This window comes from Rhagoletis pomonella, unplaced genomic scaffold (genome assembly GCF_013731165.1).
Source record: "Rhagoletis pomonella isolate Grant_MI unplaced genomic scaffold, Rhpom_1.0 Rhpom_scaffold_00007, whole genome shotgun sequence".
Taxonomy (NCBI): Eukaryota; Metazoa; Arthropoda; class Insecta; order Diptera; family Tephritidae; genus Rhagoletis; species Rhagoletis pomonella.
The window spans coordinates 71,531,788-71,589,095 of NW_023458561.1; the positions used below are offsets into that span (position 1 = coordinate 71,531,788).

Here is a 57,308-nt window from a genome sequence, read left to right on the forward strand (position 1 = left end):
GGGGGCGCGGAACGTTCCATAGCCGTGAAATTTTACATTTGCTATATCTTCGAACCCTAACTCACATGACTTTGAAATTCGGTGAGAACATCTATGGTAAATATATAAAAATGAATTTATACAAGAGGGCGTGGCGTTTATAGTAAACTGAAAGAGAGTGAGTATTTACCAGAGGCACCTCCAAAAGATGCAGTACATTCAGAGAGCCATTACCTTGGACTCATTACGAACAAACAGCTAAACATAATGTCCTGTTGTAAACTAAAAAGGATGAGAGTTTGCAAGAAGTCATAGCACCTCGAATGCCGTCTACGTTCAGAGAATATCAATTTAAAAATTAAGGCGCATTACATTCTTTTTTCGGTACCTTGATCCACCTAACCTTAATAATGAAACAAGATTGTTAGTAAAGGAAATGATGACCAATACAACTGCAGCAAGAATTTGTTTCCCACAGACCTTCCATTTTAATTTAAAAGTTTTCAGTAATCTCTGAGGCTTTGCTTTGACATGTAATTAAGCGGGGTTTCGATATAATTTCCACGGACATAACCTCCACTAGGGATGTTCAAATAAGATCGGTGTTTCCAAAAACTGTTTTTTTTTTATATTTGGCTAATGATCTTTTTCAGTCTTTTTTATAATTTAGGTGTTAATCATTTTTTTGCTTTTAAACCGAAAACCGAAAATTCGGTTTTCACATTCCCCTATAATGGATGGTTATTTTACAATTCGTCGAGATAAGAATAGAATTTTACGGCGTACCGCAAACTTCAAATTAACTACTCGATTTCTGTTTGGTGATCTAGTAGCTAAGCATATTCGATTGTGAATATTTAAATTTCGTAAAGTTCGAAACTTGGATTTATATCTCGCTTGTTTAAACATAACCTATATTTTAATAAAAAATTTACAAAAAATATTTACCATGGAAAACATTGGAAATATTAAAAAAAAAAAACAATCACTGTACATATACTCAGTATTGAAGTTATTAATAAATAACCATATACATATGTATATATGTACATATGTAATTATATACTTTTCGCTCATTTACTTCAATGGTGTCATAATCCAAAAAATTCAAATTTTGCAATAAGTGTAGGTTAAAATTTTATTTTGTTGATATCGATGTTTTTTTTTCATCCCATATAACGGTAATTTAGAGAAATATGAAATCTTCGACAAATCAGTAAATACTTAAGCTAAATGATTTATTCAAAATTGATGCTTGCAATGTTTCTTTACCAAGGAATACGTTTATGATACAATTTTGGAAAATGGGCGTGGCACCAAATTGATACTAACAACAATTCCTTGAAAATAAGTAACATTATTTGGAAATTTGGAAAATGGGCGTGATACCGCCCACATATGACTATATAAGTTTATCTCATTATATCTAACTGAGCGTTCTATCGAAGATGTTTAAAATAGGTTACCACGGTAGTTTTCGGAAAGGTGAAAAACATATATTTAATACTTTCGCCGGGTATTTAATATGCACTTCCATGGGCCAAAAATCGATCGATGGTAGTAATTTCACGACCTAACTTCCATGGAACTTATGTATGTATGTCCCGGTTCGGTGGAAGTTAGGGATGGGCACCGTTTCCGAAAAATCGGTTTTTTGATAAAGCACGGTTTTTATTCAGGCTTTAAACCGTTTAAAACAATTGTATTAAAAACCTGATTTTTTCGATTTACCGAAAAAAAACTGCATTACAAACAAGTAAAAAGTCTAAGTTTTTTAACATTAAATGAGCAACTCACTGCACAAATTGATGACCCAACTTTTTAAAAAATCTTAAATTTCAGTGTCAAAGCTGGAAGTCCGGCGCGGAATTTGGTATTTTCGCTTAAAACTTTTCGAAAAAATTGTCAATGTTCCGAAATCCAAGACGATCTATCTATGAGATTATTGTGTTTACCACTTCTTCCTCGAGATAAAATAATGGATATAAGAATTTGGTAACACAAGCGACGAATTTCAATTGTCTTACAATAATGCAGGCATCAAAGTGGCGAAAACGCGCTAATTGTATCATAGTAATACTATGAAGCCCTGCAACTAACATTAATTCCGCCAATTTTCGCATATTTTCCAAGCTGTTGGTTAAACCACACTATTTTTGTATTGGTCAACGCAAAAGTTCTTATCTGGCGTCGCAAAGCAAACCGGGCATTTGCTAGTAAAATAATAAAAGTGAAAAAGTGCCTTCTTGTGAAGCACAATTAATAGATAAAAGGTGGACTGGCAGTAATTTCTGCATACTTAACTCAAAAACATTTTTTTGGATTATGACGCGCTTCCATCTAACGGTATGTACATATAGATATTAACCATTAAGAACCTGCGTTACTTAATTTTTAATTACTTATTTATTTATACATATCGTCACCTGAAATGCAAAATGACGTAACAACATTGTCACTGAAATGGAAAAAGTCGTGACTAATTTTTTTTTCATAAAACGATGTGGGGAGTTGTAATTCGCTGAAATCCATCATAGCAATCAAAAAGTGAATTTTGAATTTTATATAAGTTACGACTTTTTGCATTTCAGGTGACGATATGTATGTATACATATGTACATATATGATATTTCACATTTTTGAAAAACGAAATTGACCCAACAAGCATTTCAGTAAACGTTTTTAAAAATAACTTAAATTAAGTTTGCTATAATAAGCGTTAAATAAGCATTTTTTAATATTAAGCTTATTAAAAGTTTTTTCAAACAAACCTTTAATAAGTTTTGAGAGCGAATGTTTATAAATAACTTAAACTTATAAATGAAATGTAAATGCCAACGACATGAAGTAGTAAATATAAAATTTTTTCAATCGTAAGTGACGTGTTTACGTTTTTTAAAATATATTATTAAAAGAAAAAATTAAATAAAACCAATGCGGTAAAACAAGAAAATCCAATCCAGGACCCGCTGCGCTAATGGTGGAGCATTCGAGTCTTCAAATGATGAGTTCCCCTTATCCTTTCTTAGTTTAACATTCAATTAAAAACGTATTAAATTTTTTTCAGAAAAGTTCATCAATGAGAATGGCGGCGATAAAGCGCAATATATAGCTGCATCGATGTCCCTTTTCCAATTTGCCAATAACCCCAAGTAATTGAAAGCACGCAACAAGATGTAATAATTAACTTTTTTATGCTTAATTTGTATGTGTTATTGTGAATTTGTATGCTAAAATGTCTATTCCCTATTTATATTTTCGCGACTGTAGATGAGTCCGCGGAAAATTCGCATTTCGTTTAGTTTCTAGATGTTAAGCAATCTATGTATGAGGTTTTAATGAAATATCTTTAAATAAAGGGTTATAAAAATGTTTATAAAAAGCTTTCTTTTGAAAATTTTTAGTAAGTTTATATTGATACGCTTATATAAAACTTTTTTTGAACCTTTATTATAAGTTTACACTTTTACGCTTATTAAAAGCTTTCTTTTGAACATTTATTACAAGTTTATATTTCTACGCTTATAACCAATGTTCCTTTTCGATTATATTACGCTTACTTTCAAGCGTTTTATAAACAAAAAATCAACGTTTTGTAAGCTTAATGTTTATAATTGAAAACTTAAAAAAAACTTTCTTTAAGTTTATTTTGCTTGTTGGGTGAAGTACACATGCATACTTATGTATATCTACATACCTACATATAAATATATATGTATGTACATGTGAATAAGAATATACAATACACTATTCCCATAGCAGATTATAAGGTATGCCTGTGACGGTACTGCAGAAGAGGGTCGGCGCCATGAGTCTACACTTACTTATGTATGTATGTATGTATTTACATAGGTAGTACTGGAATTCTGCAGTATACGTATAGGAAAGAAAAAAGTTTTTGAAATAATCGGCCCTATTATGGTCGTCGACTTCGATGCAATTTTTTCGTCAAAAAATTGCCCTCATCCGTCCAACTCTGGTTTCGCTGACCACAGTAGTTTCCTCAACTACTGGCTGGATTTGGACTGGCGAGGGCTGTTTTTTACGAAAAAATTACATCGACGTCGACGTCGACAACTATAATAGAGCTGAATATACATACATACATGCATATATGGGGATGTATGTATGTATGTACACATGAACATGCAATAAATATACACACATACATATATGCTTGCAGTAAAGGAAAACAGTTTCTAAAGTAAGCGAGGTAATCAAATATTTTCTTACACTTTAAGGTCTGGGGTCTCGGTCGTTGTATCCGTGGCGTTTTGACACGATTTTTTTTTTTCAATTATGTACATACATATTTATGTTTGACATGTAAAAAAATTATAAGCCCGCACGTGAACAACCCAGCCAACTACATATGTACCGTAGATTTTTCGTCTGTAAATGTTTAATATGCCGTTTAAATACTTCTAGTTAGAGCCCAAAGCGAAATAATTTTTTTATTTTTGGATTTCATTTTAAGCTTAATTTCTCAACACTTCACTTTTTAATTCATGTATGTACATATGTAAATCTGCATGTACATATGTTTGTCAGTAGTATTTTTCACTTTTTTATTTGACTATTTCAAACATTTCCGTTGAAACATCCGCATTCCCTAAAAGCTCGAGACCAACTAAATTCAAAATAATTCGGCGCTTTCGCTTTCGCACTTTGGTGAGACTCACGCGATAATTCAAAAATTCAACACACCCCCACAGAATTCAGCATTCCTCTAATGCCTCAGAGTTTCACATATTTGCATTTTTCATCGCGTACTATCACCGCGTTCCAACGAAAATTGGAAATTTGGTGGCCGGAGGATCGAAATTTTATCTTTTTTACTATTTTATATTTGTATACATATGAATGTACATAGTTAAGTAGTGCTGGTATTTGGAACTTTCTATTCTTCAATTTTTGTTGTGATTATTATTAACTCTTCTTTGTTTATCAAATGCGATTTTCCGTTCGCATATCCAACTTGATTGTCGGTTAAAGCACAACTGTTAGCCTGACTCCGCGGGGCTGCTCTTCACCACGTTTTCGTTAAAGCTTTTAGTTGCATCCTCCCCTAAAGTACTTTTCACAAGCAACAAAAGTAGAGCGGAGCGCAGAAATACTTTAATTTACCTGCAAACGTTAAATTGCTCTTTTCCTCCCAAGCAACCTGATGGTTTGAGTTATTGGCCTTATACTTGTACTTGGAGCACAACATACAATATTTATGTTTATCAATTTATCGGCACTTCAACCTGTAGGCGAAACAACAGTGATCAAATTTCAAGAGGCCTGTGTCATTTAAAATTGAAATTATTAAAATAAGCAAAAGCAAAAAAAAGCGTAAGAAAAATTTTGTCAGCCTTTCCCCCTTCCGTTGATATACCTTTGGTACCTTTGCAATTTACGATTTAAAAATTTGAATAGTAATTAATTTAGTTTTGGAGCATTTATGATGGCTAGTTGCGATGGAATCTCTGGGCTCTAGGTTTGGAAACAATTTTTAGTTTATATTTACACTTTATGGGGCAAATCTGAACACTGGGCGATTTTCTACAATATTAGCTACCATTTTCTTTTACACTAAAAAAAACTAAACATATTTTATTATATTATTTTTCCAATAATGAGGGAGAAACCCTTTGCTACGAGTGTTTGCTTCCGATAACTTAGAAAACAATTAGAAGATTCACAAGGTGTTATATGTCGTCGTATTCTCAAAATGTAGTACAAGTAATTTTTTAAGCAAAAATACAACCGAATTCAATGCTCTTATAAAAAGTTGGAACTACCGTTAATTTATGAGCCAATGATCGGAACTAAACCAAATTAGTATGAGAGCCCCTTGAGGTACTACCTTTCCGATAAATAAAGAATTAAAAAAATCGGTTCACGCGGTCCAAAGTTATCCGGTAACATACATAAAACAAAATATTCCAATGACTTGATGACGTTCCTTTTTTTGAAGTTCTTAAAAACCGATTCAATGATTAGTATTTTGTATAAATGCATATATACCCTACAAGACATTGCTGAGCACTTTAGGCAAAAATTCTCACACATTTACACTTTTGTTTTTGTAGTACGGCATAAATGAGTAGTTTGACTATTAGTACTGAGGACTTTCTGATGACAACATTGAGGGGAAAGTACTCAATTTTTTCCCATGGCCTGAACGAAAATGAGGACTTTGATAAGCACTTTTGTGATTAGGGATAATGATAATATGAGTACTCATATGATACTCAGCTGTCTTGTAGGGTACATACACATGTATGTGTGTATGTAAATACATATACCACTCGGAGAATTTGCGTGTACACATGGCGTATGAGTAACATTATTTTCTGTTCATCCATCCGACTGGGAAAAAATAGATAAGCACCTTACGAGGTAATCGATGTTTTCTTTCAGCTTTTAGTAAAAAAATTGTCATCATGACCAATGTCATCTACTAGTAAAACATTAGACTGTCTGTTGCAAAATAAGATGTGATCAGTTTCCAAAACAAAAGATTTCGAATAAGAATCAAAAATTGTGTACGCCCAAGGATGATAGACATTTTATTTTATTATATTATATATATTGTTTATAAATGAATTATATTTTTACAAATCATATGTTTTGAGTCATATAGTTTTGAGAAAAATACACCGTAGTAATTTTAAAATTTCAAAATTACATTTCTCGACTGAAAAATAAGATATTCCAGCTAACTCGACGGCACACAGTGTGCTTTTTTAACACTTCATGCCAATTAATCGTAGCGCTTTCGACAGAAGCAATATTTTTATATGAAGCAAAATGGCTTTGAAAGCTAATTTAATTGCCTTTCAAGGAAAAATATTTCCATTTAGCAACACTCACTCCTTGACCTTAAAAAAATTGATCAAAAATAGTGTTCTTTGAAAAAAAAACATGCAAAATACACGCGATTTATTCCAAAACGAAAAATGTATGTATTTTTGATTATACTAGTATTACAGATTTTGAAACGAGCAACACGATTCCACCGTTCAAAATTCGAAGAAAATTTGATTTGTGTATTTTGCATGTTTTTTTTTCGAAGAACACTACTATTAACCAATTTTGTTAAGGTCAAGGGGTAATTGTGGCTCAGTGGCCACAATTGAAAGGGATTTACTTTAGCTTTCACAACCATTTTCTTTCATATCAAAATGCTGCTTCTGTCGAAAGCGCTACGATTAATTCGCGTGCAGTGTTCAAAAAGCACACTGTGCGACTTGTGAAAGGACAAGAGATGTGTTTTTGAAAATGCTGTGCATATTTTTCAGATATGAGTTCAGTGACAAAATCTATAAGAAATGGCCAATTTTATATCAGAAAAAATTTTAATTAGCACAAATTCGTTCCGGAAGTAGAATAACAATACCAAGAGTGTAATTGAAATTCTTAACCAAACTCGAATTTCTCGACCGACTCGGATTTGGGAGGGGAGACATGCATACAATTTTGATAATTTTTGATTTCCAATATTTTTGAGAATATAAATTTGTTTAGCGTTGGTGTGTCAAATGAAAGCTTTTGGGTCTTTCTAATCGGCTGAAGAAGGAAGCTTTCTGATACAACTCTGCGCTGAACTGGTTTTCAAACGAAATAATTTAACTGGTTAAATGTTCCAACAACAATTGCATGCGATTCAACTTGTTTATGAAAACGTTTTGTTCATTTAACTAGTTGAAGCCTATTTGACATGCTTAACTCATCAATTTGAACGTAGTATAAGGTCAAGCTTACAAATGTGCAATTAAAATAACTATGAAATCCTGGAAAACAGTTTGCAAAGCAGAAGCAGAAGTGATCGACTAGTATTAGAGGACTTCGTCCACTTGAGAAGGAACACTATCACAAATGGCAACGCCTGCCTTGAAAACCAACGGAGAATTGCTCTAGCCAACATTATCTGACAAGGCCTTTTCGTACAAATGAAAGTAAATGTTTATTTTTGTTGCGGTACCCGCTGGAGATGCTGGATGAAGAGGAAGGTCTCCGCTGCGTTAAACAAAAAATTAGTTAGATAAGGACTGGACTTCACTTGGTGTTTCTAATTGTGCCCAGATGGGAAGAACAATATACGACTGGTGATCTAGTTTGAATTCGACCAACATCGCTTAGAGCTTAAACAGACGGCAGCGTTGATCTGGATCAACTCGGGAATTAACTGCAGTTGATCCGGATTAAGTCCCAGTTAATCCCGATCAACGCTGCCGTCTGTTTGTGCTTTTAAGCAGCTATGTATAATGCTAATGACATATAAAAAAAAGGTATATATGTATGTAAGTTTATATCAACGTACTTGGAGATAAAATTATTTATACATACTAAATATTACATATAAGTATATGTATGTACATATGTATTAGGCAGAATCCATTTTGGTCGTATATGGCCAACACAAGTGCTTTAAGTAAGCAATAGTGGCATATCCATAAGAAGCAAACAAAATCGCTGAGAATTAATGTTTACATTCGGAAGTAGAGTGGCTCAGCTGCACGTCTCAAGCAACAGGACGGTCGTAAACAAAACACCGCCACTGAATCGCAAAATCCGGACTTAATAGGCTCGGGCGAAGCGAAGAAGCAAGAAAGATATCGTCGGTGATACTGCAAAACGTTCTATGTCACTTTTCACCTCTGGTGCTTAATTGATCTTCGAGCTGTATATGATCGCTTCTGGCAATAGTTAATCTTCATCGGGCAAAGGTAGACAGTTTTGTCATTCTTTTATTAGGGTGTAACGATTTGCGGATGCATTCCGGTGCAAGTAAGAGACCATCTAAGTGTCACAGGTACAAATAGACATAGACCGTTTTGCAGTATCACCTACGATATTTACAAATAACAGTGGATACATATGTATTTGTGGTATTCTCATAAAACAATTTATCTCGATTTAAGCCATTTTCTCTTCGAAGCAATATTTAATTAGGTTCCCAAACAACGATTTTAACGATTAATTAGCCATGAGTATAGTTTAATATGCCCTTTTAATCGAAGCTTAGTAAAATTATAAAATCTTTGAAGGCAAACTTATTCTTTTTTAATCAAAAGTCACACCATGTAAAACTATTTAAGTTGTTTTATCAAAATTCCACGTACTTAATATATGTATGTATGTATGTATTTATAAATACTTATATATATATGTACATTTCTACACCTGCGGATTCAGCCGTCTATAGCTACAACTGTTGAGCTGTGGTGAGCATGCGCTTAGCCTTGGCTGTGCCAGTTATGTATATTGTCGAACGCTGCCAACAACTTTGGTTAATAATCAAAAAATCCCGCCGACGAGAACAATTAAAATCGTACCAAATCTTATTAGATGAATTTTTTTTTTTTTTTTCTGAACCTATCGAAATAAAACAAAGTGGAACACATACATACATATGTATCTGTGGCGTCAAGTACAGTCCGGCCATAATCAATTATTAGCGAGATTCACGATTTTTCGAAAAAAAAACACAATATACATATTTTTATCACGGGCCGATAATAGCCATTAAATACCAAGATGTTTATCATGGCGGCAAAATAGTTATTTATGGACTTTCATTTTTTCGATCAAGAATATCTATTTGTGAAATTTTACTTTTTATTTTTTTGGTCAACTTTAATGGTTACTTAGTGATTATTATTATTTTTTTTTTCGATAAAAATGAATGGTTGTTTTGAATCTTTATTTTTTACGATCATTTTTAACTGTCATAGAATTGAGACTGCGTATATAGTACCGTTTTAAATCATTAACCGACTTCCAAAAAAGGAGGAAGTTATCAGTTCGTCGGAATATTTTTTTTTTTTTTTTGTATGTATGTTACCGCATAACTTTGGACCACGTCAACCGATTTCGATAATTCTTGCATCGGAAAGGTAGTGTCTCAGAGGTGGTCCCATACTAATCTCGTTGAGATCCGATCAGTGGATCATGAGATATATATATATATATTTTTTTTTACTTTTTTTAATTATTTGTTTATTATCTACTTAGAAGACTAAATCTGAAAATAGCGGGTATGTCGTCACTAGACACGAATAAAGAGGCGCGATCTTAAAAGTTTACGCATAAAAAACTTCAGCGAAGGAAGATTCTTAACATATGTATGTCGTTGACGGCGAAGAAAGACGTGTAGGCTTATTTTCACGGTCAACTATGTTTGCGGGCGTAATAGTATGTAAATTCCTCAAAAGGTTTTTGGGAAATGATGCTGAAGTGACAGTTCCTGGCCAGGTATAAATCTACATATGTTTACGTGTCTTTCTTCGCCGTCAACTAGGTTTTCTTCGCCGAAGGTTTTTCTCCTTTTTTGGAAGTCTGTTAAAAATAAATATTCAAAACTTGTTAATATATGGCGGTCTTATAATTATGCAACGCAGTGTATTATTAACTTGTTTGACTGTGCTTAGAGAAACTTTGAATTGTTAATTTATTCGTTATTTATGTGTTAAAATAAATATAAAAAAAAATGCTTGAGTTTTCAATGTGGAGAATTTGTCCTCCTGGAATGTTAAAAAATTCTGGTCACCTAACTATTATCTCTTTATTTTTTGTTAACACAATTTATAAAAATAGTAATACGCAAATATAATTGCAATGTATTGATCTCCTAACGAAATGTGTATTCGTTATTTATGTGTTAAAATAGATATAACATTTTTTTTTTTTGTATTTTTAATGTGGAGAATTTGTCCTCCTGGAATGTTAAACAATTCTGGTCATCTTACATACATATGGATTATGATGCTCCTGTGAACCAAAAGCGAAGCCATTAAGGTTTGAAAAATGGTCAGCAAAACAAAACTGACACTTATGTTTTTACTTTTGCTTTGTTTTTGAAACTTTAAATTTTTATTTGTAATAAAAAGTTGAAAAACTTAAAATTGGGAACTAGACATGATTCAGTTATCAAAGATTTTGTAATTAAACATCCTGAAACAAATTTTATACAAAAGATTTGGGCGTAACATTGTCGGCAAAGTTTTCATCAAGTCATAAAATGAGCCATGTATTAAGTTTTACACATACAGACATACTTATGTATATACATATCTGGGGACCTTTGACAAAACAACTTCTTTACTTTCTGTAGGTTGGAATTTAGAGTTAATTTTAAGGAGCTTCCAAATAAAAATTTAAAATTTTTATTTAACTTTCATTAAGATAGCATCTTAAACTACTCCTATTAACGATTAAAAATGAAAAAATTTCATATGAGAACTCAGTTAATTATTGCTTTGAAGAGAAAATGACCTCACTCGAGAGAAGTTGTTTTGTCAAACGCCCACAGATATGAATGGACGCACACTTAGTCGTAGAACGTCTGCACTGTTCGCACTGCACTGCAAAAGTTCCGATTTGTATTTTTTCGGAAATTAGTTTATTTAAACATTCCTTCCTGCTTAACAAAGGTGAACAGTTCGTTCAAATAAAGACCTTAAAAGTTGTATTAGCCGCATGGACCTCTTCATCCTGGACTAGGTAATTTTTGCAAGGTGAAAATCAGTGTGACCAGATGATCGCAAACAGTTAAGCTAAATTTGTTTTTATAAAAGGCTAGAAAGAGTTATACACTATGAAAATTTAAGTTAAAAAGAAGTGAATAAGGGTTTTTATCAAACCGTATAAACTTTTAATTGTGTAAACGTTTTAAATTAACTGTTAAAACTTGTATGGAAACTCGTTTATACATTTCTGATAAATTTAACCAGCGATTTCACTGAATAAACACGATAAACTGAAGCCGATGCAACTCTATCGCAACTCAAGCTGTGTTTTCTTGGGCAATAATCGGGATCCGCATAAAAATTTTGCACGCAAATTCAACCACAACGATATGATCCTGCAAAAGTGTGTCACTGATAATTTGGCCGCACAGTTTGGTAGCAGTGACAAATGAATTCAATAAACAAACAAACATTCTGCCATTGTTTCTTTTAACTTGCTTCAAATAAATCGCCTTTATGTTAAATATTTATTTAAATGACTATTATCTCGTCTAAATATAATTTTTTTCCCATTTAGTGAGGTCATTTCTAAAACTAAACTGAGCTCGATAACCAAAGAAAACACGACTAATTTCGCAAGTGTAAACTAAAGGAGAGTATGGCACGAGTGCTTAAATATATAAGAATATCTGCTTGATAAGGTTATCGGTTTAGATGAATACCACTAGAATATTAATTCCTTAAAAACTCGATAAGTTCCGCTAAACAGATTTTCTGTAAATAACTTTTTAATTCATTCTCATCAAAACACAAAACAGCATCATCAGGTCAATAACGGCTACACAAATTCAAAAATAGTACGCTAACAAATCAAATTTCAAAAATACGGTTTAAAGCAAATTTCTCAGTATTATTTTTTAAAAAGCTAAGAAAGTATTCTCTCAAAAAGATTGTACTTTGCACCGTTATTGTAATATTTCAACGGTAAATAGTAGTCCTAGAAATTTTAAAGCTTTTTAGTAAGCTTAGGTACTTATTGTTATAGTTCCAGTTCGAATTTTATTATGAATATTTTAATTAACGAAAGGCCAGAAAAACGCCACGAAATCAGATCTAAATTTCTGAGGCTATGGCATAAAATTAATTGCCAAATCTAGCCTAAAAAGGCTCACCTGGTCACACTGGTGAAGAAAATTAAGCCTTTTTTTGCATTTTTTAAAACATACTACTTGTAAGTACATATTCGTATAATACATTTTCTTACCGCAGTCACCTAGTACTTGACGAATTTGTCGCTGACATCTGTTTCATAGTTAAGTAGTAGATATAATTTGTTTCACCTCTTTTTCTTCGAATGCTTCAGTATCATTCATTCAACTTTTGCTCGTGTCAACATGAGTACAGCAACACTTATATACATATTTACTGTAGGACCTCACACGGCTCTATCAGGGTAGCCAACTCATTTTTCATAATTCCCCGATTTCGACAATGAAATCCAAGTTTCAAAATTTGTGCAATATTCGAAAAAAACTCAACAAACCTTCGTGAAAATTTCGAGCTTTTAATTTCGATATTCTAGAAAGAGTTTGCAGTTTTGCAGTTTTGTAGCCCACTCAATTCTATTATTATAAAGTGCAAGTTTCAAGTGTCTACAAAATTTTCGTTTTAGAATATTTTTGCCGAAGTTTTTGCAGTCTTCTTCCATATAAAAACAAATTATGTTCATTCGTTATGTTCATTCAATTCTAAAAAATCAACGGTAATTGTTTGGCCGATTGAAAGTTTATTATATTATATTTATTAAAATGGCCATTCCCCACGCAAACTGAAATTCCCCGCAAATCGGGGAATTCCACACGAGTTGGCTTCCATAAATGCATTGTACCTACTGCTAGCATATTTCAACCTCTTCCCCGCGAAAGCAGTATCTTACGCGGTTTTAAGTTTATTTCACTGGCGTGGGTGTCAAGTAGAGATGGGCACGGGACTAAATATTTAATCCCGATTCCGCCCATGCCGAATTGTACCGCAGGTCCCGTGGGTTCCGAAATCTATCACTTAGCAAAATTCACATAGTTTTAAATTAATAAAAAAAAATATATAAAATAATAATAATGAAAGATCTGGCATCTTCCAATTATTTTGTTTTGGTTTGCTGTTCGTATTTGTCTCAATAAAACATAACGGACATATTTATCATTTTTAAGGAAAAGTTCGGGAACGAACTTTGGTCCCGTCCCAAACAAAAAATTTTTACAGACCTTCCCGATACCGCCCATCTCGGCTAATTTAAAATCAGTACCGCGGGTCCCGCGAGTCCCGATATCCCGCGCCCATCTCTAGTTTCAGGTTTGTCAAAATGAGTCATGTGGTTGCGTTAAATGGGACACACATATAAATACAAATGTAAGCAAGCAGGCTGTCACGTTGTTTTGGAAAGCGAAAGTTACAGCCTTAAAGTGCGGTTAAACGTGGCAGTGCAAGCGGTTTTCCTCCGCAATTTCCTGCCAAAATGTGAAATCGAAAGTCCAATTTCCCGTGTAAACAGCCAGAAAGTCCCTTTTGCAGGTTTTCAGAAATCAATTTCGGAAATAAAAGTTGCCAGGTGTAACAGCAACTGAAATTACGCAAATCGATTTCGAGACATAGTTTCAACTTGCTCGTGCTGCACTCGAATTTTCATTTTTGCTGCAAGTGCTGTCAAACCAATCGAGTGTGGCCGTGTGATGCGATTTTTGGCGAATTTGTACAAAATTTTATAAAAATTGCGTCACATATAAAAAAAAATACTTGTTATTAATTTACTGTTCTGATATAAACTATTTAAATATCAAAGCATTGGCCATTTTGCGGCTAACTTGTGCGCATTTTAGCATTTTTAACAAATTTTTCGTTCAGTAATTTTGTTATAAGCACAAAAATGTTTGGTAACATACACGATTGAGAGAATACAAAGGTTGCGCCGATCTCGGACCGCTATTCCTCTCTTAACGAATTTGACAGAATCGTTGTTTGCATGACGTGAAAAATCCTCTCTGATCGGCGCAATCTTGTATTCTATCATTCTTGGGTAACATACATTGTTGAAAGTAGAATTGTCTGTATTCATCGTGTAAACAGACAAACAGTAGCATCGGAAAGTTTGATTTTCAGAAATAAAAACTGTTTTTTCGTAGCCACTTTACATGTAAGGTGTAAAGCTTAAGCTCCATAGCAGGTTTTTCAGGCGTTGCGGCTTGAGGCGCTCAAACCTGAAAGATGATTTAGTGCAATTCTATAGAAGCTGCTCCATAACCAGAGTCTGAAAAGCCCGAAAAGCCTGAAAGATGCCAAATTTCGAACTTGTTTCAGGCTTCGCAGGCTTTTCACGCGTCGTCTGACAGTTACTCATTCGAACAACAGTTGGTTGGTTGGTAGAAGCGTCGCCTGGGTATGTTCCCATGACCCAATTAGTGCTGAAAGCACCATTTTGATACGCTTTCTCTGGGACCGCTGATTTTATCTGCTTTCATGTTTCGTTGGGTTCGTCAAACCATTTGGATTTTCCGATGAATCTATTTAGGTTAGTAATGGTTGAATTTGGAAATTTCCACAAGATTTTGGATGGAAAAACTCCCGAGTGTGATCTGCCTTATTTTGTTTGTGCCAATGCTGGGCACTGGTGAAGGACCGTTTCCTAGGGTTATACGGAAGGCCCATTCTAGCTGCATGTTCACCAATGGGCCAATGTCCCGTTATCGTGGCTATTAGTTTTACTATATCTTTCCTCGACCTCTTGAGAAGTTCTTCTGTCTTTGGCTTGTCATAGTGCGGGCGGCCATATGTACCTCGCAGTTTTGCAGGTTTGAAGGTTGTTTCAACGTGTATCAGCCATACGTGTGAATTGCAGATGCAGTTCCCTTTTGATGAGTCCGAGTGGACAATTTATAGTGTCTGCTTCGGATTCATCCAAAGATGCTCCGGCCTTAGCCAACTCGTCAGCCCTATCATTTCCGTGTATGTTCCTATGGCCGGGTACCCAGATGAGAGTGATGTCTATTAACTCGGCCGCCGAGCTTAGCGCACATTGGCAATCTCTGACTGCTTTGGATTTTGTTACCGGTGAGTCCAGTGCCAAAAGTGCCGCTTGGCTATCGGAAAAAATTTATGCTTTTCGTACACCTACGCAGTTCCTCTCTAGTGCTTTACAGGCCCTTTCGATGCCCAGTGCTTCCGCTTGGAAGATGTTAGCAAAGTCAGGTAGTCGAAACGAGAGAGAGACATTCAGCGTTTCAGAGAACACCCCCGCACCCACATCGCAGTCCATTTTGGACCCATCAGTATAGATTTCAGTGGAATTCTCCTCGACTAGCCTACCCCTACTCTTGAAGGAAATTTCACCTGAAAGCTGAAATCTGTCGTAGGAGGTATATAATCTGATTGTTTCCCTGATTCGATAACCTTGTCAAGAATACCACTATGGCCGTGCTGCAGCAAAAAAATGATTTTATTTATTTTTTTATATTAAAAATTTCTAAACTTCAAAGCGTTTATAAAAATATATTTACAAATATCCACGGATGCTTTTTAATTTTTCTCATCCGTAGGCAAATCTTCAGTACCATAAAAAGATTCAAACACATCAAAGTACAAAGAATGCGATGTCCCATTTAGTGCTACTCCACTGTACATGTGCATATGTATGTCTGAATGTATGCGTGTAAATATGTCAACTCAAGTTTGCGTTTAACCTATTTTGGCGGACATAGTTTTTTTGGTTCCAGCTGGTTCCAGCTGTTAATGGAACACAATTTTTATGGTTAATCTTCGTGAAAGTTACATGTATCGTCGGGAATATGTTTACATGCAGACTTTTAAATAAATTATTCTTATTCTACATAAAAAATGTACGGGTTTTGCTTTATTGAATGCAAATTTATGCGAAAACCTAAATATTTCGTAAACATGGGGTTAATATTGGGCGCGCTACGTGCCAATTCGCAGAAATTGAATAATTTGATTTGAAGGGAGCGGCGAGGGGAAGACGAAAGCAGACCAATCGTACATTTGTACGTATATATATATGTATGTATGTATATTTACAAATGCATGTGTACATATTTATGCGTTTGGCTTTTTGCATGAATGGAAAATTTGATTGCAGGAATAATTTTAATAAAATAAAGTTTACAAATACATATGTAGATACAGTATATTTTGCTTAGCTGCACATCCTTCTTTTCACGAAAAACTTGTGCACTTAACCGAAAAAGGCACTTAAACGAATTTTCTTTACTATTTCAATGAGGAAGGTACCCGAATCCCTATGAAACCAAATAATGGAGGAGCACTTACCACGTAGAAATTACTACAAGCGAAATTTTTAAAATTTTAATTTTTTTTTAATATTAATTTTTTTTTACGTTCTCTGTTCATGCAGCACTATATCCAGTGTTGCCGCGAACATTTTTAGTGGTAGCCAAATTCCATTTAAAAAAGGGCTAAAGAGTAAAAAAATCGTTGTGGCAAAAAATGGTAACTAAAATTTTTTACTTATGTATATATATATGTGTATATAATACTCGACACAAGCTTGCTGGTACCATCAAGTGATTTTACCGTCAGGCTCGAAGCATATAACATACCAGCTTGCTGATACAATATTTTTTTCTTTACAAATGAGGTCCAAAAAAGACCAAAATGATTAGAGCCGAAATCTCATATTTTTCCACAAAAATGGCTTTGACTCATTTTAATTTCAGTAAAATACTTAATTTCGGTAAAATTTTCGGTAAATTACTTTTAAAAAAAAGAGTTAATTTCACTATTCGCGATACCAGCATGCTGGTACAATCATAAAATTTTGAAATCGTTTTTGATGTCGCACCAGCAGCCGGTACAATCACAGCACAAGTACATACACGGTCAATCGGCTGGCACCAACACTTGATGGCGCCAGCATGATGGTATCAGCCATGGGCCCTTTAACCCATTAAGCATATTTGGGGCTGTAAACTTATCTATTTTAAAGTATAGTTAAATCCTTAATAGATAAACAAACCGTCTTAACACTTTTAGTTTGTATAAAAACGTAAGGAACATACAATACATATACACGAATACACACACATATACATATATCAGAGTCTTTCTTAGTTTAAAAATTCATCTCATACATAAATGAAAAATTAGATCAAATTCAGCATACAATACATATACATCTTTTCATGTCAAGTAAGAATAAATTTTCCAATGGGCTAAAAAAAGGTCTAGGGGCAGTTTTAAATTTACGGTGCCAAAAAAAGTATGTGGTAGCTAAATTTAGCCACCAAAGGGCTTAGGCGGCAACACTGACTACATCATCTTGTCATCAGGGCTGCCATCTTCGCTTAAACCGTGCACTTAATTTTTCAATTTGGCACAGTGCCAAAATGGCACTTTTCAAAAATGTTAATATTTCAAAATATTTTTGTGAAATCCTTTGCGTGCACTTCTTTTTCTGAACTTATCTAATTTCTAAAGGTTATTCAACTTTATTTATTTTGGTATTGCACTTTCGTTTTAGAAATGTGGTTCACATTTTATTGCTAAATGGAAAGTATTAAAAAGGATGGCACTTTTATTTTTCTATTTTGAACATTTTGGCACTTTTTTATCCTCAATATGGCACCTCATAGCTAATGAGAGCTGGCAGCCCTGCTGCTTGCCATCTAACAACTTGGTTGCACTGGTGAATGTTAACAGCTCTGCCTCTGCCAACAGCGCAGACAATCGGTCGGAACTTTTCGCAGCTGTGTGTTTTGGAAACAAGTACTATTTCTGCTTATAAAAATAATTGGGGGAAATTAGAACTTAACTTTTAGTCTAATATATATTCTGTAAACGATGGCTTTGGTAAACGAAGCACGTATAGCATTCAACCGTGTGGGGATAATCGCTGGACGGCAGCAGGTAATTTATGTTACTTATTCTTCAGCAAAAACTAGGAATAGCACCAATAGAAAGAACTTGTATCGTAAAATTTTCGTTACATAATAAAACATGTTGTTATTGTTTTTAAAAAGTAAACAGCACTGTGAGCTTTACACTCAGCTTAAATAATGAGTATGATGTGATTATATAAAAGCGAAATGCAATTTCACAATTGTTAAAATTGCACCTTCCGGCACAGCAGCGCCCTGCATGTAGCATATGAATGTACTAGGGATGTTTCGAATTTCATATTTTCCACATCGGCGAATGCGAATGTTAGGAATAACATTAAAAAAAGCTTGTAAAAAAGCTATAATCAACTTAGGTCATCGTTTTTATTACATAAAAATTTTGCAAATTATTAGAATATTTAACGCGTGCTTAAGACATGCTCACAGTGTTTTAATCTAGTAGTCAAAGCTTAAAAAAGGCATATTATATTTCAAAAGAAGTAATTTTGCTGGCTTTTCCCATGAGGCGATTTCTTAGAGGCTCGTATATAAGGTCGGAACGCTGGCAGGAGGAGCGCCCAAATATTTGCGGGCCAGATCTGTCAATTGTCGTATTATAGTTTAGTTGGTCTCCAGATTCTAAAATTATTTATTTCAATGTTGCTTGATATACTACTTAACCGTTTAGCGCCTGAAGCTAAAAGCCGGTTATTGTCCGCACCCTGGTTAGACAGACTTAGAGCCATTTCAACAATATTAGAGTGGACTCTCTGTCCATGTACACATTCGCATTCGCAAAACATTCGTATCATTTGATGCGAATGCGAATGAGTAAAATGATGCGAATTATTCGCATAACGAATGCGAATGCAAATATTCGCAACATCCCTGGTATGTACATACATATCGCTCATCATTTCGCGCACGGATCTTCAAAAGTGACAACTCTAAATTTGGCATTTTTGAAATTTATGCATAAAAATGTACACAGAGTTTTAATTTATCTTTCAACAAAAGGTGGAGCAAATTTTTGTTATAATTTGTTGAAAAACCCTAAGGGAAAGTATCCCTTGCCCATATGATTAGCATTTCTGACGAACGTGTTATTTTGAGTTTTGTCACTTTTGAAGATGGTGTGCGATTTGCTGCAATAGTGTCATAATCCAAAAACTCGCCAAAAACTGCTTTAAAGTCTACAGTATAGCTCCATAGTAAAAATGAAGACACATTTTCTTTTCATTAGTTATTGTTAATCGATATATCGTCACCTGAAATGCAAAAAGTGGTAACTTATAAAAAATTCGAAATTCACTTTTTGATTGCTATGATAGATTTCATTAAATTACAACTCCGCACATCGTTTTATGAAAAAAAAAAACTGTCGCGACTTTCCATTTCAGTGACGATGATGGTACGTTATTTTGCATATTAGGTGACAATATGTAGCTATGCAATTTTTACACAACAAAAGAAGAGTGGCGGTCATTTCTGTATGCTTAGCGCAAACAATTATCGTTTTTGATTATGACACTCTTGCAGCAAATGAGGGATATGTACATACATACATATCGTCGGTTAAAGTACAAAACCGCGTATCAACAAGATTCAAAACCGCTACTGGAGATTTGGTGACATCGTCGATCTTGCTGTGAATCCTAAGCGACATATATATAGAAATTACGAGTACATAACTTAAGTACATATTTACTCTTCTACTTTATATTTCGGCGGTAGTTGCGTTCACTCACTTCTGGTAAGCACTTGGACCAACAAGCCCAACCCCAAGAGGCAAAGGCACCCCAAATCAAAAGCTTTCAAATCTATCGCTGGAATCCGGACAATGCTGGAGAGAAACCCTTTATGCAGACATACGAAGTCAATCTGCGCGAATGCGGCCCCATGGTCTTAGATGCTCTGATTAAAATTAAGAATGAAGTTGATCCTACATTGACTTTCCGACGTTCATGTCGTGAGGGAATTTGCGGTTCATGTGCTATGAATATCGGCGGAATAAATACTTTGGCTTGTATTAGGTAGGTAACTTCAATGATAAAATGAAATTTATTATTTATAGTGCTTTTGCAGCAAGATCGACACAAATCTTTCGAAGCCGCTTAAAGTGTATCCCCTACCACATATGTATGTAGTTCGGGACTTAGTGCCTGACTTAAACAACTTTTATGAGCAGTATCGGTCAATTCAACCATGGCTACAACGCAAGTGAGTTGAACGTATTCATTAGTGATTTCAAACATTTAATATCAATATTTCATTGTAGAAATGAAGTAAGCGAATCAAAGGGCAAGGCACAATACTTGCAATCTGTGGAAGACCGATCAAAACTTGATGGATTGTATGAATGCATTCTTTGTGCTTGCTGCTCAACCTCGTGCCCGTCGTATTGGTGGAATGGAGATAAGTACCTAGGACCAGCTGTGCTGATGCAGGCATACCGTTGGATTATTGACTCGAGGGACGAAAATACCGCAGAGCGTTTAAGCAAATTAAAGGATCCCTTCAGTGTGTACAGATGTCATACAATCATGAACTGCACACGCACTTGCCCTAAAAATCTGAACCCTGGTCGCGCTATCGCTGAAATCAAAAAATTACTTTCAGGAATGGCAAGCAAACCCGCACCGAAACTTGATACAGCAGCTTTGCATAAGTAAATAATGCGTACATATGTATGTAAATGCGAAACGCGAAACTAAAAATGTTCTAATCCAAAGTCAAACTTTATGCTTAACTCTCACAGCCAAGTTGTTTTTTTTTTTTTTTTTTTTTTGTAATTGTTTTCATTTTAATATGCGAAAAATTTAAGGTTATTTACTGTACTTAAAAAATTGCACCTGTTTTTTCAACTCATCTTACGAAATACAATTTTCAATTGAGCGACCTTATAATCCAGCAGTTGCATTCCATTTTTTGCTGCAAGAGTGCCATATTCCAAAATCGAGTTAAATAAATACGCAGCAATATAGCGGTTGCGTAGAAATTTCATAGCTGTATAGATTGCTAGAACAAAATATGTATTCAAATTTACTGTGGGCACGTTCAGAAGGCGCAACAGCTCAGTAACTGTTGCCATTGCACCCTCTGAACGCGTTGTTGTGGACTTCTGATCAACTGAACAGTTGCGTGTTAGATGATGGTAATATTTTTCTGATTATTTGAGACAACATGTTGGTGTGTACCTTTAAGAGTTGAATTTGTCAGCTAATGCATCAAGCCGTTCAGAAGACGCATAACGATCATTGATTTTGTTAGCAATGGTTGCGCTAAACTGCTGCGCCTTCTGACCCTACCCTATGTGAGTGGTGGCTCTCAAAGAATCCATCGCAGCCCGATTTATCGTGATATCTACGAAAATGTGATCATTGAATCCGAATTGCTACGAACGTGTGTATTCAAAGTATACGCTACGTTCGTAGCTATTCGAATTCAATGACTGCATTTTCGTAGATTTCACGAAAAATCGGACTACGATGCATTCTGTGATAGCCTTGAGTAGAGTTAAATTCAAAACTTTAAAGCCGTTTTTCTAGAGCTTTTTATTTTTTGCGCCAACTGTGCGATATGTATGCGTGTACAACATATCCCAAGCTTAATAATATATATGTATGTACATGTATAAAGAATTTATTCAAAATCTACGTATTTGGAAATTTTTTTCTATAATCTCCAATAAACATTGGGCTTTCTTAAGAATTCGAAAATGATTGGAAACCCAATATTTTTTTGATACCGAATTTGCAATAGGTTAGTATTCGATTCGAGAACTAGGCCATTATCCAGCAAAAGGGAAGCTTGGTTATCCAATGTATCCCTTTGTTATGAATTCGAAATCCAGCCCATTATCGAAAATGCATATACAACTTGTATGCGACCCACCGAAATTTCCAATTTTTGTTATGCGTGACATTTTGATTTGACGTTTCGCTCAATGAAATCAAATGCAAACGCACGCAAGCCAATTTCGGGTGACGCAAAAAAAACAAATTCGACGGCGTGCATACCAAAACGCAATTCGAGTGTACAGTGAGCTCGCGATAATAGATATTAACATCCTAACATATGAACATCCCAAAATATGAACACTTTTTCGCTACCATTGACTACTCTAAAATATGAACTTTAGGCAAAAGCTCTAAAATATGAACATTATTGTTTTTAAAAATTTCTAACGAATTTCAAGCGCTTGGTAATTTGGGGAGCCCCCTAGCTATTTGCATTGGAAATGTCCATACGTGTCGCTCGGAAATGCTTACAGTAAATAACTTCATGTTCGGTTTTCTTATTGTTAGATATGCCATGTTTTTTTAACTGAAAGAAATCAAGTTTATTTGTTAAAAAAAAACTTGCTTTAGAAAAAAATTTTAAAATTGCAAGGTAAGTTTTGTATTTCGTTTATCAAGTCTCGGCTAATAGAAAGTTTATGTTTTGTATGAGTTTGTTTGGAAATTTTGAAAATCGGTTACTGTGGTCGACAAGAGGTCGGTTAAGATATTACAACACCCTCCATAGGTAATTTTTAATTACTTGAACACCACGATTATTCTAGATGCCAAAAATAGGGGAAATCCGAAAGTGGACCCAAGACAACATGATTTAGATGATAACAGCTGCGTTATCGCAATGTGGTAAAGTATACCACATTATTCTAACCATATGTACCATATTACCCTCCAATTTTTGAAATAGGTATTTTTTGGTTTCTTTTAAATTTTTTTTCAATAACTTTGTTATTTTTGAATACAAGTAGTATTTAACTGAACTATATTATAACTTAAGTTTCACTGTTCTCGTATAAAAAATAATAGTTGCAATAAAGCTCGTACATGTGCTACATATCTTAAAATCAATACCTATACCACAATACCCGAAGTTCCCCTGCATATGTGGATTGTTTATTTGTGTAACAAACAAAACGAATACAAGTTTCTTTTTAAGTTCTAAATAAAACATTTTTTTTAAATGTTGTTGTTTTTTTTTAAATCTTCAGCCTTTCGTAAACATGAACAATCTCGCAAAAATTAACAGGCTTGGTTTTAATTAGTTCATATTATCGCGAGCTCACTGTATTTCTAATTTACTCTGAACGTTGGAAAACTAAAGTTGGTTATGAGTTCGTTCTAAGTTCGATATTCATATTGGACTTCGAAGGGCTTTTTCGAACGTTCGCCACAATATTAAATTGGATTAATCAGTTTGATAAGGATAATATGTTGAGTCCAACAGATAATTCAACTCCCCAAAATAGGCGAAGTTACATATCGTCGTTTAAAGTACAAAACCGCGTATCGTCATTCTGCAAAATCGTGTAACCGACATTTGCTGCTCTTGGCTCAATCCTTATCAGTTCGTCCTGAAATAGACTAGCCAGAAATGCGATTGCTTTATAAAAAAGAGAGAACCATGTACATATTTGGCTTTCCAGCTGTTTTTGAATACCAACTATATGAATTGATCAAACTATGCGTTTTCCCACAATACTTAAATTTTGAAATAATTCTTATTATTAAACGTGTGATATGCAAATATTTAAATCTTAAAGCAGAACTACTACTACTGTACGGACCTTCAGACATTGTCCTTCAGATTTTTCCGCTTCATTTAAGCTCAATATCATTGTGTACACAATCCACAATGCTCACTATTTCCCAAAAAGGGCCAAAAATAAAATGCAATTTTTATGCTTAGCAGCTTATGATGCAATCGCCAATTTGACTCAAATAGTTAACGAATCGGATACTATAATTTGCGGAAAAGGCGGCTATACTTGGCGTTTGTGAAAAGTTGAAACTGTTAAGAAGTTGGCAGCACTTATTCAAAGAAGTAATGCCAATTAGCGATATCGCGTACCCAAGAATGATAGAATACAAGATTGCGCCAATCGAGCTGAGAGTAACTGGCCGTGACGTCAATAAATACCAGAATGAGAGAGCAAGACGAACTCGACAAGAAAAAGAGGAAGCATCGAACAAAAGGCAGTATTGCTAAGTTTTCAATTTGAAAAAGCACCAAATATTTATTGGTGTATTTTATGGACTTTATATGCATACATAATTATATTGTAAGGATGCCGATTCAAATTAATAAAAATCAATGTTTCTTGCACGACGGTCGATTTTTTCTGGCTTGATTGAAGTTGCTGCCACATATTTTGTTGTCGCTTATGATTGTGCCATGATTTTATTAAAATTTTTGTGAAGTTGCTTACCACGCTTATGATTGCTATAAATTTTGCTTCCATTTTTTTAAGATTTTATAATTTGGTGTCTTCAAACTAAAAACAAAAGCACCAAAAACGCACCAAGCACCAAACTCAAAAATGTTCGGGTTTTGAATACCCACTAAATTTGGTGCGAAAAGCATTTAGCTGGCAACAGTGAATGTAAACAAAAGTATTTTATGACGTCAGCGATTGGGTGGATGCTGTCAAATCGACGATGAGAGGGTTAGCGGTCCGCGAATGGCGCGACCTTTATTTTCTGGATCGTGTCGCGTACCTAATGTCAAAAAAAAATGTCTTTAATTAACTGCATTTACCCTCTTTTATATAAATTTTTTCCGGAAATTTTTTAAATAAGTTGCATTTTATTTTCAATATTTGAGATGTTTTCGGTTATTGAATTAATGAACCTACTGAATACTATACCAACGGATTATAAAATGCCCGAGGACAGTCGTTTCGTTGCAGCAAATCAAAAATACTTACTAGAATATAAAAAACTAGGGGTTATTACAATCGCCGATGAATTACAAGGAGCAGTGGCGTCAGGCTCTACTCAGTTTTTCTGTAATGTGCCCGGCTGCCAACAAATCTGTGAAGATGCTTCTACATATCAGACACATTTCAACAATGTTCATAGGTATTTGTGTTCCATTTGTCGCCGGTCACTACCTACTCCACATCTGCTCGATTTACACATTTCTGAACGACATGATTCGTATTTCGCAACTCGCGTAGATCGTGGTGAAGCGATGTACTCCTGCCTCCTGGAAGAATGCAAAGCAAAAATGCTTACTCAGGAACAGCGCAAAGATCACTGTATCAGAATACATAAATTTCCGGTTAATTTTAGATTTGAACACTTCTGCGGAAAATCCAATAAAAAGAAAAAAAGTAAAACTGAAACCACCGAAGCCGCTGATCCAATGCACGTTTTTGATGCCACAGGAAGTGAAATCAAGGCAATATCATTCGGTCTTCCAAGGGAAAGAACATTCATGCGTAAAGACACCTTAAAAGACCTTACTTTACTAAAGGATGCATTAGATGAGATATAACGAGAAAAGTACTGTTTATTTTGATTTCGTAGTTTATTTCATTTTTTTGAGGTTTATTTTATAAATAACTATGCAATCAATAAATAGTTGCGGTGGTCTATTTAGTTTTCGCTAAAGTTCTGAAAGAAAAGTAAAGGTAAGAACATATTTTAATTCTTGAAATCAATCTTACGGAGTGGCGTTGGCTGTTATGTAGTGGTACGCTACCACTAAAAGAAACAGAAAAACGCCCAACACGTTGGAGAAAATTGCCAATTGTACATCGCTTATCATCTTGATACTTGGGGGAAAAGCTGTAAACAAAAAATATACATATGTAATGTGGATGTGTAGATAATGGCGTTTACATAGCACCGGCAGTGACACGTCATGGCACTTTCTCAATATTAAATGGAAAATATATAGCGAAAAAGTGATCGTATATGAATTTCCTATAAAACTTTAATGGATATATGTATAGATTACTTACTTACTTTGTTTTAAATAATAATATTGGTTCTAAAAATCAACACTATTTCCTGCGAACGGTGAATTAAAATTATTGAATTGTCAGAAGTTGATAGAAGACTGATTTGGTAGCACTCAAGGCCAAATTCGCCTTGGTGGTGTTCAAGGCGAATTTATACAAGGTGGTGTTACTGGCGAATTTATATTTTCGGCGCGGTCAAGGTGTATTAAACAAGGTGGTGTTGGGGCGACAGCTGAGTTTTTCGCCGTGGAGGCCATTACGTCAAAATGATGTGTTTGTTGTAACTCATACCAATGACAGTATGGACATCAGCGTATAATTTGTTAGTGTAATTTTTTACTTATATACGGCCAACACCACCTTGTTAAATACGCCTTGGGCGCGGTACTGCTGAATGTCAAAATGATGTGTTTGTTGTAATATGAATTTGCATTGTTTACAACAAACTCATCATTTTGACATTCTATCGATAGCCCAGAATAGTTGTGTTTCTTGGGTTAACGGAAGCGATCTGGATCATTCTTACAGGCTAACCTAAAAAATGGTTTTCACTGAGTCAAATTCAGTGGCATTTTTGTCAAAATAATGTGTTTGTTGTAAACAAGGCGAATTCATTTTACAACAAACTCATCATTTTTACATTAAGAAGTTCTGCGGCGAAAATCTAAATTCGAAATCAACACTACCTTGTATGTTTTGTAGTTGTTGTTGTAGTGGCTGCGTATGTGAGGTTGCATAAATTTTTTGCAGAGAGCAAAAACACTCATATTTCAAAATGGTTCTCTTTTTTACAAAGAAATCGCATTTCAGGACGAATGGATCCAGATCTAATATTTGGCAAAAAATGTCAGTTACGCGAATTTGATGAAATGTCATAATTTTATTAAAAGTCAAATGGTTAACAACAACGACGAATGTCATTAAATGAAGTCTACCTTCTTATTTGTATCATGGACTGGAAGTGCTTTACTAAAATCCGACTTTTATGATTAAAAAGTCGATTTTTGTCGAAAGTCGAAGTCGACTTTGCCAACCCTGCACTACTTGGTTATAATTCATCAACAACGTGCTGCATGTTTTATATTTGGCTAATAAATAGACCAAAAAAAATTATAAAAACTTCAGAAAATCTGGCGGAATTATGCTATTGTTCTGCCCGACTTGTGGCAATATATTGATGGTTGAACAGGATACAGCAGGGCACCGATTTTCATGCAATACATGCCCATATATTTGTAATATAAAACGAAAAATTTCAACTCGAACATTTCCACGATTGAAGGTAAGTTAGTTAATTTTGGTAATGTATATGTCATAGATTATTTACGTTTTTTCTTTATAATCGATCTCAGGAAGTTGATCATGTCATGGGTGGTGCAGCCGCATGGGAAAATGTAGATTCCACCGACGCTGAATGTCCTGCGTGCTCTCACAAAAAAGCTTATTTTATGCAAATGCAGACCCGGTCTGCGGATGAGCCAATGACCACATTTTATAAGTGTTGCAATCAAATTTGTGGCCATAACTGGAGGGATTAATCCTGTTATAGGCTTTATCAAAATCAAGTCATATGCGCATTGTTGCAAAGTTTAAAACACTTTTGGATGCCTATCGGCATCCATGGTACCTACTCCTTTTTTCGACGTACTACTCTAAAATGCTTCCAGCTTTACGGGGAAAGGTCTTCGACGTGCTAGACCCCAGGGCTTTAAATGCTGCTCGCCACTGTCTATTTAACGGAGAGATTATCGCTTTGCCCACGGATACTGTGTATGGTCTAGCGTGTAATGCAAATAACGAGGAAGCCATACAACGACTATATGAAATAAAAGGACGTGATTGTTATAAACCAGTTGCGATTTGTGTAAAAAATGTGGAAGCTTTTCGCCTCTATGGGAAATCGGACCATTTAAATGATTCCCTCTTACAGCTCTTGCTACCGGGCCCAATTACTATAATTATCGAACGTTCACCACATCTAAGTAATCGGTTTCTAAATCCGAATACCACAAAGATTGGTATACGTATTCCTAGATGTAAATTTATACAGGACCTATGTTTATTATTTGGTGAACAACCACTTGCTTTAACAAGCGCCAACAGATCGGCTGAACGCAGTAGTTTAAATATAAAAGAATTCGAATTCTTATGGCCTAAACTTGGAGGGATTTTTGATGCGGGACAGATAGGCCTAACTGAAGAACGTCGGTCTGCGTCGACTGTGATAGATTTATCCCAACCTGGACTTTACAAAATAGTAAGAGAAGGCGTAGCTCTTAAGTACACTATGGATGTATTACACAAATTTAACATAAAATCAATGGCTTCGAAAATAGTGTGAATAAAAATACTTAAGTTAAAAAAATATCAGATTTTAATATTTCTAAAATTTCCGATATTCAATGTTTACAAAATGAATCAATCAGTATCTTGAAAATTTAAAATGATGTACATACATACATAAAATCCCACGCCTCAAAAGCACTGCAAACCAAAGTTCCCGAAATCTTAACGAAATTTTTAGGAGTATCTCATTTCTGTAGCGATTTTCCTACCAACCTTTAAAGAAAATTATATGAAGTGGTTGGTTCGTAAAGAATTTCTGCACGAAAAATAAAGAAATTCTGAAAAAAATCTGCAAGAAATTCTTCACTGCAACATTATTTGCACTGCCTTACCGATTTTCTTTCAGTTTACAAAAATCGGATGAGATCTTTGCCAATTCTTTAAAATTTCTCTACAATTCAGAATACTCTGAAAAAATTTAAAAAAAAAAATGGTTTGCAGGAAGCTTTTCAAATTTACAACATTCAAACTGTAGCTTTTCTAATGTTCCTACTGGCTGTAGTAATTTGATGATTTCGCTATTTGGATAGGCCTTCGCCGCCGAGGTAGGTCTGTTTGTAGTCGGCGCCAACGTTCTGGAGGCCACACGATATACGTCGCCCGAGCGGTCATTAAGCCCAGCGCCACGGGCCCAAAAGTATTACTATCTAGCGAATGGCCTGTGTGGTCACCTTCAACCCAGCAATGACCTTCCGGGATGCGCACTATTTCTTGTTTGTACCCAATCGTAGAAACAACATCTCCTTGCAGTCCAACGATGCGTTTAATTATCTTTTGTGAAGGATCTTTCGGAGATATGAGCGAAACAATAGCTCCGCGTTCCACATTATTTGTGCGTACGGCCCAGCGTGAAAGAAAAACATAATCGGTTTGGCTAGCATCTGGATTAAGGGCAGGTTGCATTGAAATACCTAAAATATATTGCATTTGTATCTTTGTCGCGTTTCTCTATAATTAAAGCAAACCCCTCGTTACAGACGAAAAATTTGGTTTTCAGTCCGTTGTTTCAGAGGTTCCGGGTGAATGCACATATTTACCGTCTACTCGCGCTACATAGCCAACGCAATCCAGAAATGTTATACCAATTGGAATTCCCAGAAGTACAGATTTTACAAATTTCCGAAATGCCATTAAACAAAAGCCCTGAGCGAACGATCAACACTCCTTTCTGTTGTTTCTCCTGTAGGGCACTTAATGATAGCACGTTTGATACTTTTTTATGTGAATTATTTTTTATATAAAATATAAGTAAAATTTGTTTTAATTATTTTGTTTTTGATTTAGAGATAATTTCAATTGGAGCGATCCACTCCATTTCTTCCTCGCAAAAAACATGGAAAGCAATGCTTATCTAAGAAAGGTTCTGTTCGTTTAATAAACGCAGTGGAAATGTCATAAAACCATTGTGTTTAGAAATAGAACGAAGGTATCGAGCACTAATATTTTAACCAAATATTGAGTCAAGCATTTCGAATTTTCAAAGAACGAAGATCTTTTAATTATAGACGCTTAAAGTATTTTTTAGTTTAGTTAGGCCAAAACAAAGACATTTTATTAATAATAATAATAATAATATTAATACCGCTTATAACGAATATCGTCGTCGGTGTCACCTTATGCCAAAACCTTCAATTCAACACCGTTCCCCCGTGAATGTAAATAAGTTATTCATATTCGTTGTTACACGTAAATAGGGACGTTCCGAACCATCAAAGTATCGATACCTACTTAAATGAGTGGACTCAAATCGCTATTTCGATACTACTTATATGACTAAACCGAATGTATCGATACCTACTCATATCGATAATATTTCATGCAACAAAGTGAAGGTAAATTTTCAGACTTTATCTGTGACATACCTTTTGCGACACCTGAGTGGAAGATCGACCTATCGCGGCAGCCAGTTCGAAAACGCCCTTTATAAGAAAACTTTTCAAAAGCGCCCATTTTCAGAATTTGAGTAAAAAACGGCCTATCTCAGAATACTTTGCAAAAACACCCTATTTCAGAACTCGGTTCAAAAACGCCTATGTCGGCTGCCGAATCAAAAACGCCGTATCTCAAATATTTTCAATATACTTTCAGTTTAGGTAAGGGCGTTTTTGAACCAAATTCTGAAATAGGGCGTTCTTGAAAAGTTTTCTGAGATGGGGCGTTTTCGACCTGGCTGCCGAAATGGCTCGATTTTCTTGTAAAAATATATCCACACTTTAGATTTTGGCGGTGCCATTGCGTAAAGCAAAGTTTCTTCCATCGAAAAAATATGGCCGACCAGAAATGGCACTTGCTAAAATCTATTCGATACAAGTAAGTATTTTTCTTTCGATACCAATTAGGTATCGAAACAACGATTCAAATAAAAAAAGTAGTTGGTATCGAAACAAAAGTATCGAGTTCATACTCGTATTTACTTGTATCGGAAGCTCCCTACACGTAAATGAAAACAATTTTCTGAAGTGTGGAAGAACAATTTTATTAGGTAGTAAATTATAATTCCTATGCAAACCACTCCAATTAGTTGTCTCGAACGCAGTTAACATCGGCTTAAATATTTTAGATCTTCATCGGCTTTCAATGAAGGATTGATGAGTGGCGTGAATTCTAACATTCGTTAATTACTTTCATGTTAATAGGCAATTAATAAGGCGTTCGAGTAGTTCATTAACAGCTTTTGCAATGCGTAGACAGCGGTAAGATTTTGCATATGTGTAGTCATTCAAACAATTATTTTGTTATTCTTAGAAAAAATCACCAGTCGGAGGATATTGATATTAATACTCGTCAACCAACCAACATGTCATATACGCCATTAAATAAGGAGTCAAATAATATGGAAGATTTTCTTCAAATGGAAAACTTGACGCGATTTAATACGCTGGAGAAGAGACCATCACATCGCTTTGAAAATACGATTGAGGCTAAAGTAGAAGAAGGCGATACTTTGCAAGCGTTGGCGCTCCGTTTTCATTGTTCAGTGAGTTAAGACCACATACGAAGGCTGGTTGCAATGTTTGTGTGATACTAAAAATTTAAATTTCTTATAGGTGGCAGATATAAAACGAATAAATAAGATTGACAAAGATAATGAAATTTACGCGAGAAAAGTAGTCAAAATTCCCGTTACTCCACATTCAATATTATTGGAAACTCTACCAATTGTCCACAAAAGTGGAAGCAATAGTCCAAGTCAATGCGAAGATGATACTTTGGTGACAAATATAATGAAAAATCCTTTAGAAGATGCGAGAGTTGTGTTGGGTGAGAAGCTTATTGTAGCATCAGTGAATTCCTCTAGCACCACCAGTCAAGGCACCAATGACATCAACAATGAAATTATCAGTTCAAAATTTATAAGAAAGGCAAACGCTTATACGGAGGAAGGTGAGTGCAAAATTACTCGTTAAATTTTTGGCAGTGTCTGCCCACACGCACCACGGTGACTTTTACCGTAGATCCGCGGTAAAAATTAGCGTAGATCTACCGTAAAATTACGTGGATTATGTGTTGCCGGAGAAGTGGGGCAGAACTTCTTTCGGCATAATAATTTTACCGTGGATCTACGGTAATTTTACCGTGTATGTATATACGGTAATTTTTACCGTGGCGCGTGTAAGTAGACACTCTAAATTTTTATGTAATATTTGTAATACTTATGTACACTGCCGGCAAAAAGTATTGGCACAGCTGCTTTTTTACAATATATGCAACAATTTTTATTGTAATATTTTTCCGACAATTTTTTATAAAAATATGGTTCATCCATTCATTGCTGAATTTTCGCGAGTTTTGCACAAAGTATAGAAATATATTTTTGTGTTTTTTGTTGTGGAATGAACGATATTTTTATAAAAAATCTTCCGAAAAATATTACAATAAAAATTGTGGCATATATTGTAAAAAATCAGCTGTGCCAATACTTTTTCCGGCAGTGTATGTATGTACATATGATTATTTTTGGTTACTAAAAAACGTAAAGAGAGAATGAATGAATGAATGAATGAAGGATTCAATGGCTTTGATTCGATTTTTTTATAAATTCTACGAGTGCTTGAAATTGTTCACATTGTGATGGATCAGATGATATTTGTTGAACGTTCGTGGCGTTCGATCCATCCAAGGAGCCAACGTTACTATCTCCTTACCTCCTTGCACATAATGTCCTTGCACATAAGAACGATCGTCAGAAGGCTCTGTTATGCATACTTGGCATTGCTTGAGAGTTGTCACATAAGGTATCTGTTAAATGAGCTTCGCGTGTAAGCGGTTACCCAACGCACAGCATTACATACGTAAAAGTCTGTTGGTTTTTGATTTCTACGTAAAAATGGTATAGCAGTGCATGCAATGCCAAGTATGCATAACAGAGCCTAGACAGTGCGATGAAAGTGTGTCGCAGTTGAGAAATTTCGCAACTGGATTTAATCGTTTATTATTTTTGTATTTTCACAAAATTGAAAGCAAAATTTAGACTCAATTGAAAGGGAAAAATTGAAAGCAAGTTGCCCATTCAAGTCATAAATAAGAGTGTGTTAATGAAAAAGTGTGAGTGTATTGAAAATTGAAAGGGGAAAATTGAATGTGTAACGTCCCGGTAAACAAATGCGTCAGCGTTGTCTGGCTGTCAAAAAGTTCTCATGCCCATACAATAGTTGCGTTCCAGCAGCAGTACGATTTGCAGTTTTTGCAGGATTTTCTCCGAGAAGCGCTCCAGCAGACAAATTTCCTGTAACAGCAATTTCGTGAGAGTAAAATATGCTACTCTCAGTATGAAAATGCAGGATTTAGTCCGCAGTTTTTCTTCCTGCAAATCGTAAATAACGAACGAAAGAGCTGATGCAATTTATAAGAAATATTTTTAGCAGAATAGAAGCCAATTGTACCAAAATAACGAAATCTTTAGAGAATTAAAGTGTTGTGTGTAAGAATTTTTGCCTGAATAAACAATTCTGTAAACAAATATCTGACATTTATATACCTGAAGGAAAAATGTTTTTTTTTGCGTTCCAGCAGTTTTTCTCAGTTCTTCGACCGTTACTCTCTTTTGTGGGAGTTATTTTGCTTTTTGGCAGTTCTATAGGTTTTAGTCCAAAAATAGCTGGAACTCACCTAATTTACATGAAGCATACCGAAACAACGCAGCGTCAACGCTGAGCGATTGGAAAATCCGATTTGGACAGGGCGTTAGGTGGTGAAGATGGCTGCAGAAAACGGCGAAACTAGTCCTGTTTGCGTCCGCACTATCCAGTACAATCCAGTACTAATTTTACTGGTTTTTACTGGATGGCGTTTTCGTACGCTAAAACTTGCAAGAAACCAGCCAAAGAGAGAGAATTGAGAGAGCAAAAATGACAGCTGAACTTGGTAGCAAGCTGATGGCATGATGCTTAATGCAATTCACATTACCAAAAGAATTGTTTGTGGTGCTTTTAGAGTTGCAATTGACAAAATAAACCTATTTAGATATATAATAAGTTGGGAAATACTATTTTTCTTAGAAAACGGCGTCGGATAATAATAATAAATCAGCTGTTCATAAAACTTGCCACTTCTTGCTGGTTTTGCGTTTTCGTGCTTTCTTGCATATTTATCTCTTTTGCGTTCAAATCACGCAGGGTTGCACGAAAAAAGATTGAATGGCTAAAAATATCAAAATATAATCGCTTTCAACAAAGTTGATCGCCAGCCAGGCATTCAACTTTTTTTCGTGCTACCCTGCGTGAGTTGAAAGTAAAAGTTGAACGCAAAATCGCCTCGTGCGAACACATTTTCACTCTCCGAAATTTGGTTACTAGCAAATTACTGGATATTTTTTGCTGGATAATACGAAAACACAACAACTGTCACTTTCGTATACACACCAACAAACGTCTGTTTATGAATTTTGTTTATCAATTTGAATTTTTGTTTATCAATTAGATCGAACAGCACTTTATACGTTCCACTGTCAAAAGACTATCAAACTTGAGGAAAATCAAAACTACTTTGATTTTGGTCAAACAGCCATCAAACTCGAACATGTCACAGAAAATTTCAACATGCACGCAGTTTGGTCAAACTATTTGACCATGTAAGGTCCCAATAATGTGTTTCAAGCATAAAGAGCGTGTCAGACGTGGCAATATATTTCGATGCAATAAATTTCGGAAAGGCTGTTAAATTGAGAAATCTGTTGCATGAGCAGTCACACCTTGCATGGAAAGTGTCTTTCGAAAGAGGTTTTTATTTCCGAACGGCGAATTGCAGGAAAAATTTCTGAAATCGCTTTTTGGCTGTTCACACAGCGAATGAGTTTCTGGCAATCTTTCTCGATACTAAAATGCAACCATGGGCGGTGGGGTTGTCGTTTGTTTGCTATTTCTTTTGTAAAAGCGAGAAAATATAGGTTATAATTAACATATTTGTCGTGTAAACAATAATTTAACAATTAAGTATATTAAGCAAAATAATATATTTCAAGCATTTTTGATATTTAATTCAACAATATTTTTTATCATTCACGATCAGGGCCACACGGCAACACTCGATTAGTTTGACAGCACTTGCAGAAGAAATAAAAATTGCTAGTACAGCACGAGCAAGTTGAAATATATTTCCGAAATCGATTTTCGCTCTTGCAGTTGCAGTCCCACCTTGCAACTTTTATTTCTGAAACTGATTTCCGAAGGGTGACAGAAAGATCTTTCTGGCTGTTCACACATCGAAATAAAATTTCTCTTTCTCAATTTGACAGCGAATTGCGTGCGAAAGACGGAAATATTGCCACGTCTGACAGGCTCTTAACAGCTGTTATCTCTAGACAAAAATAATAATAAATTTGTCCATCACCTTGTTCGTTTCATTTCCATTTTTCCCATGTTTTCATATGTCTTTCAAAGCTTCCCCTTGGCAATTTACATCGCTGACAGCTCTAATTTCCAAATTGTTTAGTCATTGCTGCCGTATCGAAAATAGGGTTTCATAATTTAACTTAAAATAGTTTTGTGAAAATGCCGGATTATTTGGGAGATGATCAGCGCAAAATTAAAGCTGATGAGACCGAAGAAAAAGAAATAAAATCGCTGGATGAAGGCGATATTGAGCTTTTGAAGACATACGGTCAGAGTCAATACCATAAGGCCATTAAAACCATTGAGGAAGATATCCAGAAAGCTGTGAAGCAAGTAAACGAGCTTACAGGAATTAAAGAGAGTGACACCGGACTAGCACCACCAGCCCTTTGGGACTTAGCAGCTGATAAACAGATATTACAAAATGAGCAACCACTTCAAGTAGCGCGTTGCACAAAAATAATTAATGCCGATTCGGATGATCCGAAATATATCATAAATGTAAAACAATTTGCCAAGTTTGTTGTGGATTTGGCAGATTCAGTAGCGCCAACTGATATTGAGGAGGGCATGCGTGTTGGTGTCGATCGCAACAAGTATCAGATACATATTCCACTGCCTCCAAAAATTGATCCCACTGTCACAATGATGCAGGTAGAAGATAAACCAGACGTAACGTACAGCGATGTGGGAGGCTGCAAGGAACAGATCGAAAAATTACGAGAGGTAGTAGAAACGCCACTTTTGCATCCGGAAAAGTTCGTTAACCTTGGTATTGAGCCTCCAAAAGGAGTGCTGCTTTTTGGTCCTCCTGGAACAGGTAAAACTTTGTGTGCTCGGGCAGTGGCTAATCGTACAGATGCCTGTTTTATACGTGTTATCGGTTCAGAGCTTGTTCAAAAGTATGTGGGCGAGGGCGCGCGTATGGTTCGTGAACTATTCGAAATGGCCAGATCAAAAAAAGCTTGCTTAATATTCTTCGACGAAATTGATGCAATTGGTGGAGCACGTTTCGATGATGGCGCTGGCGGCGACAATGAAGTGCAGCGTACCATGTTGGAGTTAATTAATCAGTTGGATGGATTCGATCCTCGTGGTAACATAAAAGTGCTTATGGCTACCAACAGACCTGATACACTTGATCCTGCACTGATGCGACCTGGGCGTTTGGACCGCAAAGTAGAATTTGGGCTTCCTGACTTGGAGGGGCGCACGCATATTTTTAAAATTCATGCCCGTTCTATGTCTGTAGAGCGTGATATACGTTTCGAATTACTCGCACGTCTTTGTCCAAATTCGACTGGAGCTGAAATCCGTTCGGTATGTACTGAGGCGGGCATGTTTGCAATACGTGCTCGCCGTAAAGTCGCTACAGAAAAGGACTTCTTGGAAGCAGTCAATAAAGTCATTAAGAGCTACGCTAAATTCAGCGCTACTCCACGTTATATGACATATAATTAAACATTAGTATCTAGTATTTTCTTTAATGTACTCTACCAAACAGAACATTCACAAGTTCGTAATAAAACAATAAAGAAATCGTTAAAATCAATTTATTTTATTTAGCAAGGCGAATTCATAAATATTAGGTTTGTTCGTCGAGCAAAAAAACTATGAATTTTTACGAATTATGATCTTTGCCCAAATCGCGTTCGTGCGGAACAAAAAATTATCCTACACTCAAAAATTGTGAGAGCAAAGTGACAGTTCTCTTGAAGAGGAGTTGCAAATTCTTGCTGGAAAAAATTTTGCCCGTAAGAATTTGCAAAAACAAAAATCATGTGAATGTATATGAAATTTACCGTTATACGGGAAGCGGGAGTAATTTTAGTCTGATTTGAAACAATTTCAATGAATTGCTTTTCCGTACGAAGGTTATGAACAGTGTTGCATTGCACTAATCAATTTTAAATTTTAACAGTGTGATAAATTTTAAAATTATTGGTGAAACTGGGTTCTAGATCACTGCTGGGCACTGCCTTGCCCACGGGTAAAGCTCTTAAGCTTTCTATACATTTTTTTTGTAGGCGCATGCAGAGTAAGAGCTCTCTCTGCCCATCGCTGGTCTAGATTGACAAATAGTATTGAAAATATTAGGTTTGTTTGTTAGGTCGGTGTTATGCAGACAAACTTTTGTTTGCCAAATTAAATGGCGGCTGCTTAGTTTGCTCGGAGGTGGTTATGTCGAGTTTGGCACAGGGTTGCATGTTCATTATGGTTTTCATGGCTATTGCCAACACGAAATGAGAATTTCAGATGTACATAACGCGCAAAATTTAAAATTTTTGTATATGACAACACCGATTTTGCTGCAGTTTGACCAAACAAAATTAGTTTGCTGTGAGAGTCGCCAAACTCGCTCTCTCCGAGTTTGCTGCAACAACAATTGCACGCAGTTTGCCAAACAAAATTTGTGCATAACACCGACCTTAGAAAATCCAGCCAGAATTATCCAACATTCAAAATATCAGAGAGTAAGAAAAAATTCCCCCAAATTCTCTCTCACGTTGAGAAACTTGCTAATTTCTGCATGAACGCAAATTTGCAAGTTTCCCTGCCAGCTGGTGTCCACGGTTGCATCTCAAACATAACACATTTTTATAGAATTTTTAAAATTCTTTCAGATGGACAAAAAACAGGATAGACATGTATATTCCTTGTTCTGACTTTCTTTAACATACATTTCCATTTCTTTATGGTACTAGCGGTCGGGTTTCTTTAATCGACTCTGGTTGCAATTGCATTCCCATTGCGAATCATGTTAATTTTTTTTGTTCAGCGGAGTACAGTTCAAATCATTGGAATTACCTAAATTAATTATATTAACAAGTATTTTTCTTCCTTTTTTCATAAAAACTCGCTCATCTTTATAGATTTTTTAATTTAACGAACTTATTTATTAAAATTATCGTCGACAAAAATGCAACCATTTGCCACAATCATATGTTTTTCGTGATTGTAAATTCTTGCTGCCTAAATTTTTTCCAGCAAGAATTCGCAACTTCTCTCCAAAAGAACTGTCACTTTGCGCTCTCAGTTTTTAAGTGATGGATAATTTTTTGGTCTGCACGAACGCGATTTGGGCAGAAATAAAGATAATTCGTACAACTTCGTGCAATTTTTTTTGCTCGACGAACAAACCTATTGGCAAATTACTCTCTCACGAGTGTCAAAAATGTGGCAAAACCTGCCAAAAGTGCCCAGAGCGTGATTAACGCAAAAATCCACATTTCGTGCCCGGAATCAACAAATCAGCTATTTCACTTGTTTTTGTTTTTGCGATTGACAAGTACGGAAAACAATTAAAAGGTGTATTCGCGTATCCTTCCAGCAGATAACTCTCAAGAGCGAAATTCAAATGAATTTTATCGGTTCTCTCTCAAAGAGAGAAATGTTTGCAAAAGTACGCGAACGCAAAACTAGCAAAAAGTTGCAAGTTAGAGTTTGCCTAAAGCAATTTGTTAAGCAAAAGTAAGTAAATGAGGGTATACGTGCAGAATACGTACATTTCTCTGATTGAAAAAATTTATATTGGGATCGATACGGGTCTTAGTCCTGATTATAACGGTATTTTTATTTTTTTTTTGAGGCGGAAATAATAACTACTGGTATTATTGGAGGTCGAAAAATCAATTTTTGAATTTCTTTTAAGTGGAATAACTAAAAAACTACTGCATTAATTTAAAATATTTTGATTTCGTTTGAAAGGTATTAAAAATATGGCTTTTTTTTTAATATGCATATGTTTTACTTTTTTTGTAAGGCATATGAGAAAAATGAGTTTTTATAAAAAACATGATAAAGTTAAAAACAAAGTAATTTTTATTATTAAATCACGTTATTGACAACCTAAAAAAATTAGCTAATCACATAAAGGAGAAAATAAGCTTTCATTAGATCTATATATTTGCACTTACTTGCATTTACTTATGTTATGTTATGTTATGTTATGTTATGTTTACATATTACTTACTTATGTTATTTTACTTATGTTAATGAAGTGATTTTTAAAGAAAAAAATACATTTGTTAACAAGAAAAAAGAATTGTATAAAAACTTGTTTTCCAAAAATTTTTTTCAATAAAGAATAACAATTATTGTATGTCAAAAGAGAGGTACTTCCAAGGCGAATTCATATAAAGTGGTAACGATTCAACAAATACAACAATTACTTGTATTTTGTTTTTGCTTTTAGCTGGTCATTGTCAAATTTCAGCTATTCTTCTACGAATGAAAAAGGGCGACAGAAAATGCAAACTCACGTTTTCACTCACTCACTAGCAAAATATAAAATTTTGACAATCAATCGCTACTCACAGCTGATTAAACAACACCACCTTATATAAATTCGCCTTGGGTACTTCTATTACCTTTCTAACGACATACAAATCTTTGAAATATCATCAATGGTTTACGAGGTATTTAAAGTTTAAAAAGTCAAGTTTTTGACCAGTTGACAGTTAAACAAAACTAAAATTTTTTTTCCACCAAAAAAAAAAAAAAAATTGTTGTATTCTCTATAAATTCCTCTATAGAACCCACTACTTTTTTTTTTTAGAAATGTGCGTCTACTGCACTTGTTCCTAAATGAGTATTTGCTTTCTACCAAAACATTTGCAGTCCTAATAAGTTATTTGATTGGTAACCTCAATAGAGCTTCTTGTTCCCATTTACGTATGTATGTATTTATAACAACTCATAATAAATGTTAATTTAAGCACTTGTTAATTTTAGGAGTTTAGATGAATACCACTAATACTTAATTTCAAACAATTTCATTATTATTTTTTTCAGACTCCATCCATGGCACTGAAAATGACTCAGCAGCACTGCTGGAAGACATACTCAATGATGATTTTGCTGAGACTCACGTGCGTCCTATACGCGGTCCTTCTTTGAGTACTCTACTCTGGTCTGGTTCGGATGGGGATATGACATGGGTGTGTTTATTTATCGTTATTTTGGCATTGTGCTTTGCCATACCATTGGTAGTTGTGATTTTTTGGACACATCCTCACAGCAGCGGAAGCAATCACAACAATCATGCAACAACAGCGATGTGACACAATTGATTCGATGTGAATGGCAAACATTTTTATTTCAAAATTCTATTCTTTATTTTATTTAAATGCTCACTTACAAATATGGTTAAGGAATTATTTGAAAGACCAAAAAACTAAGAGCACAGGTAAACAATTATGCATTGTGATCTTTTGCACACATTTTCAGAGTAGTGAATATGGAAACCGTATAGGAGTAGTCGAGAAGCTAAATAACAATTTAAAATATGATGTACCATTAAATAACCATGTAAGAAGAAAGAAAGAGTTGTAAAGTTCGAAAGTGCCTTCTCTCTTTAAGGGGAAATCTTCAATACCTATGTATCTTTTAATATAAAAATGTGTCTGGGCGTAATTTAGTTTTCTTGTCACCTATTTGTTACAAATTCCGTTAAAATATTATGGGATTGTTCGTTTTATAAATTTTTAAAATTATAAATAACATATGCATAGCTACATACATACATATGTATGTATGTATGTATGTAGTATACATATGTATTGGGAAGTTGAAAAACTTGACGCGCGATTTGCTAGAAAGAAAACGATGTATTCGGCAATTCTGTAATTAAATTACTTGATTCTCGTGACAATTTTGTAAGTGTTTTTTTTATCGAAACCATTTAGATTTAAATCAAACAGAATTTGTAAATAAATATCTTCCAAAGCTGTGTGTGATATACATACAGACATACTATGTACATATGTATACGTAAAAAAGTAATTGAATGATAAAAAACGAATTTTATAAATAAAAACCAATTTTTACAAAAGTTATTTAATTTTAGATAATTTTTATCGAGCCAATTGTTTTTGTCACACCAATTTTTGAGTTTTTGTAAGCAAAATTGCAAAAACTATAATAAGCAAAAATAAGTTCCCCCTGTAAATTCAATACCAGATTATAAAACTGGGAATTGCTTCTACCTATAACTCAAAAACGCCCTATATCAGCATATTTTCAATACATTTTGAAGTGAGATAGGGCGTTTTTGAACCGAATTTTGAGATAGGGTGTTTTTCAATTAAATTCTGAAATAGGGCGTTCTTGAAAAGTTTTTTGAGATAGAGCGTTTTCGAACTGGCTGCTGAGATATGTCGATCTTCGACTCAGCCATCGATATGCAGGTACAGGCAGTTTCAAATGTTAGTGTACATTTTGTTCTAGTCTATTTATTATTCATAATTATTTTCATGAACTATTTTTTTCATTAACTATTTATAAAAATACATGTAGTTCATTCTATAATATAAACCATATAAATCAAAAGTTTGATCTTTATATAAAAATCATAAAAATTAAAAACATTTGTATCAAAATTTCAAAATGTTTATTCAGAATTTCTACAAAATTTTGGAGTATGCAGTTTTGTAGCTCATTCAATTTTAGTAAAACAATATGCAAGTTTCAAGTCACTAAAAATTACCGTTGGCTTTTTATATTTTTTGTGGAGGGTGTTTGCGCGTTTTCTTCTATAAATTTCCTATTAGCCCGGTCAAGTAACATTTTCAAGGTTGCAAGAAAATGGGGTACGAATGTCACGAATACCACTGATAAATGAAATGTGAAAAGTCCTCAAACTAATTTTTACCATTTTTCAGTTAAACGGTAAGATTTATCATAAAAATAGGTTAGACAGATTATGCAATTATCTCTAAAAACCGTTTTGTTCGTAAAGATCATAATTTCTGGGATACAACGACTCGATCGCCATCCATATTGGAATAATTTATTTAACTTGTGAAATACATTGAATTAAAGTTAATTTTTTAAAAGCTGCACTGAGCCAAAAGCACAATGGTTTTTTTTTAACCAAGTTATTGTTTGGTTTTTTCATGGTTAATACACCGATCAAGGCGAATTAATATAAGGTGATAGCAGGAGTACAAATACCAAAAATTTGCATGTATTTTGTTTTTGCTTTGACGGCGTCAATGTCAAAATCAGTAAGAGTGTGTGTAGAAATTCAAATAAAATTTTTCAATTTGACATCAGAAATACATGCACAAAATCAGCTGATCGAGTGCGAATTCCGTCAGCGAAACACATAATTCTTATTTTTTTTCTGTTTTTGATTTTTCTTAATTACGAAAAAGCATCTGTGAAGTGCAGAACCAAATTAAACGGCGAAGAAAATTGATTCGAGTTGAACGTTTAAAGACACATTTATAAAGCGGCTGTGGCTGAGTGTGTAGAGATGCTTGCTGTTATTTGCAAACTTTCCGAAGATGCCGGTTTAATTCCCGTCAGAGACAACGTGTTAAAATGACAATAAACATTTTTGTTTTGTATCTCCGAATTATGAAAAAGCATCTGTGAAGTGCAGAGCATAAGCGTATTCAAACGGAAAAATCAACAGCCAAAAGTTTGGTGAATGTAGACAAAAGTGTGGTTAATATTACCAAATCATTGTTGAAAATATCAAACAAAGCATTGTCAATACTAACCAAAAGGGTTCTGCAATTTACTTCTGAGTGAATTTCAACCCCTGTCAATTTGAATTCAAAGCGAATTTGACTCAATTTCACTCGGAAGTGAATTACAGAACCTGCCTGATTGATTCCTTGTCAAGTTTGAATTTGGTAATATTAACCAATTTTTGGTTGATTTTTTCTCAGTGTCATAGTATAATAAATTCAGTCTGTATGGGAAGTGCTACGGGCCCTTTTCCAATAACCCACATTTTCCAATGAGTATAATAATGATTTCATATATCTCCATTCCAAATTCCTGTACTCCACCACAAATACTTGCAGAGGTATGCGGTATGAAGAGGGCACAATACATAGATATCCTGGTTGCAGTGCATCTCTGAACTGAATATCTATCTACGCAGTATGAAGAATTTCGTTTGCATGCGAGGTGTCACGCTCCTTTGTCTAATCGAGATAAAAGCTATCCTATCTTTTAAGTTGTGCTAAATGACACCATGGAAATAAAGCCATATGGCCTTATTTCTCAGTGTAAAGTCAAATAAAGCCATAACCAAAAACTTTAATAATAAAATTAGATTGGCGCTTACGCATATGTTAGTTTTTGGCCGAGCTTCTCCTCCGATTTGTGGCGTACGCCTTGATGTTGTCACACAAAGAGGAGGGACCTACAGTTTTACGCCTACTTCGAACAACGATTGTCTTTTAATGAGAAGCTGTTTTTCATGGTAGAAATTCACTCGGAGGTTTGCCATTGCCTGCCGAGGGGCGACCGCTGTTAAGAAAAAATCTATTTTCTAAATTTTTTTTGCGATGTTGCATTGACTCCTTCTCCACTTGGTCTTTCCAACACAGTGGGGGCCTCCCTCTTCCTCTGCTACCACCAGCGGGTTCCGAGTTGATGGCAAAGCCAGCGGTGCCGCTACATTTTAAATCGCTAAACTATGTTCATGTCGTTTTAAAGCTCATCGTCTGCGGTACTCGCCATCGCCAACGCGTTAAGGCCCGTAGATCTTCCACAAAATCTTTCTCTCAAATACTCCAAGAGCTGCCCCATCGGATGTTGTCATTGTCCATGCTTTGGCGCCAAATACCAACACGGGCATGATAAGTGACTTATAGAGTGTGGTTTTCATACGTCGAGAGAGGACTTTATTTCTGAATCGCCTAAATCGGGAAAGCTAAATCGTGGACATTCTTAATCGAATACATATACTCTATCTCCGTTCCCAGGTTATTAGCTACCACCAAACTCGTTTGCTAAAAACGTTTCTATTATTGTAAGTATATACTATAATGTTCTGAAACTTGTTCTTAGATCGGAAATTAAAAATCTCAGCGCAATTGTTTTCAAAGCTTTTATTTATTATTTTAGTAATTAGGATATAATTTTGTATATATATATATTTATTGTACATCTTTAACTGAAATAAATTGAAAGCATTGATGTACAAACATATATGCAGGCATTTATGTTAGGAATGTTAATCGCACGATCCCGGGATCCCGGCCGTTTTTTAAGTCTCGAAAATCCCGGGATTCTTGGCAAATAATCCCGGGATTTTCGGGATTTGTAATTTGCACTGATGGCAATAATTGAAACTCCGTTTCTTGACCAGTATTGGCTATATTTCTTTTTTTTATTTCATAATAAATATTTCTTCATAAATGTGTAGCTCATTGTAACACATTGCGATAGCAAATTTGACACACAAAAATGAATACATTCGCGAAACCATGTGCCAAATATACATATGTAGTAAAATTGCGTTTTTAGTTTTTCACTCGGACGTCAGTAATTAAAAATGTTTTAAAAAATTCAGAGAAATGTGCTTAGACAAGAAGTATGGGTATCAAATTGAAGAGGAAATTCTGTAGAATTTAAGCAGATTCAATGCTTTAGTGCATAAGGACTGGTAAGTATTCAAAATGTCCTTCTAGAATTGTATCCATAAATTTGGCAATATTTGTTTTTGAAAAAATTATATGTTAAGGACTTAAATAAACTCGATAACATCCACGAATTTCGTCCCTCTAACTTTATCAGCTTAAAAAATTACCTATTCGTCCTTGTGAATCGAAAAAATTTTAATTTTTTTAATTCTAATTTAAATTTAATTCTTGCAATTGGTACCCTAAATACATCGCATTGAATTTTTAAATAATTTTTGGAATTAGTCATGTCTTTGAAATTACAAAGTCCTCTAAAATAAATCCTGACGTCAGAGAGAAAAAATAAAAACGCCACTTCAAATAAAAAAGTAGGTTCCAAAGCCATTTATTTATTATTTTTTTATGGTAGGAGAGCTTCTCAAACAATATAGAAGCAATTTTTTCGATTTAAGTTGTTGAAAAGTAATGAATATCTAAATCCCGGGACTAATCCCGGGATCCCGGGATTGTGATAACGACATCTCGAAAATCCCGGGCTCCCGGGATTGTAAAAACCGAAACAATTAACATCCCTAATGTATGTGTAATACTTAAGGCAAATTCATAATTTCAATAAATAAACCATATAACATACTTACAGTATGCATAGGCGAGAATACGATAGTGACATACATAAGTAGTACATACATATATCTTGGGTACTTATAATTAGTGACGAATGGATAAATTAAGTCACACTTAAAACTAAATGATTCCTTAACCTCTTTGGTAAAATTTATGGTAGGTAGTATATCCAGATGTTCATACATACATACATACATGTACATAAATATCATTGTCGTAATGTAGAAAGGCCTTAACGAATATCGGTTTCTAGTAAGCCAGTTTTTAAGTTACGGCTGTCAAATTTTTTATTTATTTATTAAAATATATATGTATATATATATATATATGTATATAAAGTAAATCTCCAACAATAAATAAAAAAACAAGAAATAATTAGCACTTCATACATTTTGCTATTTAGATGCTTGACCCACCTTCTCGAATTTGGCGTGTGCACCCTGATGTTGATGTAACACAAATAAAGATACATATAATTTTTTTTTTATTACCTACTAAGAATTAGTCGAAAAAATCCAAGTATATACCAGCCGAAAATTCTATGGCACGAGTTTTCGAATTATATAGGCCGATAAAACCTTAACAACCTCATAAATACATACTTCCCAAACATTAACGGCATTCAAAAGACCAAATTGCCTCATAAGTTTTTTTTTTGATTCATAGTCTCATTATCCATCCATTGGAGTTCGAAAGTTAAGTACCAAATTACTTAGAAACTGGAGTTTATTACATATCTACATATACATATACATACTTAGTATGTTGCTTAGCTATTTGTTGTTGTTTATAATTGCGGTGCTGCAAAGTTTTAACGGCCATTTATATACATATGTACATATGTATATTTAACTTTGTTTCCATGTAACTCAGAATGCTAATGCGATCTTCATATGGTAAAAAAGATTAGCTGGTGGAAAGGGTCAGCGAGCGAGGAAATCGGTTGCGGAACAAGGAAGCAAGAAATTTCGCTATCGAAATGGGGCAACTCTTGTTCTTGTTATTTTCAGGAAGTGTGAATATACGAATCGGTAATACATACTTATATTCCGCTGATCGAGTCGTGCGAGTTGTTAACTTCTAAGCTTACATACTACTGACAAAGTAAGCGAGTTGGTAATAAGCAACACATCGAAAAATTAAATTAGTTTTTTAAAACAAACAAATATTATTAGCGGGGCTCGGATTTTGATGCAATTCCATCGTTTTTATGAAGCTTCGGAAGCATTTCCTTGTAATATAGAAACTCTAATTCGTAGGATATAAAAAAAAAAAAAATAAAAGTTATTAGGTATTTTTTTCGATTTAAGCGCATTTTTTGGGCTATTTTTTCCATTTTTATTTGTTTTAATTAATTTTTTTCGTTAAATATTTTTCTGGCAAATAGTTTCGATAGATGTTGCCGGTCGTCATATGAATGGTCCGTAATTAAGGTGATCTCTGGAAAAATTAGGACTTTGCTTTTTTCTCATTTGGATGGAACTCATAATTTGATATTTCCAGTGGTGTTAATGTATCGATTTAGTTGTCACTTGTTTACTATTATTCAAAACCGAATTTAATATTTTTTAAATATTCGTTACCGCCCAATTCTGTGTTTTCTTCATAAATTATTTGTTAAGAAATTTTATCAAGTAAAAGCATTCTGTGTCAACATTTACATATAAAATAAAAAGCTCTACGACTTCCACAAGATCGGTTTCCCGATTTCCATATGAGTGGAACTGATTTCATTGTCACAAACAGTGTGCAAACCCCTTTTTATTTTTTGGTGTGGTAGAGTCGGCAAAAAAAATTTGGCAGATTTTCCAATTCATATTTTTATTGGGTATACATATCGCACACCGTCGTCAAAAGAGGCACAACTCAAAAATTAGATCGAGAAATATAAGTGCAAGTGGATTGTACAAATTTAACGCAATTGATGCGATGGAAAAAAAATTTTCATTAAATTGAGAAAAATCCTACAGATTGATTTATGCAAAAAGTCTACCATATTATTTTTCCATTGCCTAATACTTTAGCAAACATAAATATGCGGATTTTTGACATATATTAAAAAGTTAAGGCACAGATATATTTACAGCAATTGTATGATGTACATTTTTAAAAATTCATTCATTAATTTTTATATTTCGTATAAGAATTGAATTAAAATTTTAGAATTATGTGAAAATTGTAAAACAAATGTTCTGCCTAAAAATGTGGTAGATTTTAAGAATTGTGTGGTAGATGTGGTAGACACCCAATTTAAAAAAAAAATATATGGTAGATCTACCATATATGTATGAGGTAGAAGTTTGCACACTGGTCACAAATGAAAAATACGAATTTAAAAGAAAAAAAGCTTTTGACTGCCGTAGCCGAGTAGGTAGAGATGTCGGCTATAAATTCTGTGTGTAGTAGGCTCAAATGCCGGCACGTGCAGTATTCAAATGCTAGAAACAAATTTTTTAATATACAAAATTTATAATTTTCATATGACATAGGCTGTGAAATGTCAGATGTCAAAATTCCTTGGACACTACCATTCACACACACACCAAAAAAAGCTATTTTTTCTTGACCGTTTTCTTAAGTGGTCCGTACTTAGCCTTAAACATTGAAATAAGCAAAATAAGCAATTCCAAGCAAAAGTTTAAAATTTTCCGCTATACATCAATCAAGCGCCGGATATAGAAAATGCTAAAAGCTTCAGGAGTGGTTTAGGAAAGTTTCATTAACTTCTTTTCAGATTCAGCTCTCGAAATGACACTAAAAAGAAGTTTCTCTAAAGAAAACTAAATTCGCCTATACAGCTGAAGCGGGAATATTTAGAATTGTAAAAGCTTCAGATCAGCTCTTTTTAAAGAAGTATCTTTAAATTAAAGCTTTTCTTACAGATATCGTCTTTCTCTGATGATGTTCTGAAGAATCTTGAACATACATACACACATATGTAATGGAAACCAATGGATTTTTTTTTTCAAAAAATTCATTGAACTCAAACCTTTTCCGGGCATTTCTTAGTTTTAGGCTATTTTCCAGGATTATTAGGAGCTTTTTTTTATTTTTTAAAGTAATTTTTTGGTACTCTTTAGGTCCTCAAAATCCGAGCCCTGATTATTATTTAGTTTTGGTTGTTTTCTGATTGTTATAATTGTTTTTGTTCTTGAGAATCGTTATGTCGGCGACAAAACCAACCCATTTGAAGCCTAGGTTTTTGTCTTATAATTTGTTATATGATATCTGTTACGAGAATGAGTATGAGAATTTTAAGAATAAAGGTGTAAATATGGCCTCTTGAAAAATTTTAAATGCATTATTTTTTCTTGTAAATACTGCTTATATAAAATAAGTATAGTTAAGCCGAATGGAGCCATACAAATTTTCAGCTGTGGCGTTGTAGTCCAATTTTATATGTATGTATTTGTTTAAGTTTTTGTTGTAATATGAATCAGTTTCGTAGGACATTGCAGGGTTTAACATTTAGCAAAGAATTTACCAACTCATTTACTGGTTATTACTTTTGTTGTAAGGGCAGATAGCATAAATGTACATATGTGCATACATACATATGTACATTAGGGTGCCCATCGAAAATTTTGTTTTTGAAATTTCAAAAGACCCCGCCCTCTAATTTCTCTCCTTTTTATGAGAAATATTATTGCATATTTTTATAGATTTTTCTAAAATCATTTATAGCAGCTGATTTGATTTTCTTAAATTATTTGGCTTCGAAAATATTAAATGTAATTTTCACAAAAGTTCTGAATTGTTGAAATCGATTTGCATGTAAAACCTTTGTCCATACAAAACAATTGAAGATTGAATAGCTTGTAATGTGAATAGATTGTAATGTTCGCCCATCTCAGCAGCACAGCCGCTGATTATTGGGTCTTGCAAAGGATAGATCAATGCTTCGAGAAATAAACAAATTTACTTAGAAAGAAAGTTGCACCAATTTTAATTTTTTCCAATCTCAATTTTTTAGTTTTTATTTTTTTCACATGGCACGGTTTGATTTAGAAGAAAAAAATCAGAACAGTTTTTGACACTTTCGATACCAGAAGCAATAACAATATACACGTAAATTTTGTTTTTGCTCTAATGCTACTACCTTGTCGATATGCATTGGATTGTACTATACATTTTGTAATTATGGAATTAAGTGATGGGTAAAAACTTAAAAATTAAGAAATTGTTATTTTTTTACTTTACCCGATGAAAAATCCTGACAGTCCAAGTCTGACAAGAGATTGATATACGACATTTTAAAGGCCAATAAATCCTCGTCCCACAACATGTCCGACCTTTAAAATTGAATGAAAACTAGTCATTCGAAAACTGATAAATCTACAAAACCGTACTTTCTGACCTAAAGTGACAAGTCGCGACCTCTAAATGATTTTGGAAAAATCTATAAAAATAGGCAAAATAATAGGCTGACTTCCAAAACGTATCAATACAATGTTTGGAAACTGTTATACTGCGGTCGGTATTCAAACTGTTTGTATATGCAGAGTTGCGACACATTGCAACCATATACAATTCACATTTTGAATATTCAATATAGCAATGAACGATTTTTCTGAATTTTCCGTTTTTAAAACACAAATCGTAACCAACAAATCGTTCTGGCGATGCGTTTACATAGTCAATATTTTGTAGTTCGACGTTATGGAACCCTATACTTTGTACGTATGAAATTAGGGGGTGGGGTCTTGAAAAAAAAAAAAAATTTATGGGCACCGTAATGTACATACATACATAAGGATGTAAATGTATGTGCATGATTGAATGTACATTAGGAAGAACTGTTCAAAATCCAAAATAAGGAAAGCCGTATTTTTAAATCAAAATTTTGAAGGTAATAAAAACGTTTTTAAGATTTTTGAGACCGCTTCGGATGATAGAATCGTAAAATTCATAATGGCCAATCCAATAAGGTGGATGCTATCCAAAACTCTTATCCTTTGCATTTTTGTGGATAAAGTGTGTCATATTGAATCGGTCATTTTAAATTTCGTGATTCTTCTTTCGTCAGAATCGAGTTGCACGACCCCAGAAAACGTTTTTACCACATCCAAAATCTGCAATTTTTCACCAAAAAAAAAAATTTACTTCTAGTTTCTTTAATTTTTCGACTTACACCATTTGCTCATAAAAATCGAAACTCTTTGTTTTTTTTAATTCGGGTCTAGAAAATCTTCAATTCGGTTAAAAATTTACACTTGCAGCCTTTTAGCGGCGGGGCTTTGAACTTTTCCATATAACATATTTTCCATATATTCCATATTTTACAAGAGGGAAATACAATTTTTCCTAGAATCGCTATAAAATTGTTGAAATCAAACATTTTTGGATCGACTAAGAATATTTCTCTTCAGAAATCTTCAAAAAATAAATTGTGATTCACATTTAACTTTTCCGAAATTTTACTAACTATTTTTTCATAATCGATAATCTTTTTTTTTATATACAAAAATGTGTTAATTTATGTGTTCGTAACCACATCACGCGCGTTATGAAAGAGTAGAAGAAAAATATTTGGTAAACTGCAGAGAGGAGGCGGCACGATTCCAGTATTAAACTAGATTCCAATTAAAAAAATTTGGGTCTCCTTATTTTCGATATTCTACAGTTCTGGGGCGGGCGGCAGCAGGGAAATTTCAAAAAGTTTAATTTCCTGTGTATTGTGTTGGGCCAGCCCAATGTAGGTAACTTTATGTGTACATAAATAAGTGTTAGTATAGCCCGATTATTATATTTCTGCAATGTGCCCAGGTGCCCAGCATTTTTAATCTGGAGAAACTATTTTTTCACGTGAAATAGTTTCCAATCAGCACTGGGTTTACAACAAACCACACTTCGATTGCTTCGATAAATTTTCCAACTTATTTATCAAGAATATTTACTTGAACCTTAAATTCTCAAAGAAAGCAATATTACTTTTTAACATACTAACACGCCGTAACGCATTTGTTGTACTTTTGTTGCCTTCCGCGTTTGTTGTTGCGTGTTCTGTAGGTGGGCTTATCGTTGAGGGAGATGTCGACAAAAGCGTATCGGGGGATGCGATGTTCGATAGATCCTTGTTAGTTGGTGGATCCCTGCCCGAAAAGGGAGACAATATTTTGGAATCAATCGACACAAAATCACAACTTTCTTCATGGGCTTTTTCACTTACGTCTCTAATGACGATAGATCCGATGCAATCGTGGCGTCTTCTGCTATTTCAACGACGGAAAGACTAGCTTCAGTTTTCTTTGTGACTCCTGGTTTGGTATGCGACACGGATGGCATGTTATGGACCTGCAGGAAGTAAAAATATTAAAAGCAAAAATAGTCAGTAAGTTCGAGTCGACACAGTACTTTTTAAAAGGCATACATTTTATTTTTTTATTTCCATAAATGGTAAAAATATGCCCGGCAGCAGCATCATATGCAATGTCCACTGGCCAGGGACGTATCTACGGGGGGAGCGGAAATAGAGGATATTTCGTAGCGCTTTCGACAGAAGCAGCATTTTGATACGAAACAAAATGGTGTTTATGAAAAGAGTCAAACGATAGGCAGGGTTCGAAAACGCCGTATCACAGAAAGCTTTTTAAGAACGCCCTACTTCAGAATTTGATTGAAGAACGCCCTATCTCAGAATTCGGTTCAAAAACGCCCTATCACAGCTGAAAGAAAATACATTGAAAATGTGCTGAGATAGTTTTCTGAGATACAGCGTTTTAGAACTGGCTGCCGAAATAGATCGATATTCCACTCAGGTGACGATATATGTACATACGCAGATGTGAACATTCAAATAAGTGCGTGCTAAATTTTTGTATGAAAATATTATTTTTAAATGCGCACATTTTTAATGATAATCAAATATAAAGTATTAATTTTTACTATGCATTATTTCCCTCAGTGTAGGTATATAAACAAGGTTACTAAATAAGAGTTTCCTAATAAATTCGTCACTATTTAGGTTCATAGCCTAATTGTTTAATAACGGTTGATAGCTTTGTTCCAAGGCACGATTGCTAAGGAAATATTAAAAATCAATTTCAATTTCAAGTTCTTCAACCCAAATCCACATACATATGTATGTATGTAGTTTGGTTAATATAAGCTTTTAGTAGAGTCCAAAATGTATTCAACAAAGTGTGATTGAATTTGACATTGCTCTCAGAAGAACCATCCTATAAAGTCAAATTGAAAAAACTGTGTATGAATTTTGAATCGATTGTGTATATTTTTTTGGCATAATAGTACCTTAAAAGAGAGCCTACCTGAGTTGTCAATCACACCTTGTTTAATACACCTTGGCAGAGTCCTATACAGAAATTATTAATTCTTACGGACTTTTAGTTAAGTTTAAACGAAGTCTTATGTTCAAAAAAGTTTACTTACCCCCTTCTTCCAGCGTTTTTCTGCGGGTGAATACTTATTTGAGCTGAAGAGAAATGCTTGGGCCAATGCTTTCACGGATGGCATAACTTGCGCCACCTCCTCCTCGACTACCGCCTTTTCCCCAGGTGGAGAATTGGGGAGCTGAAAATGGATTAGGGAAATAAATATGTACATATTTATTACTCAAAGAACAGCCGGTTAACTAAATAGCGCTTATTTTCTGCAAGAGTGACATAATCTAAAAAAAATTAAAAACTCGAGAAAACCTGCTTAAAAGTTTTCTTCTAATGGGCTATGGTTAATCGATACAGCTATGAAATTTTTACACAACATAGAAGATGAGGTGGAGGTCATTTCTACATACTCAAATCATTGTTTTTTTTTTGTTTTTTTGATTATGACACTCTTGCAGCAAATGAGCGATATGTCTTTTCTTAAATCTTTCCCTACTCACCGCATCTGCTGCACCTTCGTCCTGAGATAGTATTTTACTTGGATCAATTAGTTTTCGTTTCGGTTGCAAAAATTTGAACGCCATTGGTGTGGAACCTCGCGTCGGCGTGATTGGTGTGCGCGCAATTGCGGTGTTTATGCCACCAGAGTTCGCTTCGGCCGCATTTGGAGAATTTGGTGGCGAGTCCTCTATGGATGTGGATATGGTTACCGCCGCTTGCAATGTTGGTTCGCCAGAATCTTTAGTGGTTATTAATTCGGCCGTTGGCGTCTTCCTCTCATTGCGAAGGGTGGTGGTTTGTTGGTTCTTAAAATCGTAAATACGCACTGTATCGGAGTCGTCACTGGTGGTGGTAGTGTTTACCGATTGCATGGATTGATTGGAAAGTGTTTCAATGGATGCGTTGTTCTCTTCCACCACTTGGGCGGGAAGCGCTTCATACATGGCGGAATGTGGCTCGATAGGCTTTCGGTTGTATGTTTTATACATATATATATATTTCAAACGCATACATACATACATATGTATTTTCGATTACGATTTTTAACCAAACATTGCAGAGATGTGTGTATTTGGAGGATTGGTGATTGGTGATGAAGTTTTTGTGTTTTATGATATTTTTGCATTGTTTTATGAAAAGAGAGTGGTATAAATAGAAAAAACACAAAAGCCCAAGAATCAAATAATGTTAACAGAGCCGTTGTTTCTTTGGATTATTAGATTATGCGGATGTATGTATGTATGTATGTATGTAGGTGTGTCGCAGTAGATGGTGATCCCATTGGAATATACGTATGTAGGTGTGTAGGGGTTTAGGCAGTGCTGTAAATGTATTAGTGTGTCTATGCGAGAAGAGGGGCTGCATATGTGAAATTTTTTGATGGATATATGTCAAGAAAGTGATTGACAAACAAATAAACTAAGGCTATTAGTTCATAAAAAGTAAAGTAGCTTTAGCAAAGGTTTATAAATTCAAAAATGTGCACAAGTTATCGCCAAAATGAATCTACTTTGGATTATCTATATTTATATAAAAATTGTTTATATCGTTGATGAATTGTAGAAAGGCCGTAGCTGACATTTTTTTCGAAATAAGGTTTTTACATTATACTAAACCCCATCAATCTGCAATCTTTAAAAAGCCATACGCATAGACTTGTATGCGTTGGAGCTTGGTTTTTTGTTTCTCATTCAAGGCGAATTTATATAAGGTGGTGCTGCTAGATCAGCTGATTTGATTCGCCTCGGTACACATGTGTCAAAATTTTTAATAAGTTAGCGAGAAAGTGAGAGTGTTGAAATTTCTTTCCTTCTTCTTCCTTGATCGAAGAATAACTGAAATTTGACCGCTGCCACCTTATATGAATACGCCTTGTTCTCATAAAATTTTTTTTTGTTTAAATTCAGTTGGCAGTTTTCTATATTTCATCAAAAATATGTTGATTGACGTATAACATCACGTGAGATTTTAGATGTTTATGCATACATACATACATATGTACATACATACATACATACGTACATACATTACAAAAAGCACGAGCAAAAGAGCTTTATATAAAAAAACGCTATGATCTTCGAAAATGTGTTATTTGAAAATTCGCCATTTGTCAGAAAACAAAAAAGAAGATATATCTGAGAGTCCTGATTGTGATCTTTGCAACAGATTACACCAAAATATTTCTTCAAACTTTCTCAGGAATGTACATACATATGTATACATACATAAACATTTATGATCCGTGAGAATTTGTTGCGCATATGTTTATGTACATACTAGCGAAGACCGAAAATCCGCTTTTTTAGAATTTCGATTGGTAATAGTAAAAATATGGTTCATTATGCCCTAAAAACTATCCGTGTGAAAGATGACAATGGTTAATATCTTAGGCTCGCCCAAGTCCATCAAAGTTGTTAGGCAAAATCATGTGCATAAGTACATCACACGTTTAATAATATACAGAGCTAATTGAAAATTTAAATTTTGTTGGAAAACGCAATCAAAGTTTGACCAATACATACAGTTTGTATACCAAAAGACAGATGGAAAGACACATATCTTCGCCATTTTTGGGAAACTTTGTCTTCTGTTAGCCCAAATATATTCCCCTTATAAAGTTTATTAATTGTGATGATAAAATCTCCAAAAACGTAAATTTTGAATTACATCTGTATATTATTAAACGTGCGACATGTATTTATGTATGTAAGTAAATATGTGCATGCAAATACATTTGTATGTTAACACAAATTTTTAAAATACTCAGCATGCAAAGTTTGCATTTAGTATAACCATCTAAGCGTGTAAATGTACGTTTATACTAAAGGTTAAATGGGTTTGTAATCTTTGCAAAAGCCCCTCAGTTTGTTGCAACCGGCTGGCAAAAGAAAACTCAACTCGTTTCAAATTGCAGCAGGTAGACTATAATTAAGCGAGTTGGCTCCATTTGCATAAATTACTGCGATTCATTCGTTGGTGATGGCGATGAGTTTCTTTATAAAAACCGTTTTTTTTTTTTTGGTTCAAAGTGGAGCCTGTATTATGTTAGTGTGCGTTAGTTCATATTCTTGCTTTCTTTGTGTTCTTCATGTGTGGAATGGTGAACTCAGTGAAACAAATGTTGTTAGTAAAATTACCAAATACATAACATAAAATCAATAATGCTGTAGCTACTAGCCAATTTAAAGGACGCACTCAAATGAAGACATACTTACCTCTTCGATTTGCTTGTCGTTTTTTTTCAATAACTAATTTTACTAAAAACATTTGTCTCTTTAAAATTGTTTATTTGGTTTTTTTTTTTTTAGTTTTCAACTTTCAACTATGTATATAATAAATTTATGCAAATACATTTTCTGGAGCCATACACATATGCATACATACATATATCTGTGTTTATTAACTACGTAGATACTTAACATGTGTAAACTTTATTGAAATAATTATTTATTTATTGAAAAAGAGCATACATCTTCATGACAATGTTACTTAAAGCTTAGGTACACAATATCCAATAAAAATAACGATAATTCAAAGCCATTTGGCGTATATGTAACTAAAGAAAAATTTCAACTTGTTTCAATGGAATAAATGTTGGGAGAAAGCGAAATTAAAATCTATGTATAACTCAAAGTAAGCAATTGACAATTTCAAAATCAATTACGAAAAGCAATTACATACATACATACACTGCCGAAACAAAGTATTGGCACAGCAAATTGTTCACAATATTGCAACAATTTTCATTCTAATATTTTTCCGCTAATTTCGTATAAAAATATGGTTCATTCTACAACAAAAAAAAAAAACATAAAAATATAAATCCTAAAGTTTGTGCAAAACTCGCGAAAATTCAGCAAATTTCCATGAAAATTTTCAACTTTTTAATCAGATTTTTCAGAATTTTTTCGAGTATGCAGATTTGTAGCCCAATCAATTTTATTTATAAAGTGCAAGTTTTAAGTAGCTACCGTTGATTTTTGCCAATTTCTTTTCATGCAGTCTCTTCCATACAAAAAATTTTTTCGAAAATACTTTATATGGAAAAAATGCAGAACACCTTCAAAAAAAAAAAAAAATTCTCAAAAATCAACGGGATTATGGACTAACTCCGAACTTGCATTTTTTTACTCGAATTTAATGGGCTGCAAAACTGCATACTCAAAACAATTCTAAAAAAATCTGATTAAAAAATTAATTTAGATTTTGATGAAAATTTGCTGAATTTTTGCGAGTTTTGCACAAAGTTTAGGAATTATATTTTTATGTTTTTTTTTTTTTGTAGAATGAACCATATTTTTATACAAAATTGGCGAAAAAATATTAGAATAAAAATTGTTGCATATATTGTGAAAATTTTGCTGTGCCAATACTTTGTTGCGGCAGTATACATACCTTTACACATTTAAACGACTTTTACGTGCTTAAGCTGGGCGAACTAATGCATTCATTTACATATTTAATATAAAAAGGGTGCGTTACATTAGGAATTCGCTAATATGCATACCTACTAGTGTTTAAAAAAGCTAAGGTGGCACAATAGTTAGCAATAATCGGATATACATACATACATCATACATGGTTAGATTGTATAAGTATTAAACTGCATGCGTACATGCTTTTATTGACATTAGGGGTATTCACGATCCGGTGCATACTGTGTAGCATGGTGAA

The 57,308-nt window shown here is 34.3% G+C and overlaps 9 protein-coding genes across 10 annotated transcripts in view; 6 read left to right on the plus strand and 3 right to left on the minus strand.

Moving 5' to 3' along the window:
* Positions 1–18,150: 18,150 nt before the first annotated feature.
* On the plus strand, positions 18,151–21,326 carry LOC118743521 (succinate dehydrogenase [ubiquinone] iron-sulfur subunit, mitochondrial). Its single transcript, XM_036476255.1, has 4 exons — positions 18,151–18,371; positions 20,078–20,376; positions 20,429–20,563; positions 20,622–21,326. Exons 1-4 carry the CDS (start codon positions 18,306–18,308, stop codon positions 21,013–21,015), a joined length of 894 nt encoding a protein of 297 aa, XP_036332148.1. The 5' UTR covers positions 18,151–18,305; the 3' UTR covers positions 21,016–21,326.
* A 3,560-nt stretch (positions 21,327–24,886) lies between these two features.
* LOC118744059 (protein lethal(2)k10201) lies at positions 24,887–25,736 on the plus strand. The gene has a single exon (XM_036476817.1). It carries the CDS (start codon positions 24,962–24,964, stop codon positions 25,634–25,636), a length of 675 nt encoding a protein of 224 aa, XP_036332710.1. The 5' UTR covers positions 24,887–24,961; the 3' UTR covers positions 25,637–25,736.
* LOC118744060 (dolichyl-diphosphooligosaccharide--protein glycosyltransferase subunit 4) lies at positions 25,646–26,236 on the minus strand. The gene is made up of 3 exons (XM_036476818.1): positions 26,110–26,236; positions 25,809–25,929; positions 25,646–25,755 (listed from the first exon to the last, which is right to left on the minus strand). Exons 2-3 carry the CDS (start codon positions 25,907–25,909, stop codon positions 25,734–25,736), a joined length of 123 nt encoding a protein of 40 aa, XP_036332711.1. The 5' UTR covers positions 25,910–25,929; positions 26,110–26,236; the 3' UTR covers positions 25,646–25,733.
* A 735-nt stretch (positions 26,237–26,971) lies between these two features.
* Positions 26,972–27,659, plus strand: LOC118743524 (DNA-directed RNA polymerase III subunit RPC10). The gene is made up of 2 exons (XM_036476258.1): positions 26,972–27,387; positions 27,458–27,659. Exons 1-2 carry the CDS (start codon positions 27,247–27,249, stop codon positions 27,641–27,643), a joined length of 327 nt encoding a protein of 108 aa, XP_036332151.1. The 5' UTR covers positions 26,972–27,246; the 3' UTR covers positions 27,644–27,659.
* On the plus strand, positions 27,648–28,868 carry LOC118743522 (yrdC domain-containing protein, mitochondrial). The gene has a single exon (XM_036476256.1). The coding sequence runs from the start codon at positions 27,676–27,678 to the stop codon at positions 28,444–28,446; it is 771 nt and encodes a 256-aa protein (XP_036332149.1). The 5' UTR covers positions 27,648–27,675; the 3' UTR covers positions 28,447–28,868.
* LOC118743523 (mitochondrial inner membrane protease subunit 2) lies at positions 28,462–29,942 on the minus strand. The gene is made up of 2 exons (XM_036476257.1): positions 29,489–29,942; positions 28,462–29,362 (listed from the first exon to the last, which is right to left on the minus strand). The coding sequence occupies exons 1-2, from the start codon at positions 29,580–29,582 to the stop codon at positions 28,941–28,943; spliced, it is 516 nt and encodes a 171-aa protein (XP_036332150.1). The 5' UTR covers positions 29,583–29,942; the 3' UTR covers positions 28,462–28,940.
* An 899-nt stretch (positions 29,943–30,841) lies between these two features.
* Positions 30,842–40,817, plus strand: LOC118743526 (lysM and putative peptidoglycan-binding domain-containing protein 4). 2 transcript variants are annotated; one of them, XM_036476260.1, is made up of 5 exons: positions 30,842–30,933; positions 31,012–31,144; positions 31,197–31,428; positions 31,499–31,835; positions 40,076–40,817. In XM_036476260.1, the coding sequence occupies exons 2-5, from the start codon at positions 31,131–31,133 to the stop codon at positions 40,342–40,344; spliced, it is 852 nt and encodes a 283-aa protein (XP_036332153.1). In that variant the 5' UTR covers positions 30,842–30,933; positions 31,012–31,130; the 3' UTR covers positions 40,345–40,817. The 2 variants fall into 2 exon arrangements, with proteins under 2 accessions (XP_036332153.1, XP_036332154.1); XM_036476261.1 differs by lacking the exon at positions 40,076–40,817 and adding an exon at positions 34,371–34,809.
* Positions 35,317–36,833, plus strand: LOC118743525 (26S proteasome regulatory subunit 7). The gene has a single exon (XM_036476259.1). It carries the CDS (start codon positions 35,441–35,443, stop codon positions 36,740–36,742), a length of 1,302 nt encoding a protein of 433 aa, XP_036332152.1. The 5' UTR covers positions 35,317–35,440; the 3' UTR covers positions 36,743–36,833.
* Positions 40,818–45,948: 5,131 nt separating the features above from the next.
* LOC118743528 overlaps positions 45,949–57,308 on the minus strand; it is a gene marked incomplete in the record, with an annotated part of 154,325 nt that continues 142,965 nt past the window's right edge. Inside the window, 5 exon segments of the mRNA XM_036476266.1 lie at positions 45,949–46,830; positions 51,223–51,383; positions 51,461–51,585; positions 52,681–52,821; positions 53,135–53,599. Coding sequence (XP_036332159.1) covers positions 46,820–46,830; positions 51,223–51,383; positions 51,461–51,585; positions 52,681–52,821; positions 53,135–53,599 — 903 coding nt within the window.

What these genes read in the sequence shown, in the direction of transcription:
- LOC118744059 (XM_036476817.1), top strand. Translation starts at nt 24,962, where the DNA reads ATGTTTTCGGTTATTGAATTAATGAACCTACTGAATACTATACCAACG.
- LOC118743521 (XM_036476255.1), top strand. Translation starts at nt 18,306, where the DNA reads ATGGCTTTGGTAAACGAAGCACGTATAGCATTCAACCGTGTGGGGATA. An exon ending in TAATCGCTGGACGGCAGCAG is followed by an intron (nt 18,372 to 20,077) that starts GTAATTTATGTT and finishes TTTCGGCGGTAG; the next exon opens with TTGCGTTCACTCACTTCTGG. An exon ending in AATACTTTGGCTTGTATTAG is followed by an intron (nt 20,377 to 20,428) that starts GTAGGTAACTTC and finishes GTGCTTTTGCAG; the next exon opens with CAAGATCGACACAAATCTTT.
- LOC118744060 (XM_036476818.1), bottom strand. Translation starts at nt 25,909, where the DNA reads ATGATAAGCGATGTACAATTGGCAATTTTCTCCAACGTGTTGGGCGTT. An exon ending in ATAACAGCCAACGCCACTCC is followed by an intron (nt 25,756 to 25,808) that starts GTAAGATTGATT and finishes CTTTTCTTTCAG; the next exon opens with AACTTTAGCGAAAACTAAAT.
- LOC118743525 (XM_036476259.1), top strand. Translation starts at nt 35,441, where the DNA reads ATGCCGGATTATTTGGGAGATGATCAGCGCAAAATTAAAGCTGATGAG.
- LOC118743523 (XM_036476257.1), bottom strand. Translation starts at nt 29,582, where the DNA reads ATGGCATTTCGGAAATTTGTAAAATCTGTACTTCTGGGAATTCCAATT. An exon ending in CTATGTAGCGCGAGTAGACG is followed by an intron (nt 29,363 to 29,488) that starts GTAAATATGTGC and finishes AATATATTTTAG; the next exon opens with GTATTTCAATGCAACCTGCC.
- LOC118743524 (XM_036476258.1), top strand. Translation starts at nt 27,247, where the DNA reads ATGCTATTGTTCTGCCCGACTTGTGGCAATATATTGATGGTTGAACAG. An exon ending in GAACATTTCCACGATTGAAG is followed by an intron (nt 27,388 to 27,457) that starts GTAAGTTAGTTA and finishes AATCGATCTCAG; the next exon opens with GAAGTTGATCATGTCATGGG.
- LOC118743526 (XM_036476260.1), top strand. An exon ending in CGCTCCGTTTTCATTGTTCA is followed by an intron (nt 31,429 to 31,498) that starts GTGAGTTAAGAC and finishes AATTTCTTATAG; the next exon opens with GTGGCAGATATAAAACGAAT. An exon ending in AAACGCTTATACGGAGGAAG is followed by an intron (nt 31,836 to 40,075) that starts GTGAGTGCAAAA and finishes TATTTTTTTCAG; the next exon opens with ACTCCATCCATGGCACTGAA.
- LOC118743522 (XM_036476256.1), top strand. Translation starts at nt 27,676, where the DNA reads ATGCGCATTGTTGCAAAGTTTAAAACACTTTTGGATGCCTATCGGCAT.